The sequence below is a fragment of the Oncorhynchus keta genome, chromosome 4 (genome assembly GCF_023373465.1).
Source record: "Oncorhynchus keta strain PuntledgeMale-10-30-2019 chromosome 4, Oket_V2, whole genome shotgun sequence".
Lineage (NCBI taxonomy): Eukaryota > Metazoa > Chordata > Actinopteri > Salmoniformes > Salmonidae > Oncorhynchus > Oncorhynchus keta.
Window position 1 is genome coordinate 12,346,262 of NC_068424.1, and position 72,089 is coordinate 12,418,350.

General features: G+C 49.7%; 1 protein-coding gene across 1 annotated transcript; it reads left to right on the top strand.

Moving 5' to 3' along the window:
• The first annotated feature begins 31,991 nt into the window (after positions 1–31,991).
• On the top strand, positions 31,992–53,344 carry LOC127916472 (germ cell nuclear acidic protein-like). The gene is made up of 3 exons (XM_052498255.1): positions 31,992–32,118; positions 52,111–52,357; positions 52,399–53,344. The coding sequence occupies exons 1-3, from the start codon at positions 31,992–31,994 to the stop codon at positions 53,342–53,344; spliced, it is 1,320 nt and encodes a 439-aa protein (XP_052354215.1).
• Positions 53,345–72,089: the final 18,745 nt, after the last annotated feature.

Below are 72,089 nucleotides of genomic sequence, written 5' to 3' on the forward strand. Positions count from 1 at the left end.
AATAAGCCACAGCCAACAGTCGAAATCACTAAACCACAGGCAACAGTCTAAATCACTAAACCACAGCCAACAGTCTAAATCACTAAACCACAGCCAAGAGTCTAAACCACAGCCAACAGTCTAAATCACTAAAACACAGCCAACAGTCTAAACCACCAAACCACAGCCAACAGTCTAAACCACTAAACCACAGCCAACAGTCTAAATCATAAACCACAGCCAACAGTCTGTATCACTAAACCACAGCCAACAGTCTAAACCACTAAACCACAGCCAACAGTCTAAATCACTAAACCACAGCCAACAGTCTAAACCAGTAAACCACAGCCAACAGTCTAAATAACAGCCAACAGTCTAAACCATCAAACCACAGCCAACAGTCTAAACCACTAAACCACAGCCAACAGTCTAAATCACCAAACCACAGCCAACAGTCTAAACCACTAAACCACAGCCAACAGTCTAAACCACTAAACCACAGCCAACAGTCTAAACCACTAAACCACAGCCAACAATCTAAATCATAAACCACAGCCAACAGTCTATATCACTAAACCACAGCCAACAGTCTAAATCACTAAGCCACAGCCAACAGTCAAAATCACTAAACCACAGGCAACAGTGTAAACCACTAAACCACAGCCAACAGTCTAAACCAGTAAACCACAGCCAACAGTCTAAATCAAAGCCAACAGTCTAAATCACAGACAACAGTCTAATTCACCAAACCACAGACAACAGTCTAAACCAGTAAACCACAGCCAACAGTCTAAATCACTAAACTACAGCCAACAGTCTAAATCACTAAACCACAGCCAACAGTCTAAATCACTAAACCACAGCCAACAGTCTAAACAACAGGCAACAGTCTAAATCACTAAACCACAGCCAACAGTCTAAATCACTAAACCACAGCCAACAGTCTAAATCACCAAACCACAGCCAAGAGTCTAAACCACAGCCAACAATCTAAATCACTAAACCACAGCCAACAGTCTAAATCACTAAACCACAGCCAACAGTCTAAATCACTAAACCACAGCCAACAGTCTAAATCACTGAACCACAGCCAACAGTCTAAATCACTAAACCACAGCCAACAGTCTAAATCACTAAACCACAGCCAACAGTCTAAATCACTGAACCACAGCCAACAGTCTAAATCACTAAACCACAGCCAACAGTCTAAACCAGTAAACCACAGCCAACAGTCTAAACCACAGCCAACAGTCTAAATCACAGCCAACAGTCTAAATCACAAACCACAACCAACAGTCTAAACCAGTAAACCACAGCCAACAGTCTAAATCACTAAACCACAGCCAACAGTCTAAATCACTAAACCACAGCCAACAGTCTATATCACTAAACCACAGCCAACAGTCTAAATCAATAAGCCACAGCCAACAGTCGAAATCACTAAACCACAGGCAACAGTCTAAATCACTAAACCACAGCCAACAGTCTAAATCACTAAACCACAGCCAAGAGTCTAAACCACAGCCAACAGTCTAAATCACTAAACCACAGCCAACAGTCTAAATCACTAAACCACAGCCAAGAGTCTAAACCACAGCCAACAGTCTAAACCACTAAACCACAGCCAACAGTCTAAATCACTAAACCACAGCCAACAGTCTAAACCAGTAAACCACAGCCAACAGTCTAAATAACAGCCAACAGTCTAAACCATCAAACCACAGCCAACAGTCTAAACCAGTAAACCACAGCCAACAGTCTAAATCACTAAACCACAGCCAACAGTCTAAATCACTAAACCACAGCCAACAGTCTATATCACTAAACCACAGCCAACAGTCTAAATCAATAAGCCACAGCCAACAGTCGAAATCACTAAACCACAGGCAACAGTCTAAATCACTAAACCACAGCCAACAGTCTAAATCACTAAACCACAGCCAAGAGTCTAAACCACAGCCAACAGTCTAAATCACTAAACCACAGCCAACAGTCTAAACCACCAAACCACAGCCAACAGTCTAAACCACTAAACCACAGCCAACAGTCTAAATCATAAACCACAGCCAACAGTCTGTATCACTAAACCACAGCCAACAGTCTAAACCACTAAACCACAGCCAACAGTCTAAATCACTAAACCACAGCCAACAGTCTAAACCAGTAAACCACAGCCAACAGTCTAAATAACAGCCAACAGTCTAAACCATCAAACCACAGCCAACAGTCTAAACCACTAAACCACAGCCAACAGTCTAAATCACCAAACCACAGCCAACAGTCTAAACCACTAAACCACAGCCAACAGTCTAAACCACTAAACCACAGCCAACAGTCTAAACCACTAAACCACAGCCAACAATCTAAATCATAAACCACAGCCAACAGTCTATATCACTAAACCACAGCCAACAGTCTAAATCACTAAGCCACAGCCAACAGTCAAAATCACTAAACCACAGGCAACAGTGTAAACCACTAAACCACAGCCAACAGTCTAAACCAGTAAACCACAGCCAACAGTCTAAATCAAAGCCAACAGTCTAAATCACAGACAACAGTCTAATTCACCAAACCACAGACAACAGTCTAAACCAGTAAACCACAGCCAACAGTCTAAATCACTAAACAACAGCCAACAGTCAAAATCACTAAACTACAGCCAACAGTCTAAATCACTAAACCACAACCAACAGTCTATATCACTAAACCACAGCCAACAGTCGAAATCACTAAACCACAGGCAACAGTCTAAATCACTAAACCACAGCCAACAGTCTAAATCACTAAACCACAGCCAACAGTCTAAATCACCAAACCACAGCCAAGAGTCTAAACCACAGCCAACAATCTAAATCACTAAACCACAGCCAACAGTCTAAATCACTAAACCACAGCCAACAGTCTAAATCACTAAACCACAGCCAACAGTCTAAATCACTAAACCACAGCCAACAGTCTAAATCACTAAACCACAGCCAACAGTCTAAATCACTAAACCACAGCCAACAGTCTAAATCACTGAACCACAGCCAACAGTCTAAATCACTAAACCACAGCCAACAGTCTAAACCAGTAAACCACAGCCAACAGTCTAAACCACAGCCAACAGTCTAAATCACAGCCAACAGTCTAAATCACCAAACCACAACCAACAGTCTAAACCAGTAAACCACAGCCAACAGTCTAAATCACTAAACCACAGCCAACAGTCTAAATCACTAAACCACAGCCAACAGTCTATATCACTAAACCACAGCCAACAGTCTAAATCAATAAGCCACAGCCAACAGTCGAAATCACTAAACCACAGGCAACAGTCTAAATCACTAAACCACAGCCAACAGTCTAAATCACTAAACCACAGCCAAGAGTCTAAACCACAGCCAACAGTCTAAATCACTAAACCACAGCCAACAGTCTAAATCACTAAACCACAGCCAAGAGTCTAAACCACAGCCAACAGTCTAAACCACTAAACCACAGCCAACAGTCTAAATCACTAAACCACAGCCAACAGTCTAAACCAGTAAACCACAGCCAACAGTCTAAATAACAGCCAACAGTCTAAACCATCAAACCACAGCCAACAGTCTAAACCACTAAACCACAGCCAACAGTCTAAATCACCAAACCACAGCCAACAGTCTAAACCACTAAACCACAGCCAACAGTCTAAACCACTAAACCACAGCCAACAGTCTAAACCACTAAACCACAGCCAACAATCTAAATCATAAACCACAGCCAACAGTCTATATCACTAAACCACAGCCAACAGTCTAAATCACTAAGCCACAGCCAACAGTCAAAATCACTAAACCACAGGCAACAGTGTAAACCACTAAACCACAGCCAACAGTCTAAACCAGTAAACCACAGCCAACAGTCTAAATCAAAGCCAACAGTCTAAATCACAGACAACAGTCTAATTCACCAAACCACAGACAACAGTCTAAACCAGTAAACCACAGCCAACAGTCTAAATCACTAAACAACAGCCAACAGTCAAAATCACTAAACCACAGCCAACAGTCTAAATTAGTGAACCACAGCCAACAGTCTAAATCACTAAACCACAGCCAACAGTCTAAACCAGTAAACCACAGCCAACAGTCTAAACCACAGCCAACAGTCTAAATCACAGCCAACAGTCTAAATCACCAAACCACAGCCAACATTCTAAACCATTAAACCACAGCCAGTCTAAACCACTAAACCACAGCCAACAGTCTAAATCACAGCCAACAGTCTAAACCAGTAAACCACAGCCAACAGTCTAAATCACAGCCAACAGTCTAAACCAGTAAACCACAGCCAACAGTCTAAATCACAGTCAACAGTCTAAACCACTAAACCACAGCCAACAGTCTAAATCACTAAACCACAGCCAACAGTCTAAACCACTAAACCACAGCCAACAGTCTAAACCACAGCCAACAGTATAAACCACAGCCAACAGTCTAAATCACAGCCAACAGTCTAAACCACAAAACCACAGCCAACAGTCTAAACCACTAAACCACAACCAACAGTCTAAATCACCAAACCACAGCCAACAGTCTAAACCAGTAAACCACAGCCAACAGTCTAAATCACTAAACCACAGCCAACAGTCTAAATCACTAAACTACAGCCAACAGTCTAAATCACTAAACCACAACCAACAGTCTATATCACTAAACCACAGCCAACAGTCGAAATCACTAAACCACAGGCAAAAGTCTAAATCACTAAACCACAGGCAACAGTCTAAATCACTAAACCACAGCCAACAGTCTAAATCACTAAACCACAGCCAAGAGTCTAAACCACAGCCAACAGTCTAAATCACTAAACCACAGCCAACAGTCTAAATCACTAAACCACAGCCAACAGTCTAAACCACTAAACCACAGACAACAGTCTAAATCACAGCCAAGAGTCTAAACCACAGCCAACAGTCTAAACCAGTAAACCACAGCCAACAGTCTAAATCACTAAACCACAGCCAACAGTCTAAATCACTAAACCACAGCCAACAGTCTAAATCACTAAACCACAGCCAACAGTCTAAATCACTAAACCACAGCCAAGAGTCTAAACCACAGCCAACAGTCTAAATCACTAAACCACAGCCAACAGTCTAAATCACTAAACCACAGCCAACAGTCTAAATCACTAAACCACAGCCAACAGTCTAAATCACTGAACCACAGCCAACAGTCTAAATCACTAAACCACAGCCAAAAGTCTAAACCAGTAAACCACAGCCAACAGTCTAAACCACAGCCAACAGTCTAAATCACAGCCAACAGTCTAAATCACCAAACCACAGCCAACAGTCTAAACCAGTAAACCACAGCCAACAGTCTAAATCACTAAACCACAACCAACAGTCTAAATCACTAAACCACAGCCAACAGTCTATATCACTAAACCACAGCCAACAGTCTAAATCACTAAGCCACAGCCAACAGTCGAAATCACTAAACCACAGGCAACAGTCTAAATCACTAAACCACAGCCAACAGTCTAAATCACTAAACCACAGCCAAGAGTCTAAACCACAGCCAACAGTCTAAATCACTAAACCACAGCCAACAGTCTAAACCACCAAACCACAGCCAACAGTCTAAACCACTAAACCACAGCCAACAGTCTAAATCATAAACCACAGCCAACAGTCTGTATCACTAAACCACAGCCAACAGTCTAAATCACTAAGCCACAGCCAACAGTCTAAATCACTAAACCACAGCCAACAGTCTATATCACTAAACCACAGCCAACAGTCTAAATCACTAAACCACAGCCAACAGTCTAAATCACTAAGCCACAGCCAACAGTCTAAATCACTAACCCACAGCCAACAGTCTAAATCACTGAACCACAGCCAACAGTCTAAATCACTAAACCAAAGCTAACAGTCTAAACCAGTAAACCACAACCAACAGTCTAAACCACAGCCAACAGTCTAAATCACAGCCAACAGTCTAAATCACCAAACCACTGCCAACAGTCTAAACCAGTAAAAACCACAGCCAACAGTCTAAATCACTAAACCACAGCCAACAGTCTAAATCACTAAACCACAGCCAACAGTCTATATCACTAAACCACAGCCAACAGTCTAAACCACAGCCAACAGTCTAAATCACAGCCAACAGTCTAAATCACCAAACCACAGCCAACAGTCTAAACCAGTAAACCACAGCCAACAGTCTAAATCACTAAACCACAACCAACAGTCTAAATCACTAAACCACAGCCAACAGTCTATATCACTAAACCACAGCCAACAGTCTAAATCACTAAGCCACAGCCAACAGTCGAAATCACTAAACCACAGGCAACAGTCTAAATCACTAAACCACAGCCAACAGTCTAAATCACTAAACCACAGCCAAGAGTCTAAACCACAGCCAACAGTCTAAATCACTAAACCACAGCCAACAGTCTAAACCACCAAACCACAGCCAACAGTCTAAACCACTAAACCACAGCCAACAGTCTAAATCATAAACCACAGCCAACAGTCTGTATCACTAAACCACAGCCAACAGTCTAAATCACTAAGCCACAGCCAACAGTCTAAATCACTAAACCACAGCCAACAGTCTATATCACTAAACCACAGCCAACAGTCTAAATCACTAAACCACAGCCAACAGTCTAAATCACTAAGCCACAGCCAACAGTCTAAATCACTAAACCACAGCCAACAGTCTAAATCACTGAACCACAGCCAACAGTCTAAATCACTAAACCAAAGCTAACAGTCTAAACCAGTAAACCACAACCAACAGTCTAAACCACAGCCAACAGTCTAAATCACAGCCAACAGTCTAAATCACCAAACCACTGCCAACAGTCTAAACCAGTAAAAACCACAGCCAACAGTCTAAATCACTAAACCACAGCCAACAGTCTAAATCACTAAACCACAGCCAACAGTCTATATCACTAAACCACACCCAACAGTCTAAATCACTAAGGCACACCCAACAGCCGAAATCACTAAACCACAGGCAACAGTCTAAATCACTAAACCACAGCCAACAGTCTAAACCACAGCCAACAGTCTAAATCACTAAACCACAGCCAACAGTCTAAATCACTAAACCACAGCCAACAGTCTAAACCAGTAAACCACAGCCAACAGTCTAAACCACAGCCAACAGTCTAAATCACAGCCAACAGTCTAAATCACCAAACCACAGCCAACAGTCTAAACCAGTAAACCACAGCCAACAGTCTAAATCACTAAACCACAGCCAACAGTCTAAATCACTAAACCACAGCCAACAGTCTATATCACTAAACCACAGCCAACAGTCTATATCACTAAACCACAGCCAACAGTCTAAATCACTAAGCCACAGCCAACAGTCGAAATCACTAAACCACAGGCAACAGTCTAAATCATTAAACCACAGCCAACAGTCTAAATCACTAAACCACAGCCAAGAGTCTAAACCACAGCCAACAGTCTATATCACTAAACCACAGCCAACAGTCTAAATCACTAAACCACAGCCAACAGTCTAAATCACTAAACCACAGCCAACAGTCTAAATCACTGAACCACAGCCAACAGTCTAAATCACTAAACCACAGCCAACAGTCTAAACCAGTAAACCACAGCCAACAGTCTAAACCACAGCCAACAGTCTAAATCACAGCCAACAGTCTAAATCACCAAACCACAGCCAACAGTCTAAACCAGTAAACCACAGCCAACAGTCTAAATCACTAAACCACATCCAACAGTCTAAATCACTAAACCACAGCCAACAGTCTATATCACTAAACCACAGCCAACAGTCTAAATCACTAAGCCACAGCCAACAGTCGAAATCACTAAACCACAGGCAACAGTCTAAATCACTAAACCACAGCCAACAGTCTAAATCACAGCCAACAGTCTAAATCACTAAACCACAGCCAACAGTCTAAATCACTAAACCACAGCCAACAGTCTAAATCACTGAACCACAGCCAACAGTCTAAATCACTAAACCACAGCCAACAGTCTAAACCAGTAAACCACAGCCAACAGTCTAAATCACAGCCAACAGTCTAAACCACCAAACCACAGCCAACAGTCTAAACCACTAAACCACAGCCAACAGTCTAAACCACTAAACCACATCCAGTCTAAACCACTAAACCACAGCCAACAGTCTATATCACTAAACCACAGCCAACAGTCTAAATCACTAAACCACAGCCAACAGTCGAAATCACTAAACCACAGGCAACAGTCTAAATCACTAAACCACAGCCAACAGTCTAAATCACCAAACCACAGCCAAGAGTCTAAACCACAGCCAACAGTCTAAATCACTAAACCACAGCCAACAGTTCAAATAACTAAACCACAGCCAACAGTCTAAACCACTAAACCACAGACAACAGTCTAAATCACAGCCAACAGTCTAAACCACCAAACCACAGCCAACAGACTAAACCACTAAACCACAACCAACAGTCTAAATAACTAAACCACAGCCAACAGTCTAAACCACTAAACCACAGTCAACAGTCTAAACCACTAAACCACAGACAACAGTCTAAACCACAGCCAACAGGCTAAACCACAGCCAACAGTCTAAACCAGTAAACCACAGCCAACAGTCTAAATCACAGCCAACAGTCTAAACCACCAAACCACAGCCAACAGTCTAAACCACTAAACCACAGCCAACAGTCTAAACCACTAAACCACAGCCAACAGTCTAAACCACTAAACCACAGCCAACAGTCTAAACCACTAAACCACAGCCAACAGTCTAAACCACTAAACCACAGCCAACAGTCTAAACCACTAAACCACAACCAACAGTCTAAATAACTAAACCACAGCCAACAGTCTAAATAACTAAACCACAGCCAACAGTCTAATTCACCAAACCACAGCCAACAGTCTAAATCACTAAACCACAACCAACAGTCTAAATAACTAAACCACAGCCAACAGTCTAAACCACTAAACCACAGCCAACAGTCTAAACCACTAAACCACAGCCAACAGTCTAAACCACTAAACCACAACCAACAGTCTAAATAACTAAACCACAGCCAACAGTCTAAATAACTAAACCACAGCCAACAGTCTAAATCACTAAACCACAGCCAAGAGTCTAAATCACTAAACCACAGCCAAGAGTCTAAACCACAGCCAACAGTCTAAATCACTAAACCACAGCCAACAGTTCAAATAACTAAACCACAGCCAACAGTCTAAACCACTAAACCACAGACAACAGTCTAAATCACAGCCAACAGTCTAAACCACTAAACCACAGCCAGTCTAAACCACTAAACCACAGCCAACAGTCTAAACCACTAAACCACAGCCAACAGTCTAAACCACTAAACCACAGCCAACAGTCTAAACCACAGCCAACAGTCTAAACCACAGCCAACAGTCTAAACCACAGCCAACAGTCTAAATCACAGCCAACAGTCTAAACCACCAAACCACAGCCAACAGACTAAACCACTAAACCACAACCAACAGTCTAAATAACTAAACCACAGCCAACAGTCTAAACCACTAAACCACAGCCAGTCTAAACCACTAAACCACAGCCAACAGTCTAAACCACAGCCAACAGTCTAAACCACAGCCAACAGTCTAAATCACAGCCAACAGTCTAAACCAGTAAACCACAGCCAACAGTCTAAATCACAGCCAACAGTCTAAACCACCAAACCACAGCCAACAGTCTAAACCACTAAACCACAGCCAACAGTCTAAACCACTAAACCACAGCCAACAGTCTAAACCACTTAACCACAGCCAACAGTCTAAATCACAGCCAACAGTCTAAACCAGTAAACCACAGCCAACAGTCTAAATCACAGTCAACAGTCTAAACCACTAAATCACAGCCAACAGTCTAAACCACTAAACCACAGCCAACAGTCTAAACCACTAAACCACAGCCAACAGTCTAAACCACAGCCAACAGTCTAAACCACAGCCAACAGTCTAAACCACAGACAACAGTCTAAACCACTAAACCACAGACAACAGTCTAAATAACTAAACCACAGCCAACAGTCTAAACCACTAAACCACAGCCAACAGTCTAAACCACTAAACCACAGCCAACAGTCTAAACCACTAAACCACAACCAACAGTCTAAATAACTAAACCACAGCCAACAGTCTAAATAACTAAACCACAGCCAACAGTCTAAACCACTAAACCACAGCCAACAGTCTAAATCACAGACAACAGTCTAATTCACCAAACCACAGCCAACAGTCTAAATCACTAAACCACAACCAACAGTCTAAATAACTAAACCACAGCCAACAGTCTAAACCACTAAACCACAGCCAACAGTCTAAACCACTAAACCACAGCCAACAGTCTAAACCACTAAACCACAACCAACAGTCTAAATAACTAAACCACAGCCAACAGTCTAAATAACTAAACCACAGCCAAAAGTCTAAACCACTAAACCACAGCCAACAGTCTAAACCACTAAACCACAGACAACAGTCTAAACCACTAAACCACAGCCAACAGTCTAAATCACAGCCAGTGGTATAATGTACTTAAGTAATTTCTTGGGGTATCTGTATTTTACTTTATTATTTATATTTTTGACAACTTTTACTTTTACTTCACTACATTCCTAAGAAAATATTATACTTTTTACTGCATACAGTTTCCTTGACAACCAAAGTTACTCGTTACATGTAGAATGCTTAGCAGGACAGGAAAATGGTCAAATTCACACACTTATTAAGATAAGACTGGGTCATCCCTACTGCCTCTGGGCTGGCGGACTCACTAAACACAAATGCATCTTTTGTAAATAATGTCAGAGTATCCGTAAATGATGCCTTTTGCTTTGGTGTCATCTGCTTTCCTAGAAGGAATTTTAAAATGATTTATATTTTTATTTTTAATACTTGAGTATTTTTTTTTAAACCAAATACTTGTAGACTTTTACTCAAGTAGTATTTTACTGTCTGACTTTTATTTTTACTTGAGTCATTTTATATTAAGGTATCTTTACTTTTACTCAAGTATGAGATTGGGGCACTTTTTCCGCCACTGACCACAGACAACAGTCTAAAACAAGCCACAGAAATGTTTTAATTGCTCCTAGAAAGGCCTCTAAAATTAGTATTATAATCAGACAGGTACTGAGATGTCAATGGATTACAACATGTGTCTCATAGTATCTGCTGTGTTACAGTCCTACAGTATGGACTGCAGTCATCAATCACTACAAATCCATAACCACCTGAGCTACATTTTAAGGTTCCATACTATATATTCCCCCTAGACACTGCTAAGCTAGAGATCCAGGCCCCTCACACACACAACAGTGAGAGAGAGGAGAGACAGAGAAATCCCTGTGTTGCTGTGTGTTGTGACATCTGATGTGGTTTAACTCTGATGTTGTAGCGTTGGGTTGAATCATCCTGGCGATCGACTTCACAAGCCTCCATAATGAGTCAATATATGTAAATCTTTACTAGCCAAACACCGCAGGAAACAAGTCCAGTTAACTGACGCTCCCGCTTACTAGCAGCCCTGCACACCAATGGGTCATTTCTCCCCATTCACAAGGAATAATTGCCTGCTATTTAAAGATATTCATGCTCGATTTTTGAAATTAATTCCAATTGGAGGGAAATGTAGAAATGTCAGCTTCAGTGAAAAGGATTTGATTTCAATTATCCTCGCTCAAAGGCCCTGTGATTTCCAAATACACTTTAGCAAAATTATGACAAGAATTTTTGTTCAGTGAATTTCAGTGTTTAAAGAGCGATTAGGCGATAATGGGGCGGCTTTGAGTCGGGAGTGAACGCAGCCGTCTCCCTCTGAAAGGCACTCAATTATCTCTGATTGCTCCAGCTATAATTGATCAAATAGAGATACCTGCTATTGCCGTAATTTGTGTGAAAATTTACATGCTGCAATTTCCACTAGAGAGGAAAAAAAAGCTTTAATGGGCACATCAATGAATCAGAGGGAGGGAGAGAGAGAGAAAGAGGGAGAGAGAGAAAGAGAAGGGAAAGAGAGAAGGAGAGAGAGCGAGGGAGAGGGAGGGAGGGAGAGCGAGAGAGAAAGAGAGAGGGGAAATATGAGAGAGGGAAGGAGAGAGGGAATGATGGAAGGAGAGAGGGACTGAGGGGGGTTGGGAGAGAAGGAGGGAAGGACAAGGTGGAAGGAGAGGGAGGGCGAGAAGGAGAAGGGGGAGGGAGAGGGGGAATGAGAGGGAGGGAGAGAATGAGGGACAGTGGGAGAAAATTAATGAGGGAGGGAGAGAGGAAGGGAATGAGGGAGGGAGAGAGGAAGGGAATGAGGGAGGGAGAGAGGAAGGGAATGAGGGACGGTGGGAGAGAAAAAAAGAGTTTACGCTTTACTGAAGACACTTAATTTACTGGAAATATTACAAAGTGCACCTGTGCATAACTCCCTCAAATTACTAACCAATCAACAAGAGTGGCTAATACTCCTCTATTACATGAGAGAGAGAGAGAGAGAGAGAGAGAGAGAGAGAGAGAGAGAGAGAGAGAGAGAGAGAGAGAGAGAGAGAGAGAGAGAGAGAGAGAGAGAGAGAGAGAGAGAGAGAGAGAGAGAGAGAGAGACGGAGGGCTTGAGAGAGGGGAGAGGGAGCAGGAGGAAGGGAGAGGAAAACATAATTGAAAGAGATGGGAACGAGGCTGTGGAATAAAGAGGAAGAAGAGAAAGAGGAAACAGAAATAAACGGATAGAAGGATAAGGAGATAAAGGACAGGAGGCAAAAGGAGAGGGGAGAAAGAGGAATGACTGATAATGAGATAGAGAATGAGAGAATAAGGGAGGAATAAAAGAGAACGGAGAAGTGGAAGCGAGTGGGCAAGGAGAGAAAGGAGGGAGCACAGGAGAACAGGAGGGATGGGGAGCTGAGGAGAGAAAAGAGGGAGCACAGGAGAATAGGAGGGATGGGGGAACTGTGGAGAGGAATGGTGGGTTAAGGGTATAGCGGTGAGTTAAATATTTTAATCTGACAGCCGTTTAAGTGGCAGGGCCCTCATGCACAGAGAAGGACACCTAAGTGACCGTGGTGACAAGACAAATTGGACTTTTGTGTTTCAACCTGTCGCCACACAACCCAACACACTACTAGAGAGGGAGATAGAGGGGAAGAGAGAGGAGAGATGGGAAGAGAAGAGAGAGGAGAGAGAGGAGAGAGAGAGAGGGAAAGAGAGAAGAGAGAGGAGAGAGGGAAAGAGAGAGGAGAGAGGGAAAGAGAGGAGAGAGGAGAGAGAGGAGAGAGAGAAAGAGAGAAGAGAGAGGAGAGAGGGAAATGGAAAGAGAGAGGAGAGAGAGGGAAAGAGAGGAGAGAGGAGAGAGAGGAGCAAGGGACAGAGAGAGGAAAGAGGAGAGAAAAGAGGAGAGAAGAGAGAGAAGAGAGGAGAGAGGGAAAGAGAGAGGAGAGAGGAAAGAGGGAAAGAGAGGAGAGAGGAGAGAGAAGGAGAGAGGAGAGAAGAGAGGAGAGAAGAGAGAGGAGAGATGGAAAGAGAGAGAGGAGAGAGGAGAGAAGGAAAGAGAGGGGAGAGGGAAAGAGAGGAGAGAGAGGAGAGAGGAGAGAGGGAAAGAGAAGGAGAGGGAAGAGAAAATAAAAGAGAGAGGAAAAGAGAGATGAGAGAGGGAAAGAGAGACGAGAGGGAGGAGATGAGAAAACTAGGAGAAAAATGTATTGAAATGTCTGTCATAAAATGAGAGGAAGAGAAACATCAGAATCCATCCAGGCTGACTTGGTCTTCATTCAGGCTAACTTGGTCTTCCACCCAGGCTAACTTGGTCTTCCACCCAGGCTAACTTGGTCTTCATTCAGGCTGACTTGGTCTTCCACCCAGGCTAACTTGGTCTTCCACCCAGGCTAACTTGGTCTTCCATCCAAGCTAACTTGGTCTTCCATTCAGGCTGACTTGGTCTTCCACCCAGGCTAACTTGGTCTTCCATCCAGGCTGACTTGGTCTTCCACCCAGGCTAACTTGGTCTTCCATTCAGGCTGACTTGGTCTTCCATCCAGGCTGACTTGGTCTTCCATCCAGGCTGACTTGGTCTTCCATCCAGGCTGACTTGGTCTTCCATCCAGGCTAACTTGGTCTTCCATTCAGGCTGACTTGGTCTTCCATCCAGGCTGACTTGGTCTTCCATCCAGGCTGACTTGGTCTTCCATCCAGGCTGACTTGGTCTTCCATTCAGGCTGACTTGGTCTTCCATCCAGGCTGACTTGGTCTTCCATTCAGGCTGACTTGGTCTTCCATCCAGGCTAACTTGGTCTTCCATTCAGGCTGACTTGGTCTTCCATCCAGGCTAACTTGGTCTTCCATCCAGGCTAACTTGGTCTTCCACCCAGGCTAACTTGGTCTTCATTCAGGCTGACTTGGTCTTCCACCCAGGCTAACTTGGTCTTCCATCCAAGCTAACTTGGTCTTCCATTCAGGCTGACTTGGTCTTCCACCCAGGCTAACTTGGTCTTCCACCCAGGCTAACTTGGTCTTCCATTCAGGCTAACTTGGTCTTCCATTCAGGCTGACTTGGTCTTCCATCCAGGCTGACTTGGTCTTCCATCCAGGCTGACTTGGTCTTCCATCCAGGCTGACTTGGTCTTCCATCCAGGCTGACTTGGTCTTCCATCCAGGCTGACTTGGTCTTCCATCCAGGCTGACTTGGTCTTCCATCCAGGCTGACTTGGTCTTCCATCCAGGCTGACTTGGTCTTCCATCCAGGCTGACTTGGTCTTCCATTCAGGCTGACTTGGTCTTCCATTCAGGCTAACTTGGTCCTCATTAAGGAGAGAAGTTTTAAACTAACAGTACCCTGCTTCGGGCACACACTCAAGGCCGTAATAGGCCCGTGCAGAGAACAGAGGATACTCTTAACAGTGTATGTGTGTATATTGTATGAGAGGAGAGGATGAGAGAAGAGAAGAAAAGAGCTCAGTAGCTTTTAAATGACTCTACAGCACCATCACCTGGAAAAACTATCCAACAGACAATAGTGAGCACCGCGCATGCATGCATGTGTGTGTGTATGCAAGTGGTGTGTTCGTGTGTGTGTGTGTGTGTGTGTGTGTGTGTGTGTGTATGCAAGTGGTGTGTTCGTGTGTGTGTGTGTGTGTGTGTGTGTGTATGTATGTATGTATGTATGTATGTATGTATGTATGTATGTATGTATGTATGTATGTATGTATGTATGTATGTATGTATGTATGTGTGTGTGTGTGTGTGTGTGTGTGTGTGTGTGTGTGTGTGTGTGTGTGTGTGTGTGTGTGTGTGTGTGTGTGTGTGTGTGTGTGTGTGTTCATGTGTGTGTGTGTGTGTGTGTGTGTGTCACCTCTGGTCTGAGTGCAGAGGGGGTAAAGGCGATATGAAGCCTCCTGGTCCTGTTCTGACAGGCCTGGTCCTCACACACCAACCAACTCTGACATGGAGACAAGGAGGGAGAGAGGTCCTAGGGAGGAGGGTGTGTGGAGGAAAGAGAGAAAGGGGGAGGGAGAGAGAGAGAGGGATAGATGGAGAGAGAGAGGGATGGAGAGAGAGAGAGAGAGAGAGAGTGGGACTGAAAGAGGCAGGGATAGATAGAGAGAGAGGAGGGAGAGGGATAGAGAGAGAGAAATGGGGAGGGAGGGATAAAGAGAGGTGGTGGATAGATAGTGGGTGGGTGGAGGGATGGAGAGGAAGGTTGAGAGAGAGGGAAGAGAGGGAGAAAGGGGAGAGAGAGAGAGAGGAAGGGATGAGGAGAGAGAAGCAAAGGAAAATACAATGATGAACATAAGTTCTATTCATGTCAAGGACACTTTCTAACAGGCTTTTTATTCTCCTAATTGCCCCAAATGCAAACTGCTGAAAACAATGACATAATTACCTGCCAAAACACACAGATCAACATTCTACCTCTTTCTCTCTGCCTCCTTCCTAAATGTGATATTTTCAACCTCTCTGTCTGAAGCAGGCACATGCCTGAGCCTGGGGTCCTTCCCTTTTCAGACAGGCAGAGCAGAGGGCATCCTGTGGTTAGGACCCCTGGGGTCAGTCAGTGGCCTTGGACAGGTGCAGCTCCAACCCCCCCTCCCCTCTGTTCCCCTCCTCCTCTCTAATCTAATGTTAGTCCCCCAACACCCTATATCTCCCTGGCTGGCCTGCCCTGTCATTACATGAGGGGCTTTGGTTTGTGTGTTTTGGCGGTAATACCCTACTAATGACAGTTCTCAGGCCATCTCCAAGCCCTTACTGCATACTGCACCTGTCTTAGCATTAAACCCACCAAATCACCACACACACACACAAAACACCGCCCAGTTGAACCCTCAAAAGGGACAGCTACACGCCTATGCACCCTTCCCCCCTGAGACTCCTATACTGGGCCACAGAAAATGAGAAAATATGACGAGGTCTCTTTGCCTCGTCTCCGTGGTCTCAATCATACAGTCAACTGATAAACTGAAGGGTCTGATTTACTAGTATCTCATTAACCTGTAACCAATCACACACACACACACCATTGTGATGAATATCAAAGCCAACAGAGCAGTTTAATGTCCCCATGATCCTTGTGTGCGGTGGCAGACGATGTTTAGATAATCAGCTCTCGCCCAGGGGTTTGCTGGGTAACGCTGTGAACTCTGGGAGATTGTAATTGAATTGGGACCTGTGTGTTTGGTTTTCATTTAGAGGAGATTGGAGGGACGTGGTGTGTGTGTGTGTTCATTAGGGATGTTATTGCATGAGTTTTTGATCCCAGTCTTTTGTGCTCCTGAAGACAAGACTAAACCCACAGCAGCTTTCCCATATGCTGAAGATGGACACACACAATCTTGTTTAACCTTGTGGGGACACAAAATTCATTCCCATTCAAAATCCTGTTTTCCCTAACCCCTGACCGTAATGTTAAACCTAACCCCAGAACCTAACTAAAAAAAAACACTAACTCTAATTCTAACCTGAACCATAAACCCTCTAGAAATAGCATTTTTCTTTGTGGTAAGTAACAACATGTCAGTAAAATGTTTATTTGTTAAGTATTCTTGTGGGCACTTCTGGTCCCCCAAAAGTGTAGTTAAACACATCCACACCAGGGTTTCCATTAGCTAGTAGCTGCCATAATCAACATCCACGTCTTCGGCGCCCTCCGATAAGTGGGTTAACTGCCTTGCTCAGAGGCAGAATGACAGATTTTTACCCTGTCAGCTCGGGGATTCAATCCAGCAACCTTTCGGTTACTGGCCCAACGCTCTAAACACTGTTCATCTTGTGTTGGTGTCATAAATAATCCATGGTTCCTGCCTGTGCAGGAATATGAGGACCATCTGTCAGAACGCCCAGAATATGTTCTATAAATTAGGATAGGAGACGGTGCCAGACACATTCCGAAACCAACCCTATGAACCATGCCTATGTAACGTGTCTGTAAGCAGTAAATATGAGATCTCACGGGACTGCCCCAGCAGAGCTCCCTTCAGACCGGTACTTTATGCATCTAAGATTGACTGTGACCTCTCCAGCATGCTGTTAATAAACAATGATTCATTTAAGATGGACTTTGAGTGTCCCATGACCCGTCATTCAGAGCAGGGGGGCATGCCTGTTTTGCATGTTATTTTGGCATTAATACGTGTCACATATCAGTTTGCAAATAGTGTAAAAAACAAATAGACATGTATATCATTGAGTTAATATACAAACATGGTCTCTTTTTTTGTTTTCTTGAGTAAGGGAGCTCCAAAATGCAGGTGTTTCAGCCTGGCTCAATGCTTTCTGTGGTGGTGGGGCGAGTCAGCAAAAAAATAGGAGCATTGCGCCGTGATTGGCTCAGCGTTCTGTCACTCGTGGGGACACTACGTCAACAGCAAGTTTAAGTACTTTGTAAGGGTAGACATCCAAAATGTCAGCCCTTTGTGTCCTGCCACAGAGTTATATTACAAGTGCCCTTCCAAGAAGACTCAAGGTCATTGGCCACAGATAAAATGACGTCAAATCACGTTATATGTACAGTGGCTTTGTTATGACTGATCATGTCAACATTTTACTTTCAAAATCTTAGCTAGCAGTCATCATCATGAATCAAGTCGACAATCTACTGGCAAATCCTTTTTAATCTTGTCATATGAAGAGAAATAATGAAGAAATTATAGATTAAACATATCAGTGAACACATCACAAGCCAAGGTGAGTCCAAACATATCTTGTATGCTGCTGCATAAATGATGTAATATGCCAGGGAGATATTTATACTGTAGCTAAGAAAGTAATACTAAGTGTATGTTGTGTAGTAAGCTGTTACTAGCCCATGTGCCTCACCCTAATAATTTGGTCTATTTTCACCTCTTAATTTCACCTAACGTGCCTGTTCTGACTCAGTGGTGCTGCACATGTAGCCTATAACCTGTTTTTTTTTTTTTTTAAATGTCATCATCTAATATTGTAAGAGGTTTCATTGTCTGATTATATACCCCCTTTTATTTATCCTACGGTTCTGACTTGGTGTACAGGGAAAATACTGTAAGAGCAGTCCATGTTCTGCATTCTGTCTCTGTACATTTCAAAAGTGCTGAACACATAGTTATACTGAATACGTCAGTCTTAGTGTAACTCGCTCATTAACGTCTTAATCGAAATTACGGAATGCCTATTATGCGCTCATCGTTCCCTTATACCATAGTTTGTATATCTCAACTGTCAGTAGAAACCCCATTTGTTTAAGCATGTCAGCAATATCAGCTATGTTTTTAAAAAGGCAGTAAATGAGGCTGAATGAACTGTTTCGCTGCCAGACAAGGCTCAGAGGTTTCGGTGGTTAGGATTCACTCCATTGGAAAGGAAACTCTGCTGTTGAGACAGCTTTATGTATTCACTAACAGTTTGTCGGAGTTATAGTGCAATTTATGTATTGTTTAGTGTTGTGTCTTTGCTGGCAAGCATCTAAAAAATGTTTGGGGAGTTTGCCCCAACAAGATTTATGTGCTAAAATCACCACTGGTCCCATGTGTAGAGTTTCCATGACAGCATCAATACTGGTATATAGTAACCTATGCTATACCCCAATAAACATAAGGTTGAAATGCCAAGACACTGAGATCATTGAGTTCTTTTGAAGTGACAGGTTGGTGTGAACTTTGTAGTCTATCTTCGCTGTGCTGTATCAGCACGATGGCACTACACACTAAAGCAGCTATTCCCAAACTGGGGTAATGCCGTCCTGGGTATGCCAAAAAAATAAATGATAATCTTCACATTTTCAAACAGTACATTTATATTTTCCAACAGGGCTATGCATTTGGGTGAGATTTTTTATTGAATGAGTAGCATCGTTTCACTGCCAAAAATAAAATGAAACCATCTAATGTTTAGTGAAATAACAACACAATGTCAAATACCGGTAGCCTAGTCAATTAATTAACATCCAATCACATTAACCGCTACTCATCCAATCACATTAACCGTTACTCATCCAATCACATTAACCGTTACTCATCCAATCACATTAACCGTTACTCATCCAATCACATTACCCGCTACTCATCCAATCACATTAACCGTTACTCATCCAATCACATTAACCGTTACTCATCCAATCACATTAACCGCTACTCATCCAATCACATTAACCGTTACTCTCTCACGGGAAACCTTCACTCTAGCACAGACGTTTAGAAACAAAACATGACCATTTGAAAAAATGTCACGGGAGTTTGGGCGAGAATAAAGACTACTTTAGAGTAGTAAGACATGTATAAAAGAAACAGATACCATTAATAAGAAGGGTCTAGAAGCGTCTTATATGGTGAGCTACCGAGTGGCTAGGACAGGCAAGCCCCTTATTATTGTCAAGGACTTAATTATTCCTGCTGCCGTGGATATGACTGGGACAATGCTGGGGGAAAAGGCCCAAAAAACTACACAGATAATGACTTCATCAAACAGCACTGTTTCACGACGCATCAGTGACATGGCAGGAGATGTTTTGAAACAATTACTGTTTCGCATACAAGCCAGTGAATTATATGCGTTACAGCTGGATGAGTCAACAGACGTGGCGGGCCTGGTACAGCTCCTGGTATATGTCTGTTACAGCTGGATGAGTCAACAGACGTGGCGGGCCTGGCACAGCTCCTGGTATATGTCTGTTACAGCTGGATGAGTCAACAGACGTGGCGGGCCTGGCACAGCTCCTGGTATATGTCTGTTACAGCTGGATGAGTCAACAGACGTGGTGGGCCTGACACAGCTCCTGGTATATGTCTGTTACAGCTGGATGAGTCAACAGACGTGGAGGGCCTGGCACAGCTCCTGGTATATGTCTGTTACAGCTGGATGAGTCAACAGACGTGGTGGGCCTGGCACAGCTCCTGGTATATGTCTGTTACAGCTGGATGAGTCAACAGACGTGGCGGGCCTGGCACAGCTCCTGGTATATGTCTGTTACAGCTGGATGAGTCAACAGACGTGGCGGGCCTGGTACAGCTCCTGGTATATGTCTGTTACAGCTGGATGAGTCAACAGACGTGGCACAGCTCCTGGTATATATATGTATGTTACAGCTGGTATGTTACAGCTGGATGAGTCAACAGACGTGGCGAGCCTGGCACTGCTCCTGGTATATGTCTGTTACAGCTGGATGAGTCAACAGACGTGGCGGGCCTGGCACAGCTCCTGGTATATGTCTGTTACAGCTGGATGAGTCAACAGACGTGGGGGCCTGGCACAGCTCCTGGTATATGTCTGTTACAGCTGGATGAGTCAACAGACGTGGGGGCCTGGCACAGCTCATGGTATATGTCTGTTACAGCTGGATGAGTCAACAGACGTGGCGGGCCTGGCACAGCTCCTGGTATATGTCTGTTACAGCTGGATGAGTCAACAGATGTGTCGGGCCTGGCACAGCTCCTGGTATATGTCTGTTACAGCTGGATGAGTCAACAGACGTGGCGGGCCTGGCACAGCTCCTGGTATATGTCTGTTACAGCTGGATGAGTCAACAGACGTGGCGGGCCTGGTACAGCTCCTGGTATATGTCTGTTACAGCTGGATGAGTCAACAGACGTGGTGGGCCTGACACAGCTCCTGGTATATGTCTGTTACAGCTGGATGAGTCAACAGACGTGGCGGGCCTGGCACAGCTCCTGGTATATGTCTGTTACAGCTGGATGAGTCAACAGACGTGGCGGGCCTGGCACAGCTCCTGGTATATGTATGTTACAGCTGGATGAGTCAACAGACGTGGCGGGCCTGACACAGCTCCTGGTATATGTCTGTTACAGCTGGATGAGTCAACAGACGTGGCGGGCCTGGCACAGCTCCTGGTATATGTCTGTTACAGCTGGATGAGTCAACAGACGTGGCGGGCCTGGCACAGCTCCTGGTATATATATGTCTGTTACAGCTGGATGAGTCAACAGACGTGGCGGGCCTGGCACAGCTCCTGGTATATGTCCGTTACGTTTATGAGGGGTCAATTAAGGAAGACATCCTCTTCTGCAAACACTGGAAACCAGGACCACAGGAGAGGATATTATTAAAGTACTGGACAGCTTTGTGACATCAAATGGACTTTGGTGATCAAGATGTATTGGTATCTGTACCAATTACACAGGTATTTTCCCGAAACGGATGACACAAACAACTGGATTCGTTGTCCTTTTCATGCCCTGCCTCCAGTCCACTTACGAATATCTGAACAAGAGAGCCTCATCGAAATTGCAACAAGCGTTTCTGTGAAAATTGAATTTAATCGGAAGCCACTGGCAGATTTCTGGATTGGGCTGCACTCAGAGTATCCTGCCTTGGCAAATCGTGCTGTTAAGACAGTGATGCCCTTTGCAACCATGTACCTATGTGAGAGTAGGTTCTCAGCCCTCACTAGCGTGACAACTAAATACAGGCACAGACTGTGTGTGGAAAAAGACTGAGACTCTCTCCAATACAACCCAACATTGCAGAGTTATGTGCATTCTTTCAAGCACACCTTTCTCATTAACATGAGTTTTTCACAATTTTTGTTGAACAAATAAATAGTGACAAAAACTCACTCATTCTTATGTTTAACAAATGTATCGTATGTGGCAGGCTTACAATGATGGCAAAAAAACAACATTTGAGAGTGCACTGACCCTGGTGCTAGAGGGGGTACGCAGCTGGAGGTTGAATATTTGAAGGGGTACGGGACTATAAATTGTTTGGGAACCACTGCACTAAAGCATAGGCTACAAGATAGATACAGTGCATTCCGAAAGTTGTGCTACAGCCTGAATTTAAAATGGATTAAAATGAGATTGTTTGTCACTGGCCAACAGCAATACCCCATAACGTCAAAGTTTTACGAATTAATAAAAAATGAAAAGCTGAAATGTCTTAATAAGTGTTTAATCTCTTTGTTATGGCAAACCTAAGTCAGTTAATGAGTAAACATTTGCTTAACAAGTTACATAATAAATTGCATGGACTTACGCTGTGTGCAATAGTGTTGAACAGGATTTTTGAATAACTACCTCATCTCTGTACCCTACACATGCAGATAATTGTAAAGGTCCCTCAGTCGAGCAGTGAATTGCAAACACAGATTCTACCATAAATACCAGGGAGGTCTCGTAATGCCTCGCAAAGAAGAGCACCGAATGCTAAATGGGTTTAACAAGTAAATAAATAAAACCGACATCGAATATCCCTCTGAACATGGTGAAGTAATTCATGACACTTTGGATGGTGTATCAATACACCCAGTCACAGAGGTGTGAATACTTATGTAAATGAGATTCCTTTATTTCATTTTCAATAAATTCGCAAAAAAAACAAACAAAAAAACATGTTTTCACTTCATCATTATGGGGCAGTGTGATGATAGGTGACAGAAAAACATCTATTTCATAAATGTTTTCATTTCGGCTGTAACAACAAAATGTGGAATAAGTCAAGGGGTATGAATACTGTCTGAAGGCACATAGGCCCACTTAAAACATAGATAATCGTGCCGTTCGTGAGTGTAGCAGCACGTTACACTTCTGTGAAACAAATGCGAACACGTTTCCAATACGTACAGTTCCACTTACAACCACGACAACCAATAGGCTATCAAGAAAACCAAAACCAGAATGTAAACATCTCCATGATAAAACACACCGATATGTAGCTATACCCAGGGGGCATCAATTGCGTTCTTACATGGGAATTATATTGAATTCGGGTTATATCACAATAAAGAAAAGTTCAAATTCTTTTGACAAAGAAGTGAAGGGTTGGAGCGAAATCAGCACCATGGACAGCGAACTACACACCATAGCCCTGCAGTATGACAGGCTAATAGCCACAACATAGCCCTGCAGTATGACAGGCTAATAGCCACACCATAGCCCTGCAGTATGACAGGCTAATAGTCACACCATAGCCCTGCAGTATGACAGGCTAATAGCCACAACATAGCCCTGCAGTATGACAGGCTAATAGCCACACCATAGCCCTGCAGTATGACAGGCTAATAGTCACACCATAGCCCTGCAGTATGACAGGCTAATAGCCACAACATAGCCCTGCAGTATGACAGGCTAATAGCCACAACATAGCCCTGCAGTATGACAGGCTAATAGCCACAACATAGCCCTGCAGTATGACAGGCTAATAGCCACACCATAGCCCTGCAGTATGACAGGCTAATAGTCACACCATAGCCCTGCAGTATGACAGGCTAATAGCCACAACATAGCCCTGCAGTATGACAGGCTAATAGCCACACCATAGCCCTGCAGTATGACAGGCTAATAGTCACACCATAGCCCTGCAGTATGACAGGCTAATAGCCACAACATAGCCCTGCAGTATGACAGGCTAATAGCCACAATATAGCCCTGCAGTATGACAGGCTAATAGCCACAACATAGCCCTGCAGTATGACAGGCTAATAGCCACACCATAGCCCTGCAGTATGACAGGCTAATAGTCACACCATAGCCCTGCAGTACAACAGGCTAATAGTCACACCATAGCCCTGCAGTACAACAGGCTAATAGCCACACCATAGCCCTGCAGTACGACAGGCTAATAGTCACACCATAGCCCTGCAGTATGACAGGCTAATAGCCACACAATAGCCCTGCAGTATGACAGGCTAATAGCCACAACATAGCCCTGCAGTATGACAGGCTAATAGCCACAACATAGCCCTGCAGTATGACAGGCTAATAGCCACAACATAGCCCTGCAGTATGACAGGCTAATAGCCACAACATAGCCCTGCAGTATGACAGGCTAATAGCCACACCATAGCCCTGCAGTATGACAGGCTAATAGTCACACCATAGCCCTGCAGTATGACAGGCTAATAGCCACAACATAGCCCTGCAGTATGACAGGCTAATAGCCACACCATAGCCCTGCAGTATGACAGGCTAATAGTCACACCATAGCCCTGCAGTATGACAGGCTAATAGCCACAACATAGCCCTGCAGTATGACAGGCTAATAGCCACAACATAGCCCTGCAGTATGACAGGCTAATAGCCACAACATAGCCCTGCAGTATGACAGGCTAATAGCCACACCATAGCCCTGCAGTATGACAGGCTAATAGTCACACCATAGCCCTGCAGTACAACAGGCTAATAGTCACACCATAGCCCTGCAGTACAACAGGCTAATAGCCACACCATAGCCCTGCAGTATGACAGGCTAATAGTCACACCATAGCCCTGCAGTATGACAGGCTAATAGCCACACAATAGCCCTGCAGTACAACAGGCTAATAGTCACACCATAGCCCTGCAGTATGACAGGCTAATAGCCACACCATAGCCCTGCAGTATGACAGGCTAATAGTCACACCATAGCCCTGCAGTATGACAGGCTAATAGTCACACCATAGCCCAGCAGTATGACAGGCTAATAGACACACCATAGCCCTGCAGTATGACAGGCTAATAGTCACACCATAGCCCAGCAGTATGACAGGCTAATAGACACACCATAGCCCAGCAGTATGACAGGCTAATAGTCACACCATAGCCCAGCAGTATGACAGGCTAATAGTCACACCATAGCCCTGCAGTATGACAGGCTAATAGTCACACCATAGCCCTGCAGTATGACGGGCTAATAGTCACAACATAGCCCTGCAGTATGACAGGCTAATAGCCACAACATAGCCCTGCAGTATGACAGGCTAATAGCCACAACATAGCCCTGCAGTACAACAGGCTAATAGCCACACCATAGCCCTAGAGTAGGACAGGCTAATGGCCACACCATAGCCCTGCAGTACAACAGGCTAATAGCCACACCATAGCCCTGCAGTACTACAGGCTAATAGCCACACAATAGCCCTGCAGTACGACAGGCTAATAGCCACACCATAGCCCTGCAGTACGACAGGCTAGTAGCCACACCATAGCCCAGCAGTATGACAGGCTAATAGCCACACCATAGCCCTGCAGTACAACAGGCTAATAGCCACACCATAGCCCTAGAGTAGGACAGGCTAATAGCCACACCATAGCCCTGCAGTACAACAGGCTAATAGCCACACCATAGCCCTGCAGTACTACAGGCTAATAGCCACACAATAGCCCTGCAGTACGACAGGCCAATAGCCACACCATAGCCCTGCAGTACGACAGGCTAGTAGCCACACCATAGCCCAGCAGTATGACAGGCTAATAGCCACACCATAGCCCTGCAGTACAACAGGCTAATAGCCACACCATAGCCCTGCAGTATGACAGGCTAATAGCCAAACCATAGCCCAGCAGTGTGGCAGGCTAATAGCCACACCATAGCCCTGCAGTACGACAGGCTAATAGTCACACCATAGCCGTGCAGTACAACAGGCTAATAGCCACAACATAGCGCTGCAGTACAACAGGCGAATAGTCACAACATAGCCCTGCAGTACAACAGGCTAATAGTCACACCATAGCCCTGCAGTACAATAGGCTAATAGTCACACCATAGCCCTGCAGTATGACAGGCTAATAGTCACACCATAGCCCTGCAGTATGACAGGCTAATAGTCACACCATAGCCCAGCAGTATGACAGGCTAATAGCCACACCATAGCCCTGCAGTATGACAGGCTAATAGCCACACCATAGCCCTGCAGTACAACAGGCTAATAGCCACACCATAGCCCTGCAGTACGACAGGCTAATAGCCACACCATAGCCCTGCAGTATGACAGGCTAATAGTCACACCATAGCCCAGCAGTATGACAGGCTAATAGCCACACCATAGCCCTGCAGTATGACAGGCTAATAGCCACACCATAGCCCTGCAGTATGACAGGCTAATAGTCACACCATAGCCCAGCAGTATGACAGGCTAATAGCCACACCATAGCCCTGCAGTATGACAGGCTAATAGCCACAACATAGCCCTGCAGTATGACAGGCTAATAGCCACACCATAGCCCTGCAGTACAACAGGCTAATAGCCACACCATAGCCCTGCAGTACAACAGGCTAATAGCCACACCATAGCCCAGCAGTACAACAGGCTAATAGCCACACCATAGCCCTGCAGTACAACAGGCTAATAGCCACACCATAGCCCAGCAGTGTGGCAGGCTAATAGCCACACCACACCAAACCTTCACAAAAGTTTCTACACTTTATTAGGGTTACAGTGCTTTTAGGAAAGTATTCAGACCCCTTGACTTTTTCAACATTTTGTTGGGATAAAGCCTTATTCTAAAATGTATTCTTTTTTTTCTAAAATTTTAGTTTTTTTTCTCATCAATCTACACACAATACACTACACCATAATGACAAAGCAAAAACAGGTTTTTAGAATTTGTTGCTAATTCAGACTCTTTACTCAGTACTTTGTTGAAGCACCTTTGGCAGCCATTACAGCCTCAAGTCTTGTTGGGTATGACACTAAGCTTGGCACACCTGTATTTGCGGGGTTTCTCCCATTCTTCTCTGCAGATCCTTTCAAGCTCTGTTACGTTGGATAGGGAGCATTGCTGCACAGCTATTTTCAGAGATTTTAGATTAGGGTTCCAGTCCGGGTTCTGTCTGGGCCACTCAAGGACATTCAGAGACTTGTCCCGAAGCCAGTCCTGCTTTGTCTTGGCTGTGTGCTTAGGGTCGTTGTCCTGTTGGAAGGTGAAACTTTGCCTCAGTCTGTCCTGAGTGCTCTGGAGCACGTTTTCATTAAGGATCTCTCTGTACTTTGCTCCGTTCGTCTTTGCATCAATCCTGACTAGTCTCCCAATCCCTGCCACGGAAAAACATCCCCATAGCATGACGCTGCCACCACCATGCTTATCGGCAGACTCAACAGCCTCGGTTTTTCGGATGACTGCCTTGCCTGGTTCACCAATTACTTTGCAGACAGAGTTCAGTGTGTCAAATCGGAGGGCATGCTGTCCGGTCCTCTGGCAGTCTCTATGGGGGTGCCACAGGGTTCAATTCTCGGGCCGACTCTTTTCTCTGTATATATCAATGATGTTGCTCTTGCTGCGGGCGATTCCCTGATCCACCTCTACGCAACGACACCATTCTATATACCGGCCCGTCATTGGACACTGTGCTATCAAACCTCCAAAACGAGCTTCAATGCCATACAGCACTCCTTCCGTGGCCTCCAACTGCTCTTAAACGCAGTAAAACCAAATGCATGCTTTCAACCATAGCTGCCTGCACCCGCATGCCAGACTAGCATCACCACCCTGGATGGTTCCGACCTTTAATATTTGGACATCTATAAGTACCTAGGTGTCTGGCTAGACTGCAAACTCTCCTTCCAGACTCACATCAAACATCTCCAATCGAAAATCAAATCAAGAGGCTTTCTATTCCACAACAAAGCCTCCTTCACTCACGCTGCCAAGCTTACCCTAGTAAAACTGACTATCCTACCGATCCTCGAGTTCAGGCGATGTCATCTACAAAATGGCTTCCAACACTCTACTCAGCAAACTGGATGCAGTCTATCACAGTGCCATCCGTTTTGTCACTAAAGCACCTTATACCACCCACCACTGCGACTTGTATGCTTTAGTCGGCTGGCCCTCACTACATATTCTCGCCAGACCCACTGGCTCCAGGTCATCTACAAGTCCATGCTAGGTAAAGCTCCGCCTTATCTCAGTTCACTGGTCACGATGGCAACACCCATCCGTAGCACGCGCTCCAGCAGGTGTATCTCACTGATCATCCCTAAAGCCAACACCTCATTTTTTTCGTTCCAGTACTCTGGTGCCTGTGACTGAACTAATTGCAAAAATCGCTGAAGTTGGAGACTTTTATCTCCCTCACCAACTTCAAACATCAGCTATCCGAGCAGCTAACCATCGCTGCAGCTGTACATAGTCTATAGGTAAATAGCTCACCCATTTTCACCTACCTCATTCCCATACTGTTTTTATACTGTTTTTATTTATTTACTTTTCTGCTCTTTTGCACACCAATATCTCTACCTGTACATGACCATCTGATCATTTATCACTCCAGTGTTAATCTGCAAAATTGTATTATTCGCCTACCTCCTCATGCCTTTTGCACACATTGTATATACACTGCCCATTTTTTCTACTGTGTTATTGACTTGCTAATTGTTTACTCCATGTGTAACTCTGTGTTGTCTGTTCACACTGCTATGCTTTATCTTGGCCAGGTCGCAGTTGCAAATGAGAACTTGTTCTCAACTAGCCTACCTGGTTAAATAAAGGTGAAATAAAATAAAATAAAAATGCTTCACTGTAGGGATGGTGCCAGGTTTCCTCCAGATGTGACGCTTGGAATTCAGGCCAAAGAGTTCAATCTTGGTTTCATCAAACCAGATAATCTTATTTCTCGTGGTCTAAGAGTCTTTAGGTGCCTTTTGGCAGACTCCAAGCGGGCTGCCATGTGCCTTTTACTGAGGAGAGGCTTCCATCTGGCCACTCTACCATAAAGGCCTGATTGGTGGAGTGCTGCAGGGATGGTTGTCCTTATGGAAGGTTCTCCCCTCTGCTCAGACCAAGGCCCTTCTTCCCCGATTGCTCAGTTTGGCCGGGCCAGTTTACTCTTTGTCATTATGGGGTATTGTGATGTCATTATGGGGTATTGTGATGTCATTATGGGATATTGTGATGTCATTATGGGGTATTGTGTATAGATTGGTGAGGATGTTTATTTATTTAATCCATTCTAGAATAAGGCTGTAACATAACAACATTTAGAAAATGTCAAGGGGTCTGATTATGAATACTTCACTGTATATCAAAAGTAAGTCAAGCCATTGTTGATAGGTAAAATACGAGCAGGATATTATATTGAGGCAAACACAACATCACAGATGGAACTGAATTTGGCCAAAGAAAATGGCTCAACAGAATGAAACAAAACATTTGTGAACTGGTTTAAACCTTCACAAAATGTTTTGAACAGGCTATATTTCTATAGCAATTACCAGGAAAAGCTAGTGCCTACGCATACACAGCAATAACCTACGTTTAACCTATCTTAAACTAAATACGGAACACACACAATTAAAAAGACAGATCTAACTTAATTTAGGCCGCGAAATGTCAACAGAATGAAACAAAACATGCGTTGCATATTTTAAGAACTGGTTTGGATTAATAAATAGTTCTACAATAATAACAATGATATAGAATTATAAAATAACTTATTATAAATACAAAAAAGTTTATAAATTAAAGTTCCAAAACGGCATCGTACCTGAATAGCGAGTTGCACAATAGCTTGCTTCGACCACGCCAAAGTTCTTCTCATCGTTGTCCACTACAATATTAAGACTTTTCCATACGGAGGACATTTCCTTTGTAGCAGGGCTCCAGACTAACATTTTCAGTCGGTTGCACCAGCCCATGATTTGGTCGCACCAGCCCATGATTTGGTCTCACCAGCCCATGATTTGGTCGCACCAGCCCATGATTTGGTCGCACCAGCCCATGATTTGGTCTCACCAGCCCATGATTTGGTCTCACCAGCCCATGATATGGTGGTACCAGCCCATGATTTGGTCTCACCAGCCCATGATATGGTGGTACCAGCCCATGATTTGGTCGCACCAGCCCATGATTTGGTGGTACCAGCCCATGATTTGGTGGTACCAGCCCATGATTTGGTCTCACCAGCCCATGATTTGGTGGTACCAGCCCATGATTTGGTCTCACCAGCCCATGATTTGGTCTCACCAGCCCATGATTTGGTCTCACCAGCCCATGATTTGGTGGTACCAGCCCATGATTTGGTGGTACCAGCCCATGATTTGGTGGTACCAGCCCATGATTTGGTCTCACCGGCCCATGATTTGGTCTCACCGGCCCATGATTTGGTCTCACCGGCCCATGATTTGGTGGTACCAGCCCATGATTTGGTGGCACCAGCCCATGATTTGGTCTCACCTGCCCATGATTTGGTCGCAACCAGCCCATGATTTGGTCGCACCAGCCCATGATTTGGTCGCACCAGCCCATGATTTGGTCTCACCAGCCCATGATTTGGTCTCACCAGCCCATGATTTGGTGGTACCAGCCCATGATTTGGTCTCACCAGCCCATGATTTGGTCTCACCAGCCCATGATTTGGTCGCACCAGCCCATGATATGGTCTCACCAGCCCATGATTTGGTGGTACCAGCCCATGATTTGGTCTCACCAGCCCATGATTTGGTGGTACCAGCCCATGATTTGGTGGTACCAGCCCATGATTTGGTGGTACCAGCCCATGATTTGGTCTCACCAGCCCATGATTTGGTCTCATCAGCCTATGATTTGGTCGCACCAGCCTATGATTTGGTCTCACCAGCCCATGATTTGGTGGTACCAGCCCATGATTTGGTGGTACCAGCCCATGATTTGGTCTCACCAGCCCATGATTTGGTCTCACCAGCCCATGATTTGGTCTCATCAGCCTATGATTTGGTCTCACCAGCCCATGATTTGGTGGTACCAGTCCAAGATTTGGTGGTACCAGCCCATGATTTGGTCTCACCAGCCCATGATTTGGTGGTACCAGCCCATGATTTGGTGGTACCAGTCCATGATTTGGTGGTACCAGCCCATGATTTGGTCTCACCAGCCCATGATTTGGTCTCACCAGCCCATGATTTGCTCGCAACCAAATGATTTGGTTTCACCAGCCCCTGATTTGTGTGGTATCATCTTATGAAAAAGTCTCAATCCCATGATTTATTTACCAAATGAATTTTGCAGACTACTGAGATGGTAATATTGTGTAAACTTATCATCTTATAAAAAGTAATCCACAGTGCTTTATTTAAAAGTTTAAAGATACTAAGATAATATATATGCCATTAAACACCCATTTCCAAAAAGTACAGTCATGTGCCATACATTGAGTATGGATACCTTAAAGATACCTTAATTGAAAATTACTCAAGTAAAAGTGAAAGTCACCCGGTAAAATACTACTTGAGTAAAAGTTTTAAAGAATTTGTTTTTTAAATTTACTTAAGTATCAAAAGTAAAAAATAATTTAAAAAATGTCATATTATGCAAACCAGATGGCATCAACATTGTCAAAAAGTTGTCAAAAATATAAAAAGTAAAGTAAAGTCAATTAATGAAGTAGTACTTTAAAGTATTTTTACTTACTTTACATCACTGGTAGACACTTATGCTGTTGTTGTTATATTTTACAGTTAAAATCGGGTTCCATTTGATTTTTGTTCAATAGAGATGGATTTTCCTGCATCTTAATGGGCACTAATATAATAATAATAATAATAATTTGTTTGGGGCTAAATCACCACTTACAGGAAGTGGCAAACTCAAAACACATGAGCTAGATCACCAACTGAGCTACAGAAGGAAAATAGCTAATATCATAGTAGCCATTTATTTCTAAATCACATTTAATGAAACCAAAAAAACTAGATCACCAACTAAAGAAAATAGCCACTCATAGTAGCCATTTATTAATCTAACAGTACATTTAATGTCCCAAAAAAACTATCACAACGGCCAATGAGACTTATGCTATCGCACCGGCCAATGAGACTTATGCTATCGCACCGGCCAATGAGACTTATGCTATCGCAATGGCCAATGAGACTTATGCTATCGCAACGGCCAATGAGACTTATGCTATCGCAACGGCCAATGAGACTTATGGTATCGCACAGGCCAATGAGACTTATGCTATCGCACCGGCCAATGAGACTTATGGTATCGCACCGGCCAATGAGACTTATGCACTCCGCATCTCAAAGCCATATCAAATATGTTTGTAAAATAGTTGCTATTGAACTCATAATTGAGAAATAAAACATTCTACAATCAGAACACGTTTCTTTCTCCTGGAGGCTTTTCACTATAGGCTCTCTAACTTTCATTTAACTTCAATAAAAAAGGCCTCCATCTTCACTATAAACAGGAGCCTCGGCCAAGGCTCCTCTCTTGCTTTCTCTCTACTCAGCAGCAGGACAGCAACGGACAATTTGACCGGCTACAATTTTATTTATCGTCTTTTCATTTATTTTATTGTCCAAAAGCCGGCAATTACCGGCTAGTGGAAACACCTGAGAATGGGTGGTTAAGCCCCTGAACAGAACAGTGGCAGCAGGTCTTTCCAGTGAAACTGAACGAGAGGAGAGAAAAACATTAAGCCACACACACACACACACACACACACACACACACACTTTGGAGTGAAACACACAGCCTGAGAGAAAGCTCAATCAGGGAGATTTTTTGAGAGGGAGATATTAGGGGGAGATGGGGAGATGGGGAGAGAGGGAGATGGGGAAATGGGGAGAGGGGTAATATAATAATTAATGACTTCATTACAGCAATAGCATCCAGCTGGCAGATGACTTCCACAAGATTTAACTTAAACACATTCAACTGCAGTGAGACAACACACACAGAAACTAGCCTCCTCTTCATCCTCCTACCCTAGTCCTCACTCTCTCCTCTTCATCCTCCTTCCCTAGTCCTCAGAGGGAGATCTTCATCCACCTTCCCTAGTCCTCAGATGGGGAAATCTTCATCCTCCTTCCCTAAGTCCTCACTTCATTCCTCTTCATCCACCTTCCCTAGTCCTGACTTCCACAAGATTTCTTATCCTCCTTCCCTGCAGTCCTCAACACTCCTCAGAATCCACCTCCTCTTCATCCTCCTCCTTCCCTAGTCCTCACTCTCTCCTCTTCATCCTCCTTCCCTAGTCCTCACTCTCTCCTCTTCATCCTCCTTCCCTAGTCCTCACTCTCTCCTCTTCATCCTCCTTCCCTAGTCCTCACTCTCTCCTCTTCTATCCTCCTTCCCTAGTCCTCTATCCTCCTTCCCTAGTCCTCTCTCCTCCTTCCCTTGTCCTCACTCTCTCCTCTATCTATCCTCCTTCCCTAGTCCTCTCTCTATCCTCCTTCCCTAGTCCTCTCTCCTCCTTCCCTAGTCCTCACTCTCTCCTCTCTCTATCCTCCTTCCCTAGTCCTCACTCTCTCCTCTTCACCCACCTACCCTAGTCCTCACTCTCTCCTCCTTCCCTAGTCCTCACTCTCTCCTCTCTCTACCCTCCTTCCCTAGTCCTCTATCCTCCTTCCCTAGTCCTCACTCTCTCCTCTCTCTATCCTCCTTCCCTAGTCCTCACTCTCTCCTCTCTCTATCCTCCTTCCCTAGTCCTCTCTCCTCCTTCCCTAGTCCTCACTCTCTCTCTTCTCTCTATCCTCCTTCCTCCTCCTCCTTCCCTAGTCCTCATCCTCCTTCCTAGTCCTCACTCTCTCCTCTTCATCCACCTACCCTAGTCCTCACTCTCTCCTCCTTCCCTAGTCCTCACTCTCTCCTCTCTCTACCCTCCTTCCCTAGTCCTCTATCCTCCTTCCCTAGTCCTCACTCTCTCCTCTCTCTATCCTCCTTCCCTAGTCCTCACTCTCTCCTCTCTCTATCCTCCTTCCCTAGTCCTCTCTCTATCCTCCTTCCCTAGTCCTCACTGTCTCCTCTCTATATCCTCCTTCCCTAGTCCTCACTCTCTCCTCTCTCTATCCTCCTTCCCTAGTCCTCACTCTCTCCTCTCTCTATCCACCTACCCTAGTCCTCACTCTCTCCTCTCTCTATCCTCCTTCCCTAGCTCTCACTCTCTCCTCTCTTCCTCTCCCTCTCCTCCTTCCCTAGCCCTCACTCTCTCCTCTCTTCCTCTCTCCATCCTCCTTCCCTAGTCCTCACGCTCTCCATCCTCCTCCCCTAGTCCTCTCTCCTCCTTCCCTAGTCCTCACTGTCTCCTCTCTCTATCCTCCTTCCCTAGTCCTCACTCTCTCCTCTCTCTATCCTCCTTCCCTAGCCCTCACTCTCTCCTCTCTTCCTCTCTCCATTCTCCTTCCCTAGTCCCCACTCTCTCCATCCTCCTCCCCTAGTCCTCTCTCCTCCTTCCCTAGTCCTCACTCTCACTTCTTCTCTCCATCCTCCTTCCCTAGTCCTCACTCTCTCCTCGTCTCTCCATCCTCCTTCCTGAGTCCTCACTCTCTCCTCGTCTCTCCATCTCTCCCTCCTCCTTCCCTAGTCCTCACTCTCCCCATCCTCCTTCCCTAGTCCTCACTCTCTCCTCGTCTCTTCATCCCCCTTCCCTAGTCCTCACTCTCTCCATCCTCCTTCCCTAGTCTAGTCCTCACTCTCTCCATCCTCCTTCCCTAGTCCTCACTCTCTCCATCCTCCTTCCCTAGTCCTCACTCTCTCCATCCTCCTTCCCTAGTCCTCACTCTCTCCTCGTCTGTCCATCCTCCTTCCCTAGTCCTCACTCTCCCCATCCTCTTTCCCTAGTCCTCACTCTCTCCTCCTCTCTTGACCTCCCCTCTCCTCGCACCCCGTTCTCCAAATCCCATTTTCTCTCACCTCTACCCTCTGTTCTCTTTCCTAACGCTCTTTCTTCTCCTGTCTTCACCAACTCTCTCTCTCTCTCCTTCTCCCTCCCTCACCACCCAGGGTCAGTGATAATGAGGCAGATAATTGACTCTGGAGGGTTCCTGTTTCACACACTGACCTCAGACCAGTGGAACTCAACACATAGGTAGGTATCCACATCCGTCTACACACACACACACACACACACACACACACACACACACACACACACACACACACACACACACACACACACACACACACACACACACACACACACACACACACACACACACACACACACACACACACACTTCATTTTGACCGGTGGTTCTCAGAATAGAAGGACGAGAGAGAGAATAGAACCACACAGGTTCTAGCTCGTAAAGTAATCAATCCAGCCAGCTCTAGAGTTGAATAGGCTTTTGTAGACACAAAGCACCCAAAGGACACACACAGACACACACACCACTCTCTGTGTTTTTCTCTCTGAATGGGGTTGAAACCAGTCCACTTTGTACATCCTCCGCTTAATCAAAGCTGCTCCATTCAGCAGTTTGACCTTTTGTTCAAAATAGGATTATCACCTTCTCTTGTATTTATTCTCTCCCTCCTTTACCACCCTCAGTCAGTTTCCAAGGGCGACCCACATGACGAGCGTAATTGCAATAATTTGTTAAAACGCCATGGCAACGGGTGTTAGAATGGGGGAAAATAAGAGGGGCAACAACAGAACAAACTAACGACACTCTGAAGACAGCATGGAGAGAGAGTGAGAGAGAGGGGGCAGCGGAGAGAGGGAGAGGGGGCAGCATAGAGAGAGAGAGGGGGCAGCATAGAGAGAGAGAGGGGGCAGCATAGAGAGAGAGAGGGGGCAGCATAGAGAGAGGGGGTAGCATAGAGAGAGGGGGCAGCGGAGAGAGAGAGAGGGGGTAGCATAGAGAGAGAGAGGGGGCATCGGAGAGAGAGAGAGGGGGCATAGAGAGAGGGGGCAACATAGAGAGAGGGGGCAGCATAGAGAGAGAGAGAGGGGGCAGCATGGAGAGAAAGGGCAGCATGGAGAGAGAGTGAGAGAGGGGGCAGCGGAGAGAGGGAGAGGGGGCAGCATAGAGAGAGAGAGGGGGCAGCATAGAGAGAGGGGGCAGCATAGAGAGAGAGGGCAGCATAGAGAGAGAGAGAGAGAGAGAGACGGCAGCATAGAGAGAGAGAGAGAGGGCAGCATAGAGAGAGAGCAGAGAGAGAGAGAGAGAGGCAGCATAGAGAGAGGGCAGCATAGAGAGAGAGAGAGGGGGCAGCATATAGAGAGAGCAGCATAGAGAGAGAGAGCAGTATAAAGAGAGAGAGAGGGCAGCAGAGAGAGAGAGAGAGAGGGCAGCATAGAGAGAGAGAGGGCAGCATAGAGAGAGAGAGGGCAGCATAGAGAAAGAGAGAGAGGGCAGCATAGAGAGACAGAGAGGTGGCAGCATAGAGAGAGAGGGGGCAGTAGAGAACGGGCAGCAGATAGAGAGAGAGAGAGGGCAGCAGAGAGAGAGAGAGGGAAGCATAGAGAGAGAGAGAGAGAGAGAGAGAGAGAGAGAGAGAGAGAGAAGGCAGCATAGAGAGAGAGAGGGCATAGAGAGAGAGGGGGCAGCATAGTGAGAGAGAGGGGGCAGCATAGAGAGAGGGGGCAGCATAGAGAGAGGGGGCAGCATAGAGAGAGAGGGGGCAGCATAGAGAGAGAGGGCAGCATAGAGAGAGAGAGGGCAGCATGAGAGAGAGAGAGAGAGAGAGAGAGAGAGAGAGAGAGAGAGAGAGAGAGAGAGAGAGAGAGAAGGCAGCATAGAGAGAGAGAGGGCAGCATAGAGAGAGGGGGCAGCATAGTGAGAGAGAGAGGGGGGCAGCATAGAGAGAGGGGGGGCAGCATAGAGAGAGAGGGGGCAGCATAGAGAGAGGGGGCAGCATATAGAGAGAGAGGGCAGCATGGAGAGAGAGAGAGGGCAGCATAGAGAGAGAGAGGGCAGCATAGAGAGAGAGAGGGCAGCATAGCGAGAGGGTGGCAGTAGAAAAAAAGGGAGAGGGCAGCCTAGAGAGGGAGAGAGGGGGCAGCAGAGAGAGAGAGGGGGGCAGTAGAGAGAGAGAGAGGGGGCAGTAGAGAATGGGAGAGGGTAGCAGAGAGAGAGAGAGAGAGAGAGGGCAGCAGAAAGACAGGGGAGATGGCAGCAGAGAGAGAGAGGGGGCAGCAGAGAGAGAGAGAGAGAGAGAGAGAGAGGGGGGCAGAGAGAGAGAGAGGGGGCAGCAGAGAGAGAGAGAGAGAGAGAGAGGGGAGCAGAGAGAGAGAGAGAGGGGGCAGAGAGAGAGAGAGGGGCAGCATAGAGAAGAGGGGGAGAGAGAGAGAGGGGGGCATAGAGAGAGAGAGGGGACACAGAGAGAGAGAGAGGGCAGCATAGAGAGGAGAGAGAGGGGGCAGCAGAGAGAGAGAGGGGGCAGTAGTGAGAGAGAGGGGGTAGCAGAGAGAGAGAGAGGGCAGCAGAGAGAAAGGGAGAGGGCAGCATAGAGAGGGAGAGAGGGGGCAGCTGAGAGAGACAGAGGGGGCAGCAGAGAGAGAGATAGAGAGAGAGAGAGGGTGGCAGTAGAGAAGAGAGAGAGGGCAGCAGAGAGAGAGAGAGGGAAGCATAGAGAGAGAGAGAGAGAGAGAGAGAGAGAGAGAGAGAGAAGGCAGCATAGAGAGAGAGAGGGCCGCATAGAGAGAGGGGCAGCATAGAGAGAGAGAGAGGGGGGCAGCATAGAGAGAGGGGGCAGCATAGAGAGGGGGCAGCATAGAGAGAGGGGGCAGCATAGAGAGAGAGGGCAGCATAGAGAGAGAGAGGGCAGCATGGAGAGAGAGAGGGCAGCATAGAGAGAGAGAGGGCAGCATAGAGAGAGAGAGGGCAGCATAGAGAGAGGGTGGCAGTAGAAAAAAAAGGGAGAGGGCAGCCTAGAGAGGGAGAGAGGGGGCAGCAGATAGAGAGAGAGAGGCAGCAGAGAGAGAGAGAGGGAAGCATAGAGAGAGAGAGAGAGAGAGAGAGAGAGAGAGAGAGAGAGAGAGAGAGAGAGAAGGCAGCATAGAGAGAGAGAGGGCAGCATAGAGAGAGGGGCAGCATAGAGAGACAGAGAGGTGGCAGCATAGAGAGAGAGGGGGCAGTAGAGAACGGGCAGCAGATAGAGAGAGAGAGAGGGCAGCAGAGAGAGAGAGAGGGAAGCATAGAGAGAGAGAGAGAGAGAGAGAAGGCAGCATAGAGAGAGAGGGGGCAGCATAGAGAGAGGGGGCAGCATAGTGAGAGAGAGAGGGAGAATAGAGAGAGGGGGCAGCATAGAGAGGGGGCAGCATAGAGAGAGAGGGGGGCAGCATAGAGAAAGAGAGGGCAGACAGAGGAGAGAGAGAGAGAGAGAGAGAGAGAGAGGGAGCAGAGAGAGAGAGAGAGAGAGAGAGAGGCAGCATAGAGAGAGAGGGGCAGAGGGGGCAGCAGAGTGAGAGAGAGAGGGGGCAGAGAGAGAGGGGGCAGCAGAGAGAGAGGGGGGCAGCATAGAGAGAGAGGGGGGCAGCACATAGAGAGAGAGAGGGCAGCATGGAGAGAGAGAGAGGGCAGCATAGAGAGAGAGAGGGCAGCATAGAGAGAGGGCAGCATAGAGAGAGGGTGGCAGTAGAAAAAAAGGGAGAGGGCAGCCTAGAGAGGAGAGAGGGGGCATCAGAGAGAGAGAGAGGGGGCAGTAGAGAGAGAGAGAGGGGGCAGTAGAGAATGGGAGAGGTAGCAGAGAGAGAGAGAGGAGAGAGGGCAGCAGAAAGACAGGGAGATGGCAGCAGAGAGAGAGAGGGGGCAGCAGAGAGGAGAGAGAGAGAGAGGGGGCAGAGAGAGAGAGAGGGGGCAGAGAGAGAGAGAGAGAGAGAGAGGGGGAGCAGAGAGAGAGAGAGAGGGGGCAGCAGAGAGAGAGAGAGGGGCAGAGAGAGAGAGGGGGCAGCAGAGAGAGAGAGGGGGCAGTAGAGAGAGAGCAAGAGGGATAGGGGGCAGCAGAGAGAGGAGAGAGGGCAGTATAGAGAGAGAGAGAGAGGGGGCAGCAGAGAGAGAGAGGGGGCAGTAGTGAGAGAGAGGGGGGAGAGAGAGAGAGAGGGCAGCAGAGAGAAAGGAGAGGGCAGCATAGAGAGGGGAGAGAGGGGGCAGCTGAGAGAGACAGAGGGGGCAGCAGAGAGAGAGAGGGGGCAGTAGAGAGAGAGAGAGGGTGGCAGTAGAGAGAAAGAGAGAGAGGGCAGCAGAGAGAGAGAGAGAGGAAGCATAGAGAGAGAGAGAGAGAGAGAGAGAGAGAGAGAGAGAGAGAGAGAGAGAGAGAAGGCAGCATAGAGAGAGAGGGGCAGAGCAGCATAGAGAGAGAGAGAGGGGGCAGCATAGAGAGAGGGGGCAGCATAGAGAGGGGGCAGCATAGAGAGAGAGGGGGCAGCATAGAGAGAGAGGGCAGCATAGAGAGAGAGGGCAGCATGGAGAGAGAGGGGCATAGAGAGAGAGAGGGCAGCATAGAGAGAGAGAGGGCAGCATAGAGAGAGGGTGGCAGTAGAAAAAAAGAGGGAGAGGGCAGCCTAGAGAGGGAGAGAGGGGGCATCAGAGAGAGAGGGGCAGTAGAGAGAGAGAGAGGGGCAGTAGAGAATGGGAGAGGGTAGCAGAGAGAGAGAGAGAGAGAGGGCAGCAGAAAGACAGGGAGATGGCAGCAGAGAGCAGCAGAGAGAGAGAGAGAGAGAGGGGGGCAGAGAGAGAGAGAGGGGGCAGAGAGAGAGAGAGGGGGCAGCAGAGAGAGAGAGAGGGGCAGCAGAGAGAGAGAGAGGGGCAGCAGAGAGAGAGGGGGCAGAGAGGAGAGGGGGCAGAGAGAGAGAGGGGGCAGTAGAAAGAGAGGGGACAGCAGAGAGAAAGGGAGAGGGCAGCATAGAGAGGGAGAGAGAGGGGGCAGCAGAGAGAGAGAGGGGCAGTAGTGAGAGAGGGGGTAGCAGAGAGAGAGAGAGGGCAGCAGAGAGAAAGGGAGAGGGGTATCATAGAGAGGGAGAGAGGGGCAGTGAGAGAGACAGAGGGGGCAGAGAGAGAGAGGGGCAGTAGAGAGAGAGAGAGGGTGGCAGTAGAGAAAGAGAGAGGGGGCAGCAGAGAGAGAGAGAGGGGAAGCATAGAGAGAGAGAGGAGAGAGAGAGAGAGAAGGCAGCATAGAGAGAGAGGGCGAGAGAGGGGCAGCAGAGAGAGAGAGAGAGGGGGCAGCAGAGAGAGGGGGCAGCATAGAGAGAGGGGCAGCAGAGAGAGAGAGGGGGCAGCATAGAGAGAGGGGGAAAGAGAGGGGGCAGCAGAGAGAGAGAGAGGCAGCATAGAGAGAGAGAGATAGAGAGAGGGCAGCAGAGGGAGCAGTAGAAAGAGAGGGGGCAGCAGAGAGAGAGAGAGGGGTCAGCAGAGAGAGAGAGGGGGCAGTAGAGAATGGGAGAGGGTAGCAGAGAGAGAGAGAGAGAGAGAGAGAGGGCAGCAGAAAGACAGGAGATGGCAGCAGAGAGAGAGGGGACAGTAGAGAGAGAGAGAGGGGCAGCAGAGAGAGGGGGCAGCAGAGAGAGAGAGGGGCAGTAGAGAGAGAGGGGGCAGTGAGAGAGAGGGCAGCAGCAGAGAGAGAGGAGAGAGGGCAGCATAGAGAGGGAGAGAGGGGGCAGCAGAGAGAGAGAGGGGGCAGAGAGAGAGAGGGGAGGCAGAGCAGAGAGAGAGAGAGGGGGAGGGGGCAGCATAGAGAGAGGGGCAGCAGAGAGAGACAGAGAGGGCAGCAGAGAGAGAGAGGGGGCAGTAGAGAGAGAGAGAGAGGGCAGAGAGGGGGCAGCAGAGAGAGAGAGAGGGGGCAGCAGAGAGAGAGAGGGGAGAGAGGGGAGAGAGAGAGAGAGGGGGCAGAGAGGAGAGAGGGGCAGCAGAGAGAGAGGGGAGCAGAGAGAAAGCAGGGCAGCAGAGAGAGGGAGAGAGGGGGCAGCAGAGAGAGACAGGGGCAGCAGAGAGATCAGCAGAGAGAGAAAGAGAGAGGGGCAGCAGAGAGAGAGAGAGAGAGGGCAGCAGAGAGAGAGAGAGAGCAGCAGAGAGAGAGAGGGAGTTAGAGAGAGAGGGAGAGAGAGAGGGGCAGCAGAGAGAGGGAGAGAGAGGGGGAAGTAGAGAGAGGGAGAGGGCAGCAGAGAGAGAGGGGGCAGTAGTGAGAGAGAGGGGGCAGTAGGAGGAGAGAGGGGGCAGCATAGAGAGGAGAGGTGGAGCAGAGAGAGAGGCAGCACAGATAGAGAGAGGGGCAGCAGAGAGAGAAAGGGGCAGCAGAGAGAGGGGGCAGTAGAGAGAGAGAGGGGGCAGCAGGGAGCAGCAGAGAGAGAGAGAGGGGGCAGCAGAGAGAGAGAGGGCAGCAGAGGCAGGTATCATAGAGAGAGGGGGCAGCAGTTGAGAGAGAGAGGGGGAGAGGAGAGGCAGTAGAGAGAGAGAGGGGCAGCAGAGAGAGATAGAGGGGGCAGCAGAGAGAGAGAGGGGGCAGCAGAGAGAGAGAGAGGCAGTAGAGGGGGCAGCAGAGAGAGGGAGGGCAGCAGAGAGAGGGAGAGAGGGCAGCAGAGAGAGAGGGGGCAGAACGGGAGAGAGCAGCATAGGAGAGAGGGCAGCAGATAGAGAGAGGGGGCAGCAGAGAGAGGGGGAGAGAGAGAGCAGCAGAGAGCAGGAGAGAGTGGGGGCAGAGAGAGAGAGAGGGCAGTAGAGAGAGAGGGGGGACAGTAGAGAGAGGGGGGCAGCAGAAAGAGAGAGGGCAGCAGAGAGAGAGAGGCAGCAGAGACGGGTAGAGAGAGAGGGCAGAGAGGGGGCAGGGCAGCAGAGAGAGGGAGCAGTAGAGAGAGAGAGGGGGCAGTAGAGAGATAGAGAGGGGGCAGCAGAGAGAGAGAGAGGGGCAGCATAGAGGGCAGAGAGAGGAGGCAGCAGAGAGAGAGAGAGGGAGAGAGAGAGGGAGCAGAGAGAGAGAGAGGGCAGTAGCAGAGAGAGAGAGAGAGAGGGCAGCAGAGAGAGAGAGAGGGGCAGAGAGAGAAAGGAGAGAGCAGCATAGAGAGAGAGAGGGCAGCATAGAGAGAGGGGGCAGCAGAGAGAGAGAGAGGGGGCAGCAGAGAGAGGGAGAGGGGCAGCAGAGAGAGGGGCAGCATAGAGAGAGAGGGGCAGCAGATAGAGGAGAGAGGGGGCAGCATAGGGGGCAGCAGAGAGAGAGGGCAGCAGAGAGAGGGAGAGGGCAGCAGAGAGAGGGGGGAGAGAGAGGGCAGTAGAGAGAGAGAGGGCAGAGAGAGAGAGAGGGCAGAGAGAGAGAGAGGCAGCATAGAGAGAGAGAGAGAGGGCAGCATAGAGAGGGAGAGAGGGGCAGCAGAGAGAGAGAGGGGGCAGTAGAGAGAGAGAGGCAGCAGAGAGAGGGGAGAGGGGGCAGCAGAGAGAGAGAGGGGCAGAGAGAGAGGGGGAGAGAGAGAGAGGGGCAGCAGAGAGAGGGGGCAGTAGAGGGGCAGAGAGAGAGAGAGCAGTAGAGAGAGAGGGGGCAGAGAGAGAGGGGAGCAGAGAGAAAGGGAGAGGGCAGCATAGAGAGAGAGAGAGCATAGAGGAGAGGGAGAGAGGGGCAGCAGAGAGAGAGAGGGGCAGCAGAGAGAGAGAGGGGGGCAGCAGCAGAGAGAGAGAGAGGGGGCAGCAGAGAGAGAGAGGGGGCATAGAGAGAGAGAGGGGCAGCAGAGAGAGGGAGAGAGGGGGCAGAGAGAGAAGAGAGGAGGAGGGCGAGAGGGAGCATAGAGAGGGAGAGAGAGGGGGCAGCAGAGAGAGAGAGAGGGGCAGAGAGAGAGAGAGAGAGAGGGGGCAGCAGAGAGAGAGGGGCAGCAGAGAGAGAGGGGGCAGAGAGAGAGGGGGCAGTAGAGAGAGAGAGAGAGAGGGCAGCAGAGAGAGGGCAGCAGAGAGAGAGAGAGGGGCAGCAGAGAGAGAGAGAGAGAGGGCAGCAGAGAGAGAGGGGGCAGCAGAGAGAGGGCAGCAGAGAGGGCAGAGAGGGCAGCAGAGAGAGAGAGAGAGGGGCAGCAGAGAGAGGGGAGAGTAGAGAGAGAGGGGCAGCAGAGAGAGAGGGGTGCAGAGAGAGAGAGAGGGGGGCAGAGAGAGAGGGCAGAGAGGGGGCAGCAGAGAGAGAGAGAGAGAGAGAGGGGCAGAGAGGGCAGCAGAGAGAGAGAGAGGGCAGCAGCAGAGAGAGAGAGAGGGGCAGCAGAGAGAGAAGGGGCAGCAGAGAGAAAGGCAGTAGAGAAGAGAGGGCAGCAGAGAGAGAGAGAGAGGGCAGCAGAGAGAGAGAGAGAGGGCAGCAGAGAGAGAGAGGGGGCAGAGAGAGAGGGGGCAGCAGAGAGAGAGAGGGGGGCAGTAGAGAGAGGCAGGCATAGAGAGAGAGAGAGGGGGCAGTAGAGAAAGGGAGAGAGGTAGCAGAGAGGGGAAGCAGAGAGAGGGAGAGGGCAGCAGAGAGAGAGGGGGCAGCAGAGAGAGAGAGAGGGGGCAGTAGAGAGAGGGGAGAGGGGGCAGCATAGAGAGAGGAGAGAGAGGCAGCAGAGAGCAGCAGAGAGCAGCATAGAGAGAGAGGGGCAGTAGAGAAGAGGAGAGAGCAGCAGTAGAGAGAGGCATAGAGAGAGAGAGGGAGCATGGAGAGAGGGAGAGGGGCAGCAGAGAGAGAGAGGGGGCAGCAGAGAGAGAGGGAGAGAGAGAGAGGGGGCAGTAGAGAAAAAGAGAGGGGCAGAGAGAGAGAGAGAGGGGTCAGAGGAGAGAGAGGGGGCAGTAGAGAGAGGGAGAGGGGCAGCAGAGAGAGAGAGAGGGGGCAGCAGAGAGCAGCAGATGGCAGCAGAGAGAGGGGCAGCAGAGAGAGAGAGGGGGCAGCAGAGAGAGAGAGAGGGGCAGCAGAGAGAGAGGGGGCAGCAGAGAGAGAGAGAGAGAGGGCAGCAGAGAGAGAGAGAGGGGGAGAGAGAGAGAGAGGGGCAGAGAGAGAGAGGGGGCAGTAGAGAGAGAGAGGGGGCAGTAGAGAGAGAGCAGCAGAGAGCAGAGAGAGAGAGAGGGCAGCAGAGAGCAGCAGAGAGAGAGCAGGCAGGTGCAGAGAGAGAGAGGGGCAGCAGAGAGAGGGGCAGAGAGAAAGAGAGAGGGCAGCAGAGAGAGAGAGAGGTGGCAGTAGAGAGGGCAGCAGAGAGAGAGAGGGCAGCAGAGAGAGAGAGGGGGCAGTAGAGAGGGGAGAGGGGGAGCAGAGAGAGAGAGGGGGCAGTAGAGAGAGAGAGAGAGAGGGCAGCAGAGAGAGAGGGGGGCAGCAGAGAGAGAGGGGGCAGTAGAGAAGAGGGGAGCAGCAGCAGAGAGAGGGAGCAGTAGGAGAGAGAGAGAGGGGGCAGTAGAGAAGAGGAGAGAGGGCAGCAGAGAGAGAGAGGGGCAGCAGAGAGAAGAGAGAGAGAGAGAGAGAGGGAGAGAGAGGAGCAGCAGAGAGAGAGAGGGGGGAGAGAGAGAGAGAGGGCAGCAGAGAGAGAGAGGGCAGCATAGAGAGGGGCAGCAGAGAGAGAGAGAGGGGGCAGCAGCAGAGAGAGAGGGGGCAGTAGAGAGAGAGGGGGCAGAGAGAGAGAGGGGGCAGCAGAGAGAGAGGGCAGCAGAGAGAGAGTGAGGGGCAGCAGAGAGAGAGAGAGGGCAGCAGAGAGAGAGAGGGGAGCAGAGAGAGGGGGAGAGAGAGAGGGCAGCATAGAGAGGGAGAGGGGGCAGCAGAGAGAGAGAGAGGGCAGCAGAGAGAGAGAGAGGGGGTAGAGAGAGAGAGAGAGAGAGAGAGGGGCAGCAGAGAGAGAGAGGGGCAGAGAGACAGAGAGAGAGGAGAGAGGGCAGCAGAGAGAGGGGGCAGCAGAGAGAGAGGGGGCAGCAGAGAGAGAGAGAGAGGGCAGCAGAGAGAGAGGGGGCAGCAGAGAGAGAGAGGGGGGCAGCAGAGAGAGAGAGAGGGGGCAGCAGAGAGAGAGAGGGGCAGCAGCAGAGAGAGGAGAGGGGCAGCAGCAGTAGAGCAGAGAGAGAGGGGGGCAGTAGAGAGAGGAGAGGGGGGCAGAGAGAGGAGGGGGCAGCAGAGAGAAAGGGAGAGGGTAGCAGCAGAGAGAGAGAGGGGCAGCATAGAGAGAGAGAGGGCAGCAGAGAGAGAGAGAGGGGGCAGAGAGAGAGAGAGAGGGCAGCAGAGAGAGAGAGAGGGGGCAGAGAGCAGAGAGAGGGCAGCAGAGAGAGAGAGAGAGAGGGCGAGAGGGGGCAGCAGAGAGAGAGAGAGAGGGCAGCAGAGAGAGGGAGAGAGGGGCAGCAGAGAGAGAGAGGGGGCAGTAGAGAGAAAGAGAGGGTGGCAGTAGAGAAAGAGAGAGAGGGCAGCAGAGAGCGAGAGAGAGAGAGGGCAGCAGAGAGCGAGAGAGAGAGGGGGCAGCAGAGAGAGAGAGGGGGTTAGTAGAGAGGGGGCAGCAGAGAGAGAGAGGGGGGGGGGAGAGAGAGAGAGAGAGGGCGGAAGAGAGAGAGGGAGAGGGCAGCAGAGAGAGAGGGGCAGTAGAGAGAGAGAGGGGGCAGTAGAGAACGGGAGAGAGCAGCATAGAGAGGGAGAGGTGGCAGCAGAGAGAGAGAGGGGCAGTAGAGAACGGAGAGAGAGGGGGCACAGAGAGAGAGAGAGGGGGCAGAGAGAGAGGGGGCAGCAGAGAGAGAGAGAGAGAGAGCAGGGGGAGCAGGGAGAGGGAGAGGGGGCAGCAGAGAGAGAGAGGGGGCAGCAGAGAGAGAGAGGGCAGCAGAGAGAAAGGGATAGGGCATCATAGAGAGAGGAGAGAGAGGGGGCAGTAGAGAGAGAGGGGGCAGTAGAGAGAGAGAGGGGGCAGTAGAGAGAGAGAGAGGGCAGCAGAGAGAGAGAGAGGGGGCAGAGAGAGAGACGAGAGGGGGCAGCAGAGAGAGAGGGGGAGAGGGAAAGAGAGGGGGCATAGAGAGAGAGAGAGGGCAGCAGAGAGAGGGAGAGAGGGGCAGAGAGAGAGAGAGAGGGGGCAGTAGAGAGGGGGAGAGAGCAGAGATAGAGGAGGGGGCAGCAGAGAGAGAGAGGGGGCAGTAGAGAGAGAGGGGGCAGAGGGGGCAGCAGAGAGAGAGGGAGGGGCAGCAGAGAGAGAGAGGGGCAGTAGAGAGAGAGGGGGCAGCAGAGAGAGAGGGGGCAGTAGAGAAAGGGAGAGGGCAGCATAGAGAGAGAGAGGGGGCAGCAGAGAAGGGCAGCAGAGAGAGAGGGGCAGAAAGGGAGAGGGCAGCAGAGAGAGAGAGTGGGGGCAGCTGAGAGAGAGAGGGGGCAGTAGAGAGAGATAGAGAGAGAGGGGGCAGCAGAGAGAGGGAGAGAGGGGCAGAGAGAGAGGGCAGCAGAGAGAGAGAGAGAGGGGGCATAGAGAGAGAGGGGTGCAGTAGAGAGAGAGAGGGGGCAGTAGAGAGAGAGGGGGCAGTAGAGAGAGAGGGCAGCAGAGAGAGAGGAGGTGGCAGCAGAGAAGGGAGCAGCAGCAGAGAGAGAGAGAGGGCAGCAGAGAGAGAGGGAGGGCAGCAGAGAGAGGGGAGAGAGGGGCAGCAGAGAGAGAGAGGGGGCAGTAGAGAGAGAGAGAGAGCAGCAGAGAGAGAGAGAGGGGCAGCAGAGAGGAGAGAGAAGAGGGCAGCAGAGAGAGGGAGAGAGGGGGCAGCAGAGAGAGAGGGCAGCAGAGAGAGAGCAGCAGTAGAGAGAGGGGGCTGCATAGAGAGGGGGCAGCAGAGAGAGAGAGGGCAGCAGTAGAGAGAGAGGGCAGCAGTAGAGAGAGAGGGGGCAGAGAGAGAGAGATAGAGAGGGGCAGTAGAGAGGAGAGGGGGCAGCAGAGAGAGAGAGAGAGAGAGAGAGAGAGGGGGCAGAGAGAGAGGAGCAGAGAGAGAGAGAGAGAGGGCAGCAGAGAGAGGGAGAGAGAGAGAGGCAGCAGAGAGAGAGAGGGGGCAGTAGAGAGGGGGAGAGAGCAGCAGAGAGGGCAGCAGAGAGAGAGAGGGGGCAGCAGAGAGAGAGGGGGCAGTAGAGAGGGAGGGGGCAGCAGAGAGAGAGGGGGAGCAGAGAGAACAGGAGAGAGAGAGGGGCATAGAGAGAGAGGGGCAGCAGAGAGAGAGAGGGGGCAGTAGAGAGAGGAGAGGGGCAGCATAGAGAGAGAGAGAGGGGGCAGTAGAGAAGGGGGGCAGAGAGAGAGGGGCAGCAGAGAGAGAGAGAGAGAGAGGGGGCAGCAGAGAGAGAGAGAGGGGCAGCAGCAGAGAGAGAGAGGGGGCAGTAGAGAGAAGAGAGCAGGCAGAGAGAGAGAGAGGGGCAGCAGAGAGAGAGGGAAGAGAGAGAGAGAGAGCAGCAGCAGAGAGAGGGCAGCAGAGAGGGGCAGTAGAGAAAGGAGAGAGAGGGGGCAGCAGAGAGAGAGAGGGGGCAGCAGAGAGAGAGAGGGGGCAGCAGAGAGAGAGAGAGGGGGCAGAGAGAGGGGTAGAGAGAGGAGCAGAGAGAGGGGAGCAGAGAGGGGCAGGGCAGCCCAGAGGCAGCAGAGAGAGAGAGAGAGAGGGGGCAGCAGAGAGAGAGGGAGGGAGCAGCAGAGAGAGGGGGCAGAGAGGGGCAGCAGAAAGAGAGAGAGAGAGGGCAGCAGAGAGAGGAGAGAGGGGGCAGTAGAGAGAGAGGGGCAGCAGAGAGAGAGGGGGGAGCAGTAGAGAAGGAGGGGCAGCAGAGAGAGAGAGAGGGGGCAAGGGAGAGAGAGCAGAGAGAGAGAGGGGCAGAGAGAGAGGGGGCAGCAGAGAGAGAGAGAGGGGGCAGCAGAGAGAGAGGAGGGGGCAGTAGAGCATAGAGAGAGAGAGAGAGGGCAGCAGAGAGAGAGAGAGAGGGGGCAGGGGGCAGAGAGAGGGGGCAGAGAGAGAGGGGGCACTAGGGAGAGGGGGCAGCATAGAGAGGGAGAGGGGCAGCAGAGAGAGAGAGGGGGCAGTAGAGAGAGGGGGGCAGCAGAGAGAGAGAGGGGGCAGTAGAGAGAGAGAGAGCAGCAGAGAGAGAGAGAGGGGGCAGAGAGAAGGAGAGGGCAGCAGAGAGAGAGAGAAGGGGCAGCAGAGAGAGAGAGAGAGGGCAGCAGAGAGAGAGGCAGCAGCAGTAGAGAGGAGAGAGAGGGGGCAGCAGAGAGAGAGAGAGAGAGGGCAGCAGAGAGAGAGAGAGGGGCAGCAGAGAGAGAGGGGGCAGTAGAGAGCAGAGAGGGCAGTAGAGAAGGGAGAGGGCAGCATAGAGAGAGAGAGGGGGCAGCAGAGAGGGGAGAGAGCAGGAGAGCAGCAGAAAGAGAGAGGGCAGCAGAGAGAAAGAGAGAGGGCAGCAGAGAGAGAGAGGGGGCAGCAGAAAGGAGAGAGGGGGCAGCAGAGAGAGGAGAGAGGGCAGCAGAGAGAGAGAGAGAGGGGGCAGTAGAGAGAGGAGGGAGAGAGGGCAGCAGAGAGAGAGGGGGCAGCAGAGAGGAGAGAGGGCAGAGAGAGAGAGAGAGAGAGGAGCAGTAGAGAGAGGGGGCAGAGAGAGGAGGGGCAGCAGAGAGAGAGAGAGGGGGCAGCAGAGAGAGGGAGAGGGGGCAGCAGAGAGAGAGAGCAGTAGCAGGGGGCAGAGAGAGAGAGGGGGCAGCAGAGAGAGAGAGGGAGAGAGGGGCAGCAGAGAGAGAGGGGGCAGTAGAGAGAGGAGGGGGGCAGCAGAGAGGAGAGGGGCAGCAGAGAGAGAGAGGGGGCAGCAGAGAGAGAGGGGCAGAGAGGGGCAGCAGAGAGAGGGGAAGAGGGGGGCAGCAGAGAGAGAGAAGGGCAGCAGAGAGAGGGAGAGAGGGGCAGCAGAGAGAGAGAGGGGGCAGTAGAGAACGGGAGAGAGCAGCATAGAGAGGGAGAGAGGAGGTAGCAGAGAGAGAGAGAGGGGGCAGCAGAGAGAGAGGGGGGGCAGTAGAGAGAGAGGGGGCAGCAGAGAGAGAGAGAGAGAGAGAGAGAGCAGCAGAGAGAGAGGGGGGAGTAGAGAGAGAGAGGGGGCAGTAGAGAGAGAGGGGGGCAGTAGAGAAAGGGAGAGGGCAGCATAGAGAGAGAGAGAGGTGGCAGCAGAGAGAGAGGGGGCAGTAGAGAAGGGAGAGAGCAGAGAGAGAGAGAGGGGCAGCAGAGAGAGAGAGGGGCAGCAGAGAGAGAGAAGGGGCAGCAGCAGAGAGAGAAGAGAGGGGGCAGCAGAGAAAGGGAGAGGGGCAGCATAGAGAGGGAGAGAGGGGGCAGAGAGAGAGAGGGCAGCAGAGAGAGAGAGAGGGGGCAGCAGAGAGGGAGGGCAGCAGAGAGAGAGAGAGGGCAGCATAGAGAGGGAGGGGGCAGCAGAGAGAGAGGGGGCAGTAGAGAGAGAGAGAGGGGGCAGCAGAGAGAGAGAGGGGCAGCAGAGAGGGCGAGAGGGGCAGCAGAGAGAGAGAGAGGGGCAGCAGAGAGAGGGCGAGAGGGGCAGCAGAGAGAGCGAGAGAGGGGGCAGAGAGGGGGGGCAGAGAGAGAGAGAGAGGGCAGCAGAGAGAGAGGGCAGCAGAAAGAGAGAGAGAGAGGGCAGCAGAGAGAGAGAGAGGGCAGCAGAGAGAGAGGGGGCAGTAGAAAAGGGGGAAGCAGAGAACGGGAAAAAGCAGCATAGAGAGGGAGAGGGGGCAGTAGAGAACGGGAGAGAGCAGCATAGAGAGAGAGAGGGGGCAGTAGAGAACGGGAGAGAGCAGCATAGAGAGGGAGAGAAGGGGCAGCAGAAAGAGAGAGAGAGGGCAGCAGAGAGAGAGAGAGGGGGGCAGTAGAGAAAGGGAGAGAGAGGGGGCAGCAGAGAGAGAGAGAGAGAGAGAGAGAGGAGAGAGAGGGAGAGAGGGGGCAGCAGAGAGAGAGGGGGGGCAGTAGAGAGAGAGGGGGGGGAGGAGAGAACGGGAGAGAGCAGCATAGAGAGGGAGAGGGGGCAGCAGAGAACGGGAGAGAGCAGCATAGAGAGGGAGAGAGGGGGCAGCAGAAAGAGAGCGAGGGGGCAGCAGAAAGAAAGAGAGAGGGCAGCAGAGAGAGAGAGAGGGGGGCAGTAGAGAAAGGGAGAGAGAGGGGGCAGCAGAAAGAGAGAGAGAGGGCAGCAGAGAGAGAGAGAGAGGGGGGCACTAGAGAAAGGGAGAGAGAGGGGGCAGCAGAGAGAGAGAGGGGGCAGTAGAGAAGGAGAGAGGGCAGCCGAGAGAGAGAGAGAGAGGGGCAGCTTAGAGAGACAGGGGGGCAGTAGAGAAAGGGAGAGGGCAGCCTAGTGAGAGAGAGGGGGCAGCCTAGAGAGACAGGGGGGCAGTAGAGAAAGGGAGAGGGCAGCCTAGAGAGGGAGAGAGGGCAGCAGAGAGGGAGAGAGGGCAGCCTAGAGAGGGAGAGAGGGCAGCCTAGAGAGGGAGAGAGGGCAGCAGAGAGGGAGAGAGGGCAGCCTAGAGAGGGAGAGAGGGCAGCCTAGAGAGGGAGAGAGGGCAGCCTAGAGAGGGAGAGAGGGCAGCCTAGAGAGGGAGAGAGGGAAGCCTAGAGAGGGAGAGAGGGAAGCCTAGAGAGGGAGAGCGGGCAGCCTAGAGAGACAGGGGGACAGTAGAGAAAGGGAGAGGGCAGCCTAGAGAGGGAGAGAGGGCAGCAGAGAGGGAGAGAGGGCAGCCTAGAGAGGGAGAGAGGGCAGCAGAGAGGGAGAGAGGGCAGCCTAGAGAGGGAGAGAGGGCAGCAGAGAGAGAGAGAGGGGGCAGCCTAGAGAAAGGGGAGAGGGCAGCCTAGAGAGGAGAGGGGCAGCAGAGAGGAGAGAGGGCAGCCTAGAGAGGGAGAGAGGGCAGCAGAGAGGGAGAGAGGGCAGCCTAGAGAGGGAGAGAGGGCAGCAGAGAGAGAGAGGGGGGGGGGGGCAGTAGAAGAAAGGGAGAGAGAGGGGGTAATCTCACTCATGATTCATGTCTCTGTACATTTTACATTACTTAGCTCTTGTCGAGAGGGACTTACAAGAGCAATGGGCAGATTTTAACTATTCTGTGTGGGGTTTCGAACCAGCGACCTTTCAGTTACTGGCCCAACCCTCTTAACTGCTAGGCTACCCTGCCGCACCAGGAACGGGCCAGGGCACACGGGCCAGGCTTTCAGTCTATCAGGCCTGGCAAACATTTGAGCTCTCCCTTCCTCTGAAAGGAGTCCTTAATTACACAATATTACCACTCTTCATCGCCCCCTCTGTGACTGTGTGTCCCTTCAGCCTGAGCTGGTGTGTGTGGTAGTATTCAGTGGCAGCAGCTGTTTCACACGTTGTTACAAAGGGGGTGAGGGCCTCCTACACTGAGAGAGAGAGAGAGAGAGAGAGAGAGAGAGAGAGAGAGAGAGAGAGAGAGAGACAAAGAGAGAGAGACAAAGAGAGAGAGACAAAGAGAGAGAGACAAAGAGAGAGAGACAAGAGAGAGAGACAAAGAGAGAGACAAAGAGAGAGAAAGAGAGAGAGACAAAGAAGAGAGAGAGACAAAGAGAGAGAGCAGAGAGACAAAGAGAGAGACAAGAGAGAGAGAGAGAGAGAGAGAGACAAAGAGAAGAGAGAGAGACAAAGAGAGAGAGACAAAAAGAGAGAGACAAAGAGAGAGAGAGAGAGAGACAAAGAGAGAGAGAGAGAGACAAAGAGAGAGACAAAGAGAGAGACAAGACAAAGAGAGAGAGAGACAAAGAGAGAAGAGAGAGAAAAAGAGAGAGAGAGAGAGACAAAGAGAGAGAGAGAAACAAAGAAAGAGAGACAAGAGAGAGAAACAAAGAGAGACAAAGAGAAGAGAGAAACAAAGAGAGAGAGAGACAAAGAGAAAGAGACAAAGAGAGAGAGAGACAAAGAGAGAGAGAGACACAAAGAGAGAGAGAGACAGAGAGAGAGAGAGAGAAAGAGAGAGAGAGAGACAAAGAGAGACAGAGAGAGAGAGAGAGACACAGAGAGAGAGAGACAAAGAGAGAGAGAGAGACAGAGAGAGCGAGAGAGACAAAGAGAGAGAGAGAGAGAGACAAATAGAGAGAGAGAGAGACAAAGAGAGAGAGAGAGAGACAGAGAGGCATGCACATTCCCCCCACTAATTGATTTCTGTTCAGCACTGTGGGAGAGTAACACCCCCTCCCTCATCCCCTCCCCACAACCACACTGCCTTAAAGTCCAGAACCCTAAAAGACTAGCAGGCCGCTTCACTCCACAATACCACAGCATTCCACAACCCTGAAGACAGCATCAGTGCTAGTTCTAGCAAACATACAAGTTGTTCAACAACACAAACAGTACACTGAGTATAAGGACCAATGCATAGTTCCAAAACAATTATAGAGCCCCAGTCAGAGACCCAGTCAGAGCTCCAGTCAGAGCCCCAGTCAGAGCTCCAGTCAGAGCTCCAGTCAGAGCCCCAGTCAGAGCTCCAGTCAGAGCCCCAGTCAGAGCTCCAGTCAGAGCCCCAGTCAGAGCTCCAGTCAAAGCTCCAGTCAGAGACCCAGTCAGAGACCCAGTCAGAGCTCCAGTCAGAGCTCCAGTCAGAGCCCCAGTCAGAGCCCCAGTCAGAGCTCCAGTCAGAGCTCCAGTCAGAGCCCCAGTCAGAGCCCCAGTCAGAGCTCCAGTCAGAGCCCAGTCAGAGCTCCAGTCAGAGCCCCAGTCAGAGCCCCAGTCAGAGCCCCAGTCAGAGCCCCAGTCAGAGCCCCAGTCAGAGACCCAGTCAGAGCTCCAGTCAGAGACCCAGTCAGAGCCCCAGTCAGAGACCCAGTCAGAGCTCCAGTCAGAGACCCAGTCAGAGCCCCAGTCAGAGACCCAGTCAGAGCCCCAGTCAGAGCCCCAGTCAGAGCCCCAGTCAGAGCTCCAGTCAGAGCCCCAGTCAGAGACCCAGTCAGAGCTCCAGTCAGAGACCCAGTCAGAGACCCAGTCAGAGCTCCAGTCAGAGCCCCAGTCAGAGACCCAGTCAGAGACCCAGTCAGAGCCCCAGTCAGAGCCCCAGTCAGAGCCCCAGTCAGAGCTCCAGTCAGAGCCCCAGTCAGAGCTCCAGTCAGAGCTCCAGTCAGAGCTCCAGTCAGAGCTCCAGTCAGAGCCCCAGTCAGAGCTCCAGTCAGAGCTCCAGTCAGAGCCCCAGTCAGAGCTCCAGTCAGAGCTCCAGTCAGAGCTCCAGTCAGAGCCCCAGTCAGAGCCCCAGTCAGAGCTCCAGTCAGAGCCCCAGTCAGAGCTCCAGTCAGAGCTCCAGTCAGAGCCCCAGTCAGAGCTCCAGTCAGAGCCCCAGTCAGAGCTTCAGTCAGAGCTCCAGTCAGAGCTCCAGTCAGAGCTTCAGTCAGAGCTCCAGTCAGAGCTCCAGTCAGAGCTTCAGTCAGAGCTCCAGTCAGAGCTCCAGTCAGAGCTTCAGTCAGAGCTCCAGTCAGAGCTCCAGTCAGAGCTCCAGTCAGAGCCCCAGTCAGAGCTCCAGTCAGAGCTTCAGTCAGAGCTCCAGTCAGAGACCCAGTCAGAGCCCCAGTCAGAGCTCCAGTCAGAGCTTCAGTCAGAGCTCCAGTCAGAGCCCCAGTCAGAGCTTCAGTCAGAGCTCCAGTGAGAGCTCCAGTCAGAGCTCCAGTCAGAGCTTCAGTCAGAGCTCCAGTCAGAGCCCCAGTCAGAGCTCCAGTCAAAGACCCAGTCACGACCTCACCTGACTCACCATCCCTCTGCTCTCCCTCCACCCGCCCCCCTCCGATAGAGACCAGGGGACACGGTCTCTCACCTGACTCACCGTCCCTCTACCCGCCCCCTCCGATAGAGACCAGGGGACACGGTCTCTCACCTGACTCACCGTCCCTCTACCCGCCCCCCCTCCGATAGAGACCAGGGGATACGGTCTCTCACCTGACTCACCGTCCCTCTACCCCCCCCCTCCGATAGAGAACAGGGGACACGGTCTCTCACCTGACTCACCGTCCCTCTACCCGCCCCCCCCTCCGATAGAGACCAGGGGACACGGTCTCTCACCTGACTCACCGTCCCTCTACCCGCCCCCCCTCCGATAGAGAACAGGGGACACGGTCTCTCACCTGACTCACCGTCCCTCTACCCGCCCCCCCTCCGATAGAGAACAGGGGACACGGTCTCTCACCTGACTCACCGTCCCTCTACCCGCCCCCCCTCCGATAGAGACCAGGGGACACGGTCTCTCACCTGACTCACCGTCCCTCTACCCCGCCCCCCTCCGATAGAGACCAGGGGACACGGTCTCTCACCTGACTCACCGTCCCTCTACCCCCCCTCCGATAGAGAACAGGGGATACGGTCTCTCACCTGACTCACCGTCCCTCTACCCGCCCCCCTCCGATAGAGACCAGGGGATACGGTCTCTCACCTGACTCACCGTCCCTCTACCCCCCCCCCTCCGATAGAGACCAGGGGACACGGTCTCTCACCTGACTCACCGTCCCTCTACCCGCCCCCTCCGATAGAGACCAGGGGATACGGTCTCTCACCTGACTCACCGTCCCTCTACCCGCCCCCTCCGATAGAGACCAGGGGATACGGTCTCTCACCTGACTCACCGTCCCTCTACCCGCCCCCCTCCGATAGAGACCAGGGGACACGGTCTCTCACCTGACTCACCGTCCCTCTACCCGCCCCCCCTCCGATAGAGACCAGGGGATACGGTCTCTCACCTGACTCACCGTCCCTCTACCCGCCCCCCCTCCGATAGAGACCAGGGGACACGGTCTCTCACCTGACTCACCGTCCCTCTACCCGCCCCCCTCCGATAGAGACCAGGGGATACGGTCTCTCACCTGACTCACCGTCCCTCTACCCGCCCCCCTCCGATAGAGACCAGGGGACACGGTCTCTCACCTGACTCACCGTCCCTCTACCCGCCCCCCCTCCGATAGAGACCAGGGGATACGGTCTCTCACCTGACTCACCGTCCCTCTACCCGCCCCCCCTCCGATAGAGACCAGGGGACACGGTCTCTCACCTGACTCACCGTCCCTCTACCCGCCCCCCCTCCGATAGAGACCAGGGGACACGGTCTCTCACCTGACTCACCGTCCCTCTACCCGCCCCCCTCCGATAGAGAACAGGGGATACGGTCTCTCACCTGACTCACCGTCCCTCTACCCCCCCTCCGATAGAGACCAGGGGACACGGTCTCTCACCTGACTCACCGTCCCTCTACCCGCCCCCTCCGATAGAGACCAGGGGACACGGTCTCTCACCTGACTCACCGTCCCTCTACCCGCCCCCTCCGATAGAGACCAGGGGATACGGTCTCTCACCTGACTCACCGTCCCTCTACCCGCCCCCCCTCCGATAGAGACCAGGGGATACGGTCTCTCACCTGACTCACCGTCCCTCTACCCGCCCCCCTCCGATAGAGACCAGGGGATACGGTCTCTCACCTGACTCACCGTCCCTCTACCCCCCCCCCTCCGATAGAGACCAGGGGATACGGTCTCTCACCTGACTCACCGTCCCTCTACCCGCCCCCCCCTCCGATAGAGACCAGGGGATACGGTCTCTCACCTGACTCACCGTCCCTCTACCCGCCCCCCCCTCCGATAGAGACCAGGGGATACGGTCTCTCACCTGACTCACCGTCCCTCTACCCGCCCCCCTCCGATAGAGACCAGGGGATACGGTCTCTCACCTGACTCACCGTCCCTCCTACCCCCCTCCGATAGAGACCAGGGGATACGGTCTCTCACCTGACTCACCGTCCCTCTACCCGCCCCCCTCCGATAGAGACCAGGGGATACGGTCTCTCACCTGACTCACCGTCCCTCTACCCGCCCCCCTCCGATAGAGACCAGGGGATACGGTCTCTCACCTGACTCACCGTCCCTCTACCCGCCCCCCTCCGATAGAGACCAGGGGATACGGTCTCTCACCTGACTCACCGTCCCTCTACCCGCCCCCTCCGATAGAGACCAGGGGACACGGTCTCTCACCTGACTCACCGTCCCTCTACCCGCCCCCTCCGATAGAGACCAGGGGATACGGTCTCTCACCTGACTCACCGTCCCTCTACCCCCCCTCCGATAGAGACCAGGGGATACGGTCTCTCACCTGACTCACCGTCCCTCTACCCGACCCCCCTCCGATAGAGACCAGGGGATACGGTCTCTCACCTGACTCACCGTCCCTCTACCCCCCCCCTCCGATAGAGACCAGGGGATACGGTCTCTCACCTGACTCACCGTCCCTCTACCCGCCCCCCTCCGATAGAGACCAGGGGATACGGTCTCTCACCTGACTCACCGTCCCTCTACCCGCCCCCCTCCGATAGAGACCAGGGGATACGGTCTCTCACCTGACTCACCGTCCCTCTACCCGCCCCCTCCGATAGAGACCAGGGGATACGGTCTCTCACCTGACTCACCGTCCCTCTACCCGCCCCCCCTCCGATAGAGACCAGGGGATACGGTCTCTCACCTGACTCACCGTCCCTCTACCCCCCTCCAATAGAGACCAGGGACGGTCCCTCACCTGTCCCTCACCTGATAGAGACCAGGGATACGGTCTCTCACCTGACTCACCGTCCCTCTACCCCCCTCCGATAGAGACCAGGGATACGGTCTCTCACCTGACTCACCGTCCCTCTACCCGCCCCCCTCCGATAGAGACCAGGGGATACGGTCTCTCACCTGACTCACGCCCCCTCCGATAGAGACCAGGGGACACGGTCTCTCACCGACTCACCGTCCCCTCGATAGAGACCAGGGGACACGGTCTCTCACCTGACTCACCGTCCCTCTACCCGCCCCCCTCCGATAGAGACCAGGGGATACGGTCTCTCACCGGTCCCTCACCCCCTCCGACTAGAGACCAGGGGATACCTCTCACCTGACTCACCGTCCCCTACCCGCCCCCTCCGATAGAGACCAGGGGATACGGTCTCTCACCTGACTCACCGTCCCTCTACCCCCTCCGATAGAGACCAGGGGACACGGTCTCTCACCTGACTCACCGTCCCTCTACCCGCCCCCCTCCGATAGAGACCAGGGACACGTCTCCACCTGACTCACCGTCCCTCTACCCCCCTCCGATAGAGACCAGGGGATCACTGACTCACCGTCCCTCTACCCCCTCCGATAGAGACTCACCGTCCCTCTACCCCCCCTCCGATAGAGACCAGGGGATACGGTCTCTCTACCCCCTCCGATAGAGACCAGGGGATACCGTCCCTCTACCCCCCTCCGATAGAGACCAGGGGATACGGTCTCTCACCTGACTCACCGTCCCTCTACCCCCCTCCGATAGAGACCAGGGGATACGGTCTCTCACCTGACTCACCGTCCCTCTACCCCCCCCTCCGATAGAGACCAGGGGATACGGTCTCTCACCTGACTCACCGTCCCTCTACCCCCCCCCTCCGATAGAGACCAGGGGATACGGTCCTCACCTGATAGAGACCAGGGGATACGGTCCCTCTACCCCCTCCGATAGAGACCAGGGGATACGGTCCCTCACCGTCCCTCTACCCGCCCCCTCCGATAGAGACCAGGGGATACGGTCTCTCACCTGACTCACCCCTCTACCCCCCTCCGATAGAGACCACGGGATCACCGTCCCTCTACCCCCCCTCCGATAGAGACCAGGGGATACGGTCTCTCACCTGACTCACCGTCCCTCTACCCGCCCCCTCCGATAGAGACCAGGGGATACGGTCCTCACCTGACTCACCGTCCCTCCGATACCCCGCCCCCTCCGATAGAGACCAGGGGATCACCGTCCCTCTACCCCCCCCTCCGATAGAGACCAGGGGATACGGTCCCTCTACCGTCCCTCCCCCCTCCGATAGAGACCAGGGGATACGGTCCCTCTACCCCCCTCCGATAGAGACCAGGGGATACCGGTCCCCCCCCTCCGATAGAGACCCTCCCTCTACCCCCCTCCGATAGAGACCAGGGGATACCGTCCCTCCCCCCCTCCGATAGAGACCAGGGGATACGGTCTCTCACCTGACTCACCGTCCCTACCCGCCCCCCTCCGATAGAGACCAGGGGATACGGTCCCTCTACCCCCCTCCGATAGAGACCAGGGATACGGTCCCTCGATAGAGACCAGGGATGACTCACCCCCCCCCTCCGATAGAGACCAGGGGATACGGTCCCTCTACCCCCCTCCGATAGAGACCAGGGGATACCGTCCCTCTACCCCCCTCCGATAGAGACCAGGGGATACGGTCCCCCTCCGATAGAGACCAGGGGATACCGTCCCCCCCTCCGATAGAGACCAGGGGATACGGTCCCTCTACCCCCCTCCGATAGAGACCAGGGGATACGGTCCCTCTACCCCCCTCCGATAGAGACCAGGGGATACGGTCCCTCTACCCCCCTCCGATAGAGACCAGGGGATACGGTCCCCCCCCCCCCCCCTCCGATAGAGACCAGGGGATACGGTCCCTCTACCCCCCTCCGATAGAGACCAGGGGATACGGTCCCTCAGGGGATACAGTCCCTCTACCCCCTCCGATAGAGACCAGGGGATACGGTCTCTCACCTGACTCACCGTCCCTCCCCCCCCCTCCGATAGAGACCAGGGGATACGGTCTCTCACCTGACTCACCGTCCCTCTACCCGCCCCCTCCGATAGAGACCAGGGGATACGGTCCTCACCTGACTCACCGTCCCTCTACCCGCCCCCCTCCGATAGAGACCAGGGGATACGGTCCCTCTACCCCCTCCGATAGAGACCAGGGGACCGTCCCTCTACCCGATAGAGACCAGGGATACCCCCCTCCGATAGAGACCAGGGGATACGGTCCTCACCTGACTCACCGTCCCTCTACCCCCTCCGATAGAGACCAGGGGATACGGTCTCTCCCCTGATCACCGGATAGAGACCAGGGGATACGGTCCCTCTCACCTGACTAGAGACCGTCCCTCTACCGTCCCCTACCCCCCTCCGATAGAGACCAGGGGATACGGTCTCTCACCGGTCCCTCTACCCCCCTCCGATAGAGACCAGGGGATACGGTCCCTCTACCCCCCTCCGATAGAGACCAGGGGATACGGTCCCTCTACCGTCCCTCGCCCCCCTCCGATAGAGACCAGGGGATACGGTCTCTCACCTCCGATAGAGACCAGGGGATACGGTCCCTCTACCCCCCTCCGATAGAGACCAGGGGATACGGTCTCTCACCTGATAGAGACCAGGGGATACGGTCCCTCTACCCCCCTCCGATAGAGACCAGGGGATACGGTCCCTCTACCTGACTCTCCGATAGAGACCAGGGGATACGGTCCCCTACCCCCTCCGATAGAGACCAGGGGATACGGTCCCTCTCCCCTGATAGAGACCAGGGGATACCGTCCCTCCCCCCTCCGATAGAGACCAGGGATACGGTCTCCCACCTAGAGACCAGGGGATACCGTCCCTCTACCCCCCTCCGATAGAGAACAGGGGATACCGTCCCTCTACCCCCCCCTCCGATAGAGACCAGGGGATACGGTCTCTCACCTGACTCACCGTCCCTCTACCCCCCCTCCGATAGAGACCAGGGGATACGGTCCCCCCTCCCGATAGAGACCAGGGGATACCGTACGGTCTCTCCCCCCTCCGATAGAGACCAGGGATACGGTCTCTCACCTGATCAGAGTCCCTCTACCGTCCCCCCCCTCCGATAGAGACCAGGGGATACGGTCTCTCACCTGACTCACCGTCCCTCTACCGCCCCCCCCGATAGAGACCAGGGGATACGGTCTCCCACCTGATGGAAACAAGTGACACCACGTTATTTCCCCCCTCGATAGAGACCAATTCACATTGTCATTCCTACGACCAGAGAAAGTGAAACATTCCTTCGAGGCTTGTTTTAATAGGAGGAAACTGTGCAGACATGGTGATCTGAGCTATCTGATTGGCCAGCTTATAGCTGCACTTGACTTTCTCTCTGGGCCTGCCAGGTAGGCAGAGATCTAACTTCAGACATGAAATTGTTCAAAATGGGAACACTTTTCCTTCCTGGGGTGTCAACTGTGGTACAGTAGGCCTGCTGAATCAAGTGCACCTACAGTCAACAGTGGTACAGTAGGGCTGTTGAATCAAGTGCACCTGACCTAAGTCAACAGTGGTACAGTAGGGCTGTTGAATCAAGTCACCTACAGTCAGCAGTGGACAGTAGGGTTGTTGAATCAAGTGCACCTACAGTCAACCGTGGTACAGTAGGGCTGCTGAATCAAGTGCACCTACAGTCAACAGTGGTACAGTAGGCCTGCTGAATCACCGTGCACCTACAGTCAACCGTGGTACAGGGGTAGGGCTGTTGAATCAAGTGCACCTACAGTCAACAGTGGTACAGTAGGGCTGTTGAATCAAGTGCACCTACAGTCAACAGTGGTACAGAGGGCTGTTGAATCAAGTGCCCTCTACCCAGTCAACAGTGGACAGTAGGGCTGTTGAATCAAGTGCACCTACAGTCAGCAGTGGTACAGTAGGGTTGTTGAATCCCACCTACAGTCAGAGACCGTGGTACAGTAGGGCTGCTGAATCAAGTGCACCTACAGTCAACAGTGGTACAGTAGGCCTGCTGAATCAAGTGCACCTACAGTCAACCGTGGTACAGTAGGGCTGTTGAATCAAGTGCACCTACAGTCAACAGTGGTACAGTAGGGCTGTTGAATCAAGTGCACCTACAGTCAACAGTGGTACAGAGGGCTGGGAATCAAGTGCACCTACAGTCAACAGGGGACAGTAGGGCTGTTGAATCAACCCACCTACAGTCAACAGTGGTACAGTAGGGCTGTTGAATCCAGGGGCACCTACAGTCAACAGTGGTACAGTAGGGCTGGGAATCGGTGCACCTACAGTCAACAGTGGACAGTAGGGCTACGGTGAATCAAGTGCACCTACAGTCAACAGTGGTACAGTAGGGCTGTTGAACAAGTGCATACAGTCAACAGTGGTACAGTAGGGGGAATCAAGTGCCCTACAGTCAACAGTGGTACAGTAGGGCTGGGAATCGGTCACCTACAGTCAACAGTGGTACAGTAGGGCTGTTGAATCCCTGCACCTACAGTCAACAGTGGTACAGTAGGGCTGTTGAATCAAGTGCACCTACAGTCAACAGTGGTACAGTAGGGCTGTTCCCTCAACCCCCCTACAGTCAACAGTGGTACAGTAGGGCTGTTGAATCAGGGAGTGCACCTACAGTCAACAGTGGTACAGTAGGGCTGTTGAATCCGTGCACCTACAGTCAACAGTGGTACAGTAGGGCTGTTGAATCAAGTCACCTACAGTCAACAGTGGTACAGTAGGGCTCTGAATCAAGTGCACCTACAGTCAACAGTGGTACAGTAGGGCTGTCTGAATCAAGTGCACCTACAGTCAACAGTGGTACAGTAGGGCTGTTGAATCCCCACCTACAGTCAACCGGGGTACAGTAGGGCTGTTGACCCAAGTGCACCTACAGTCAACAGTGGTACAGTAGGGCTGTTGAATCAAGTGCACCTACAGTCAACAGTGGTACAGTAGGGTTGTTGAACAAGTGCACCTACAGTCAACCGTGGTACAGTAGGGCTGTTGAATCAAGTCACCTACAGTCAACCGTGGTACAGTAGGGCTGTTGAATCAAGTGCCCTACAGTCCAGTGGTACAGTAGGGCTGTTGAATAGAGTGCACCTACAGTCAGCAGTGGTACAGTAGGGCTGGGAATCAAGTGCACCTACAGTCAACAGTGGTACAGTAGGGCTGTTGAATCCCCACCTACAGTCAACAGTGGTACAGTAGGGCTGTTGAATCAAGTGCACCTACAGTCAACAGTGGTACAGTAGGGCTGTTGTCCAAGTGCACCTACAGTCAACAGTGGTACAGTAGGGCTGTTGAATCAAGTGCACCTACAGTCAACAGTGGTACCCCCCTCCTGTTGAATCAAGTGCACCTACAGTCAACAGTGGAACAGTAGGGCTGTTGAATCCTGCACCTACAGTCAACAGTGGTACAGTAGGGCTGTTGAATCCCCACCTACAGTCAACAGTGGTACAGTAGGGTTGTTGAATCCCACCTACAGTCAACCGTGGTACAGTAGGGCTGTTGAATCAAGTGCACCTACAGTCAACCGTGGTTCAGTAGGGCTGTTGAATCACATTGTCATTCCTACAGTCAACAGTGGTACATTCCTTAGGGCTGTTTAATAGGAGTGAAACAGTCAGACAGTGGTACAGCTAGGGTTGTTGGAATCATAGCTGCACCTACAGTCTCTCTGGGCCTGCCAGTAGGGCTGTTGAATCAACTTCAGACATCAAAGTGGTACAGTAGGGCTGTTGAATCACTTTTCCTTCCTACAGTCAGCAGTGGTACAGTAGGCCTGCTGAATCAAGTGCACCTACAGTCAACAGTGGTACAGTAGGGCTGTTGAATCAAGTGCACCTACAGTCAAGAGTGGTACAGTAGGGCTGTTGAATCAAGTGCACCTACAGTTAACAGTGGTACAGTAGGGCTGTTGAATCAAGTGCACCTACAGTCAACAGTGGTACAGTAGGGCTGTTGAATCAAGTGCACCTACAGTCAACAGTGGTACAGTAGGGCTGTTGAATCAAGTGCACCTACAGTCAGCAGTGGTACAGTAGGGTTGTTGAATCAAGTGCACCTACAGTCAGCAGTGGTACAGTAGGGTTGTTGAATCAAGTGCACCTACAGTCAACCGTGGTACAGTAGGGCTGTTGAAGTGAAATGCCTGGCTAGTTAGCGGGCGCTAATAGCGTTTCAAACTTCACTTGCTCTGAGCCTTGGGGTGGTTGCTCTGCATGGGTAATGCTGCTTCGATGTGGTGGCTGTTGTCATTGTGTTGCTGGTTCGAGCCCAGGGAGGAGCGAGGGGAGGGACGGAAGCTATACTGTTCCACTGGCAATACTAAAGTGCCTACAAGAACATCCAGTAGTCAAAGGTTAATGAAATACAAATGGTATAGAGGGAAATAGTCCTATAATTCCTATAATAACTACAACCTAAAACTTCTTACCTGGGAATATTGAAGACTCATGTTAAAAGGAACCACCAGCTTTCATATGTTCTCATGTTCTGAGCAAGGAACTGAAACGTTAGCTTTCTTACATGGCACATATTGCACTTTTACTTTCTTCTCCAACACTGTTTTTGCATTATTTAAACCAAATTGAACATGTTTCATTATCTACTTGAGGCTAAATTGATTTTATTTATGTATTATATTAAGTTAAAATAAGTGTTAATTCAGTATTGCTGTAATTGTCATTATTACAAATACATTTTTTATATAAATCGACGTTTAATTAATCGGTATCGGCTTTTTTTGGGGGTCCTCCAATAATCGGTATCGGCGTTGAAAAATCATAATCGGTCGTCCTCTAATATGAATGTATAGTTAAAGTGACTATGCATATATGATAAACAGAGAGTAGCAGCAGTGTAAAAAGAGGGGTTGGGGGGAGGGCACAATATGCAAATAGTCTGCGTTGCCATTTGATTACCTATTCAGGAGTCTTATGGCTTGGGTGTAAAAACTGTTGAGAAGCCTTTTTGTCCAAGACTTTGCACTCTGGTACCGCTTGCCATGCGGTAGTAGAGAGAACAGTCTATGACTGGGGTGGCTGGGGGTGTATCCATATGGTAGAGGCTGGTGGTCTCAATTTCGTGAAATTTTATACATTTTAAATGAATTTAAACATTTTAATTAAGATGTTTTACGATTAACCATGTGACAACGATTGAGAAACTTTATTATTAAAATGAAAATTGTTGACGAAAATGAGCATTTGAAAATCATGACTGCCACACAGATTGGTAAAAATGGTCGGATAAGTTGCATGCTTCCCCGAACTTGAAACTCACACAGCTAAGAAGTGTTTAGCAAGGTAAGACATGCCTCATAATATGAAGTAAAAATGAAACAACGAAGTAGGATTTTAAAACGCTCACTGCCTCCAGCTCCTGGTTTGTAAAGTGGTAGAGGAGGATGACGCCCTGATAACCTGCCCCTTCTCTCCCGCTCAATTTGGCCTATTTATCAGCTTTTAAATAAAAACATTTATTGGTCAAAAGCCGGCAATTACCGGCTAACGGAAACCATGGTGTGTGTGTGTGTGTTCAGACCCATGGAAGGGGAGAGTCTCACCTCAGCTTTATGACTTTCTCCACGACAACAGAAAGCTGCGTCTGTCTAATTCATTACAGAATGATAATAACACCTTCTCCAGTCACCACGGGGTTAGGAAGGGTTGTAAGGAGGGGAGGGTGGAGGGTAGGAATAGTTTTAGTAGGGGAGGGTGGGGGGTAGGAATGGTTGAGAGTTAGGGGTAGAGAGAGAGTTAGGGGGTATAGAAGAGAAGAGAAGAGAAGAGAAGAGGAGAGGAGAGGAGAGGAGAGGAGAGGAGAGGAGAGGAGAGGAGAGGAGAGGAGAGGAGAGGAGAGGAGAGGAGAGATCTTCTGCACAGATTCTGCCAGACCTGGGCCATGACAGTAAATCTCAGTAAGATCAAAATAATGGTGTTCCAAAAAAAAGGTCCAGTCGCCTGGACTACAAATACAAATTCCATCTAGACACTGTTGCCCTACAGCACACAACAAACTATACATACCTCAGCCTGAACATCAGCACCACAGGTAACTTCCACAAAGCTGTGAACGATCTGAGAGACAAGGAGAGAAAGGCCTTCTATGCCATCAAAAGGAACATAACATTTGACATATCAATTAGGATCTGGCTAAAAATACTTGAATCAGTTGTAGAACCCATTGCCCTTTATGGTTGTGTAGTCTGGGGTCCGCTCACCAACCAAGAATTCACAAAATAGGACAAACACCAAACTGAGACTTCGCATGCAGAATTCTGCAAAAAATATCCTCACTGTAGAACATAAAACACCAAATAATGCATGCAGAGCAGAACTAGGCCGATACCCGCTAACGATCAAAATCCAGAAAAGAGGTGCGAAATTCTACAACCACCTAAAAGGAAGCGATTCCCAAACCTTCCATAACAAAACCATTACCTACAGAGACATTAACCTGGAGAAGAGCCCCCTAAGCAAGCTGGTCCTGTGGCACTGTTCACAAACACACCCCACAGGGCCCCAGGACAGCAACACAATTAGACCCAACCAATGATGAGACGGTCCTTCTGTAGCTCAGTTGGTAGAGCATGGCGCTTGTAACGCCAGGGTAGTGGGTTCGATTCCCGGGACCACCCATACGTAGAATGTATGCACACATGACTGACTGTAAGTCGCTTTGGATAAAAGCGTCTGCTAAATGGCATATTATTATTATTTATTATTATGAGAATAATGAGAAAACAAAAAGATAATTACTTGACACATTGGAAACAATTAACAAAAAAAACTGAGTAAACTAGAATGTAATTTGGCCCTAAACAGAGAGTACACAGCGGCAGAATACCTGACCACTGTGACTGACCCAAACTTAAGGACAGCTTTGACTGTGTACAGACTCGGTGAGCATAGCCTTGCTATTGAGAAAAGCTTCCGTAGGCAGACATGGCTCTCAAGAGAAGACAGGCTATGTGCACATTTCCCACAAAATGAGGTGGAAACTGAGCTGCACTTCATAACCTCCTGCCAAATGTATGACCATATTAGAGACACATATTTCCCTCAGATTACACAGACCCACAAAGAATTTGAAAACAAAATCCAAGCTTGATAAACTCCCATATCTACTGGGTGAAATACCAGTGTGCCATCACAGCAGCAAGATTTGTGACCTGTTGCCACAAGAAAAGGCCAACCAGTGAAGAACAAACACCATTGTAAATACAACCCATATTTATGCTTATTTATTTTCCCTTTGGTACTTTAACCATTTGTACATCATTACAACACTGTATAAATACATTATATGACATGTGTAATGTCTTTATTCTTTTGGAACTTCTGTGAGTTTAATGTTTACTGTTCATTTCTATTGTTTATTTCACTTTTGTTTATTATCTACTTCACTTGCTTTGGCAATGTTAACATATGTTTCCCAAGCCAATAAAGCCCCTTGAACTGAATTGAGAGAGACCCAGTGCCAGGGAGTAATCTGGGAATATATAGATATAGATAGATAAATAGATAGAGAGAGAGATCACTATGTGTCTGTGTGTGGCTGAGATCGTCAATTCATTAGAAGCTGAGCAGCTGAATACCCATTTAGTATTCCCAGTTGAAACCACACACACACACACACACACACACACACACACACACAAAGGCTAAGTGAATAATGTGCTAGTAAATCAGTGTAGAGTACTCTGTTACTGAACCCCTCCCTCTCCTCCCTCTAGACTAGAGCAACACACAGTGCCACCTACAGACAGACGAGAAGACCAAGGACTCAAGTTTCTGTGAACTAAATATCAGGGGTGTGCATCTTTCCCTTTCAATCAAGATGGGCTCTGATACGATACGGGACAGACAAGCCCAACAGCTCCAGTCTGGAGGTCTACAGACTAGGAAACAAGGAAGGGACAGAGAGAGGGAGGGACAGAGAGAGGGAGAGAGGGAGGGAGGGACAGAGAGAGGGAGAGACTCCATCATGATTAAACTTCTAGAGTCAGATAGTTTCCCGAGGCACATTTTGTTTTTAGCAGATTCAAACATTACAAATCACTGATTCAAAATAATTTAATTTGCTCATATTGTTTTCTTCATACCTAAAGAAAATCTCTTATCCTTTAGCTGCCTCTGATTGGCCTGGTATGGTTCCCAAACACAGAAATACAAAAACATAGAACAAAAACATAGAATGCCCACCCCAACTCACGCCCTGACCAAACCAAAATAGAGACATAAAAAGGGAAATAAGGTCAGGACGTGACAAACCATTTGATTTTGAGATGGTGGTGGAATCTAAAGTTGTACAATATATCAATTGGTGCTAATCTGATGAATTCATATATATATATACCACTATTTGTAAATCAACTATAAGTCTAGTGGTAGATGTCATGACGTTGCCCTCTTTGGGTACAGCGAGCACCCCTCCCTCTGCACCAGCCCTTTTCTATGCCCCTCCCCCTGTCTCCTACACCCAGGCTGCTGTGGTCAGAGAGAGGTCGTAAATTCCTGGAGGAGATTATCTCCTCATGGCCACAGTATAGAGAGAGAACAAAGGAATTTCTTCCACCTCACAGAACTGGAGAACCGAACAACATTTATGTTCTGGAGAAGGTATAAAAGATCGGTGAAGAACCCAGCTACAAACGGGTCCATTTGGTACAATTTTGTGAATCTCATGGGAGACAATACGGCCACATTTACCATAACGCTGTTTATATAATAGCCTCAGATATGAGGTTTAAATTTAATTGTTGTATGAGATGAATGAGTGAGAATGATACTGGTTGTGAAATTGTGTAATGTGATCTTGGACTGTTTAATGAAGGAAACTCCAATTCCCTTTGGAGTTGAACTAAATCAGAGGACCGCCCGTGAGCACAGTTAGGACCTGGCGTCATGAGACAGACTTTTTCTGCTCTTCCGAATAAAACCCCCACCTTGAGAATTTCTCAAGAGACCATGTTTCTCTCAATTACGAGAGGACAACGGTTACAGACCAGCTTACATCGATAATGTCCAAATGTTTGACTCGTTTTGTGTGTATCTAATATATATATTTATCTCATGTCATTGCTTACATGAATGCATAAATAAGACCTTATAGATGCCAAGTCTTGGTGATGATATGGTTTCAGTTTTTTTTTAGGTTTGGGCCAAGGTTTGAGACCAGACTGCTGAATATTTTAACAATCCCACGTGGTTAAACTCTTAGACTATTGATACCAACAGAATAAGAATGCGTCTTTGATATGAATTATTAGTCTTCAGCTAGGAATTTGGAATCATTGAACACGAAGACCGACAACCGCCCAAATATCTATTCTATAATGACATGAATGAATGTCACTCTGAACTATCCATTCTAACCACGACAGAGAGAGCGAGAGGGCGGACAGGCTCTCCAACAGAAACTTTTCAACAGATATCCCGACGACACACTGAGCGTAAATATATACAGTGGGGAGAACAAGTATTTGATACACTGTCGATTTTGCAGGTTTTCCTACTTACAAAGCACATAGAGGTCTGTCATTTTTATCATAGGTACACTTCAACTGTGATAGATGGAATCTAAAACAAAAATCCAGAAAATCACATTGTATGACTTTTAAGTAATTCATTTGCATTTCATTGCATGACATAAGTATTTGATACATCAGAAAAGCAGAACTTAATATTTGGTACAGAAACCTTTGTTTGCAATTACAGATGTCATACGTTTCCTGTAGTTCTTGACCAGGTTTGCACACACTGCAGCAGGGATTTTGGCCACTCCTCCATACAGGCCTTCTCAGATCCTTCAGGTTTCGGGCTGTTGCTGGGCAATACAGACTTTCAGCTCCCTCCAAAGATTTTCTATTAGGTTCAGGTCTGGAGACTGGCTAGGCCACTCCAGGACCTTGAGATGCTTCTTACAGAGCCACTCCTTAGTTGCCCTGGCTGTGTGTTTTGGGTCATTGTCATGCTGGAAGACCCAGCCACGACCCATCTTCAATGCTCTTACTGAGGGAAGGAGGTTGTTGGCCAAGATCTCGCGATATATGGCCCCATCCATCCTCCCCTCAATACGGTGCAGTCGTCCTGTCCCCTTTGCAGAAAAGCATCCCCAAAGAATGATGTTTCCACCTCCATGCTTCACGGTTGGGATGGTGTTCTTGGGGTTGTACTCATCCTTCTTCCTCCAAACACGGCGAGTGGAGTTTAGACCAAAAAGCTCTATTTTTGTCTCATCAGACCACATGACCTTCTCCCATTCCTCCTCTGGATCATCCAGATGGTCATTGGCAAACTTCAGATGGGCCTGGACATGCGCTGGCTTGAGCAGGGGGACCTTGCGTGCACTGCAGGATTTTAATCCATGACGGCGTAGTGTGTTACTAATGGTTTTCTTTGAGACTGTGGTCCCAGCTCTCTTCAGGTCATTGACCAGGTCCTGCCGTGTAGTTCTGGGCTGATCCCTCACCTTTCTCATGATCATTGATGCCCCACGAGGTGAGATCTTGCATGGAGCCCCAGACTGAGGGTGATTGACCGTCATCTTGAACTTCTTCCATTTTCTAATAATTGCGCCAATAGTTGTTGCCTTCTCACCAAGCTGCTTGCCTATTGTCCTGTAGCCCATCCCAGCCTTGTGCAGGTCTACAATTTTATCCCTGATATCCTTACATAGCTCTTTGGTCTTGGCCATTGTGGAGAGGTTGGAGTCTGTTTGATTGAGTGTGTGGACAGGTGTCTTTTATGCAGGTAACGAGTTCAAACAGGTGCAGTTAATACAGGTAATGAGTGGAGAACACGAGGGATTCTTAAAGAAAAACTAATAGGTCTGTGAGAGCCGTAATTCTTACTGGTTGGTAGGTGATCAATACTTATGTCATGCAATAAAATGCTAATGAATTACTTAAAAATCATACAATGTGATTTTCTGGATTTTTGTTTGAGATTCCGTCTCTCACAGTTGAAGTGTACCTATGATAACAATTACAGACCTCTACATGCTTTGTAAGTAGGAAAACCTGCAAAATCGTCAGTGTATCAAATACTTCCCACTGTATATTGATTGCAATTGTTCCCGAATGAGTGAGCGTTCATGTGCAAAGGATAAGCATTTCAATTGTTCTAATAATCAACTTTGTAGTGTCTCATCTCAGTCGACCCCCACTTCCCTTTGTGTCCACCAAGCTGCGATACCGGTTTATACCACTAGGGAAACGCCGTTATCATTTCCTTGTAAATATCTACTGTTTGTTTATACATTTCTGTGAATTACTTAGTAAATAAATGATTTAAGACAATTGATGTATGGATGACACATAGTGAAGACTTGGTTCGTGCAGATAACCAACAATTTACAACGTTTGGAATGAGACTAACGTGAGGCTAAGTGAGACTAAGTAAAGGATAAGTCATTAATCAGAAGAGTAATTGATCAGATATTAAAATATCTGAAAAGTTATATTAGGAAAATTATAACTTTGTAAACTGAATCATTTCGTTGGTGCCCCGACTTCCTAGTTAATTACATTTGCCTGATTAGTTAATCACGAAATGCTAATTACAGACAATCTTTGATAAAAACTATAAGTCTTCAGTTAATGATAGTAAAGACACGACAATGTCTAGTCTTCTTTATGGCTCTAATCTGATAGTGGGGTGGTAGATGTCTCCATTATGGCTCAGCTCAGGGGCCTACATCGCACACACAAGTTCAGACAGACAGACAGACAGACAGACAGACAGACAGACAGACAGACAGACAGACAGACAGACAGACAGACAGACAGACAGACAGACAGGTCCACTCAGACAGACAGGTCCACTCAGACAGACAGGTCCACTCAGACATATCCAGCTCATGAGTTCCATCAGCAGCAGATTTTAATTTAGTTAGTGCATCGTATCACATCAAACTGAATCGCATCGATTCGTTCTCTAATCAAACCGAATCGCACTGCTACATTTGGTTGATAATGATCGAGCCTGTCACCATAGATAATATAATAATAATAATAATATATGCCATTTAGCTGACGCTTTTATCCAAAGCGACTTACAGTCATGTGTGCATACATTCTACGTATGGGTGGTCCCGGGAATCGAACCCACTACCCTGGCGTTACAAGCGCCATGCTCTACCAACTGAGCCACAGAAGGACCACGATCACTTCCAAGTTCATCGGACACACACAGGAAGTCAAGTGTCAAAGGGTCAACAAAGAGGACGTAGCAGTTGACCACATGTCACCAGTAGTTAGTATATATCTATATAAGGTCAATACTTGTGGCAATATAGTGATGACTGGTGAAGTAGTGATCATTGATTAGTTAGATTGAGAGTATAACTGTATTACCCTTACTGTCTGAACCATGTCTTTGGTGTGTCAGGATCTGAGGGGAACACAGAACAACATGATGAACACAGACAGTAACAGGATCTGAGGGGAACACAGAACAACATGATGAACACAGACAGTAACAGGATCTGAGGGGAACACAGAACAACATCATGAACACAGACAGTAACAGGATCTGAGGGGAACACAGAACAACATGATGAACACAGACAGTAACAGGATCTGAGGGGAACACAGAACAACATCATGAACACAGACAGTAACAGTATCTGAGGGGAACACAGAACAACATCATGAACACAGACAGTAACAGGATCTGAGGGGAACACAGAACAACATCATGAACACAGACAGTAACAGGACAGGAACAACATCATGAACACAGACAGTAACAGGATCTGAGGGGAACACAGAACAACATGATGAACAGTAACAGGATCTGAGGGGAACACAGAACAACATCATGAACACTAACAGGATCTGAGGGGAACACAGAACAACATCATGAACACAGACAGGATCTGAGGGGAACACAGAACAACATCATGAACACTAACAGGATCTGAGGGGAACACAGAACAACATCATGAACACAGACAGTAACAGGATCTGAGGGGAACACAGAACAACATCATGAACACAGACAGTAACAGGATCTGAGGGGAACACAGAACAACATGATGAACACAGACAGTATCTGAGGGGAACACAGAACAACATCATGAACACAGACAGTAACAGGATCTGAGGGGAACACAGAACAACATGATGAACACAGACAGTAACATGATCTGAGGGGAACACAGAACAACATCATGAACACAGACAGTAACAGGATCTGAGGGGAACACAGAACAACATGATGAACACAGACAGTATCTGAGGGGAACACAGAACAACATCATGAACACAGACAGTAACAGGATCTGAGGGGAACACAGAACAACATGATGAACAGTAACAGGATCTGAGGGGAACACAGAACAAAATCATGAACACAGACAGTAACAGGATCTGAGGGGAACACAGAACAACATGATGAACACAGACAGTAACAGGATCTGAGGGGAACACAGAACAACATGATGAACACAGACAGTAACAGGATCTGAGGGGAACACAGAACAACATGATGAACACAGACAGTAACAGGATCTGAGGGGAACACAGAACAACATCATGAACACAGACAGTAACAGGATCTGAGGGGAACACAGAACAACATGATGAACACAGACAGGATCTGAGGGGAACACAGAACAACATCATTAACACAGACAGTAACAGGATCTGAGGGGAACACAGAACAACATCATTAACACAGACAGTAACAGGATCTGAGGGGAACACAGAACAACATCATGAACACAGACAGTAACAGGATCTGAGGGGAACACAGAACAACATCATGAACACAGACAGTAACAGGATCTGAGGGGAA

Coding starts and splice junctions, on each gene's coding strand:
- LOC127916472 (XM_052498255.1), top strand. CDS start 31,992: ATGGCCAATGAGACTTATGCTATCGCAACGGCCAATGAGACTTATGCT. Junction 32,119..52,110: donor ACCGGCCAATGAGACTTATG/GTATCGCACCGG, acceptor AAACAATTATAG/AGCCCCAGTCAGAGACCCAG. Junction 52,358..52,398: donor GAGCTCCAGTCAGAGCTCCA/GTCAGAGCCCCA, acceptor AGCTCCAGTCAG/AGCCCAGTCAGAGCTCCAGT.